The 72,089-nt window shown below is 46.1% G+C and overlaps 3 protein-coding genes across 3 annotated transcripts; 1 reads left to right on the top strand and 2 right to left on the bottom strand.

Annotated features, from left to right (window-relative positions):
* Positions 1-51,466: 51,466 nt before the first annotated feature.
* LOC136549534 (protein TOPLESS-RELATED PROTEIN 2-like) lies at positions 51,467-54,915 on the bottom strand. Its single transcript, XM_066540838.1, has 5 exons — positions 54,777-54,915; positions 52,967-53,370; positions 52,769-52,882; positions 51,909-52,089; positions 51,467-51,836 (listed from the first exon to the last, which is right to left on the bottom strand). The coding sequence occupies exons 2-5, from the start codon at positions 53,113-53,115 to the stop codon at positions 51,801-51,803; spliced, it is 480 nt and encodes a 159-aa protein (XP_066396935.1). The 5' UTR covers positions 53,116-53,370; positions 54,777-54,915; the 3' UTR covers positions 51,467-51,800.
* LOC136548229 (putative glucose-6-phosphate 1-epimerase) lies at positions 54,801-55,651 on the bottom strand. Its single transcript, XM_066539834.1, has 4 exons — positions 55,529-55,651; positions 55,274-55,441; positions 55,083-55,182; positions 54,801-54,976 (listed from the first exon to the last, which is right to left on the bottom strand). The coding sequence occupies exons 1-4, from the start codon at positions 55,649-55,651 to the stop codon at positions 54,801-54,803; spliced, it is 567 nt and encodes a 188-aa protein (XP_066395931.1).
* Positions 55,652-57,160: 1,509 nt separating this feature from the next.
* Positions 57,161-59,603, top strand: LOC136548228 (protein NRT1/ PTR FAMILY 7.3-like). The gene is made up of 5 exons (XM_066539833.1): positions 57,161-57,166; positions 57,274-57,469; positions 57,704-57,921; positions 58,027-58,607; positions 58,739-59,603. Exons 1-5 carry the CDS (start codon positions 57,161-57,163, stop codon positions 59,601-59,603), a joined length of 1,866 nt encoding a protein of 621 aa, XP_066395930.1.
* The last annotated feature ends 12,486 nt before the right edge of the window (positions 59,604-72,089 follow it).

Raw genomic sequence — 72,089 nt, 5'->3', positions numbered from 1 at the left:
TTTGTTTCGTGTATGATTGTGGATGCTTGTGTGGTGCTCTATGATCATGTCTAGTCGATGAGCTTTACGTGATTAATCAAGAAGCGGATCTTTGAAGATTTGGATTCGAAGAAGGATCTACTTTTAAGGCAAGTATAGTATGGGATCTTCCTTGTTGTGCTATACACCTTTAATCATTTAATTCATACTGCATGTGTCTACCTTGACTGCCACTAAGGATTTTCTAGTACTTTGTACCTTGTGCCTTGATTCCTATGGGGTATTGCATTAGGTAGTATGATGCTAGTGCTCAACTACAATCATAATCTTGTAACTTGACTAATGAAATATGCAATAAACATTAAAAGATGCTTTTTAGCAACATGGAATAAGGGGCTTGAGTATTGGGCAGTTTTTATGGTGCTCTAGATTCCTCTTCCTAAGGACTTATTTGTAAGTGATCATCCATGACTTATAGTATAACTGTGAGGGCTATATGGCTCTGGCTTTAGCTCAGTATGAGGACTTTTTCTAGCTTGTTAGTGGTTACCTTTATTGGCATAATAATGACTTGACGAATCGGGTATAGGACAACCTCTACTCTTATGTGTATAGCCATGATGGAATTATGCCATTCGACAGGGGGTTCCTATATCTGTTTGTCGAGTGAATCTAGTGGCCCTAACTTGTTAGACGAACCTTTGAAATATTTCATAGTGAACCCTGCCGACCTAACTTGGTAGTGGGTCAAGAGGTTGGCCGCCTCAGGCGAAGGGATAAATTACGACTCACAGTGAAAGTGTACAACCTCTGTATTGTGTAAAACTGGTATATCAGCCGTGCTCACGGTCACGAGCGGCCTTGGAATATTTACGAAATAGATGATGAACACTAATGACACTGATGATGAAGATGCTCACTAATGATTACTATTTATGCTATTCATTATTCATGTTTACCTGATCATGTGTTTATAGACTTGTGATAAACTTGTTGCTACTCAATTGCTAAAATTATGACTCATTAAAAGCTAATTGCAGTTAAACCAGTGTCAGCCTTTTGAGCCTCATGAACCTCATGTTATATTTGTTGAGTACGACATGTGCTTATGCTTGCTTTATTTTTTTCAATTATTTGGATAAAAATCCCGGATGGGTACTAGATTGCTAGAGTTTGGAGGAATTAGACTTGTGATCAACCAGTCAGTTGTCCCTACGGAATTGGAGTCTTCGCCTAGAGATTAGAGTTGTCTTTCCGCTGTTTGCTGTTTAAGGTTATATTCTTTATACTAAGTACGTTATATATTGAGCATTGTCTATTGATATTACCCTTATTTGTAGCTATATATGAGATTTGACTTCCTAAGCTCACATATGGTGTGTATCTGATTTTATTTTTAAAACCGGGTGCTACAGAGGTCCTGTGCTCCATCAGGGTGGGCACATTTAGACCGAAAACCAAAAACCGACCTGAATTGAGCTGTCGTTTTTTCGGTTTGGGTTCGGTTTCTGGTTTTGGAAACTACGGTTTTTGGCTCGGTCTGTACACTAAACCGAACCTTAAACCCAAAGAAGCCGAACATTCGTCCGACTCCCACTCGTCAGCGCACCTCAGCCCAGTTAACAGGCCCACCCGACCACTCCTCCATTGCCCTACTGACCCACCGCACACCAACACACGTCTGCACGCGAGCCACAAGAGCGAGACACCCGAGGGGCGAGCCAAGGCGCACACGAGAGGCGAGACACCCGACTCCAAACCCTATCTTCTACCCTGCGGCGGCGCAGCGCTTAGCGTCTTGTGCCGGGGAGCACGCGGAATAGCGAGTGGCGTGGCGGCGACTACGAGGGCCGGAGTGGGCGACCGGCGTGGTGGCGGGGTCTGCGTGCAGGAGCAGTGGTGGCGACGGGATCTGAGAGGAGCGCTGGCGGCGGGATCTGAGAGGAGGAGCGGCGGTGACGGGATCTGCGTGCAGGAGCGGCGGCGACGTGATCTGCGAGCGTCGAGCAGGATCCGCGAGCACCGAGCAGGAGCGCCGTTGGGATCCGCGAGCACCGACACCGAGCATTGAGCTGGAGCGGAGGCAGGAGAGCTTCGGTTTCCTCGGTTTAAACCAAAATAAATAAACCATAACCGAAATTATGGGTTTCCAGTTTTTAGATAAACCGATCGGGTGCTGTTTACTGAAAACCGAAATTTTAGCAAACTGAATAAACCAAACCGAATTTACGGTTTAAACCGAATGTCCAGTCTGAGCGCTCCACCAACAAATACACAGTTAGAGCGTCAATGGTTTCATCGATTTATATGGTGAATGGTGATACTGTGGGTTCAAAAAGTTTATGGTGATATTGCAAACATTTTCCTCTCCACATGGTTCAAAAAATTTCTAACTTTATGTTCCATGATTTTGAGGTCGTCACTATATGCATCACTGTCTCATGCCGTAACGTGTACTTAAGTGGAATGAATTTAGTTTGCAAATTGAATTCATTGTAGCAAAAAAATTCTTCTTCAAGCTCTGCAAATTTTTCCAATATGCCGCCAAATGTCCATGTAAATTAATCGAAGTGTTCTAAACTTTCAACTAAGATAAGACGAGTTCGTTCGTTTCACTAGAAGTACCTGGGAAAGGTGAAATTTTATTATTAACAAGCTAAGCGGGATTCGTCCGCTTTTCATTAAGAGTGGATGATGTGAAACCATGTGGTATGACTCAAATACAGAGTCAACCCTATTTTGGATAGGATTCTTTTGACATTTATTTAAGTCCAATTTTTTCCCGGCATTAGTTTAGGGTTATGTTAGCGCTCTGACGTTCGGATGGACCCACACGTCCGGACGCCCGCGCATGCTGTTGCGCCCATCCATGTGTTGCTATGCGTCCCGCCTCCTCTTGCTTTATTTTTTTTGGGAACACGCGCCTCCTCCAGCTGTTGTGCCCCAAGGTTCCTCCTGTTGCTGCGCCCCACGCCTCCACTTGCCCGCCTAGCTGCATGCGAGAGAGAGAGAGAACACAGCGCGTGTACCCCAATACGAGAGAGAGAGTACAGCGTGCGTGCCCCGATGCGAGAGAGACCCCAGCTGCATGTGTCGGTGCAAAAAGTGACCAATAAGTAAATATTTATAGTTTTACCGTGCGTTGTGATCGGATGTGGCATAACACTCAATGACACAAGATTTATACTGGTTCAGGCAACGTGCCCTACGTCCAGCTTCGGTCGGTCAGTGACTTTATTTCTGAGCCCAGGTGCTCGAAGTTTGCTGTGGGGTTACAAATGAATGGGAATAAGAAGGGGATGTTAAAGGTCCGGTCGAACTCTGAACTGAAGGGCCGAGAGTGACGGAAGCTCTAATGTGCGTTAAGTACTAGAGCGTATGCTTTGTGTAGCTTTAGAGTTCTAGAGCTATGGAGCTGTTTGAATGCTCAGATTATCTAGAGCCAGCTAGAGAGAGTCTGAACGTTTGTCCCTGTTGGGAGAGAGCACATCCCCTTTTTATAGGTGAAGGGGATGACCTTACAAGTTTGAGAGAAAGAGAGAGAGAGTATGTACATGTGCTACCTAGTTTTGTTGCTCACACCATCGGGTACGAGACGATTGTCGGCGCCCACAATACTGTTCATGCCCAGATGCGTCTGGCAGGTTTTACCTGTGTTCGCCTGGTATGGTAAATGTCGGTGCCTACAATACTGTAAGGCAAATGTCGGCGCCCACAACACTGTTTGGGTTCTGACATGACTAGAAAGGTTGCACAGTACCCGTCTGGCATGGCCTGGTGGTACTGCCCTGCAGGTGTGCAGGGTATGGCAGAGTATGATCCTCGGTATTGCGGTTGACTTGAGTGCCTTACCTTATTTTCTCTACCTGACCCCTGGGCCCTTACCGAGCGAGCATCCTCGGTCGGTCTTTCCCGGTCGGTTCCGACCGTGTCGGTCGGAGAAGAGCTGCAAGCAGAGGTTCGGTGTATTCCTAGTCAGAAAAGGAGGTTAGAGTCGGATCATGTCCCCTCCTTAGCCAGGCCTTCCGGTCGAAGACCGGATCGTTCCTTGAGTCGGTCGTTATGTAACTAGGCCAGCCCGGGAGGCGCACGTTGCCGCTACGCTGTTTGCTGGGCCGAGTTTTTTGCTGGGAAGCGGGCCCATTAGGGACCCCGGGTTTATGAACCCGATAGGAGCCCCCAAACCCTTTTGGGACTTTTGAGAAGTCGTGAAGGGGTTGTTTACACTCATTTTACGAGCGCATCCAGTGGGTGTAAGATTGTGGGTCGCCATCGAACGAGATGGAGCGCCAACCCAAGCATCGGGCGCGATCGAGGGGTCGGGCGAGGCAGAGTCGCCAACCCTAGAGTCAGGCACGGCTAAGGGGTCAGGCGAGGCAGAGCACGGATCCAGGTGTTGGGCGCGACCGAGGGGTCGGGCAAGGTGGAGCACGGACCCAGGTGTCGGGCGTAGTCGAGGGGTCAGGTGCGACAGAGTGCGGACCCAGGTGTTGGGCGCGGCCGATGGGTTGGGCACGATGGAGCCGTGGACCCAAGCATCGGGCGTGGCCGAGGGGTCGGGCACGACGGAGCGTGAACCCAAGCGTCAAGTGTCAACCCAGGTGTTGGGCGCGACGGAGCGTGGACCCAAGTGTCAGGGCGCGGCCAAGGGGTCGGTCTAGTTTTGTGCGTTACCCCATCTGCGGTTTCCGCAACTGAAGGGGTTGAGCTAATGTCGCTTGCCTCGATGGCTCGAGTGACGCGCTTGGTGAGCTCACTAACGGGTACGTCCGAGTGGAATCCGGGTCCATCGTTCATAACGGGGTTGGCATAGCCCTCATGTGGCATTTGACTACTCCTTAACCCGCCTCCCGATAGATGTCCGAGCCATTCCAGAGACCAACTCAGGTGGCCCGCTGGCCTCCCCTCGATGGAGATTCTATGGCCATGGCTCAAGGTTAGGATCGAACAAGAAGGTCAAGATGACCCTGTCCGCCTTAGAGTGGATCAGATGAGGGCTGCTGGGGCTCATCTGTGTTTTCTCCCTAGGCTTTGTTTGACGCGAGGCAGCCTCAAGCCCTTCGCGGGCCCTTCGAACCCCGATCGGTTGTCGCTCATATCGAATGAGGCGACTACTGCTTCGTGACGCAACACGAAGCGTTGTGATGCAACAACTGCATATGCAATGCTTGGATGTATGGGATGAATGTATGGATGTATGCATGAAAAATGGATGAATGAATGATCATGTACCTGAAAATAGAAAAGGGGTTTTGGTAAAGTTACCTCGATGGCTCGAGCGACGGGTTCGGGGAGCTTTTTATCGGATATGTCCGAATGGAACCCGAGCCCGTCGTTCATGACGGAGTCGACATAGCCCGCATGGGGTATCCCACTACTCCTTACCTATCTCTCGACAGCCACCCGAGCCGTCCGATTGACTCGGGTGACCCGTTGGTCTCTCCTCGATGGAGATCCCGTTAGTGGACCCTTCCAAACCCTGCCTGGGAAGGCGGAGGGTCGTTTGCATGTGGTTGTGCCTTGTTTCCTATGCCTACGTTGTGGTATTGGTGGGCCCTACCCAGGCCATGTCCCATTTAACCAGGCGATGTTTTCTTGGGTAGGGCGCGTCCCATCAGCCAGGACGCGTCCCACCACATGCCTCCCCACATTAAATACAGGGAAGGAGATGGTTTTTCTCCCATTCTTTCGCCTTTCTCCAACTGCTGCCTCTTCTCCTTCTTCCTTTTCGCCAAGCCTGTTCATGCGCCATGCGGTTTCTAGGAGAGAGGGTAAAGCGAGGGAGAGGAGAACTTATAGATCTGTTCATGAATTCGAGGTGTGATGTTGAACTGGTGGCCTTCCACCATGGATGAGGAGGTGCTGGCCGCCTTCGTCGAGAAGGGACGGCTCTCGTCAAGGGAGGTGGCGTATTGGAGGGCTCCTACGCTGGGAGAAGTGGTTCCACAACCCCGCACCGACAAGGTCATCTCCTTCATTGCCTTCCACGAGTGCGGGCTTGGGTATCCCGCGCACTGGTTCTTGTGTGGGCTCCTCAATGAGTGGGGCTTGGAGAAACAACACCTCAACCCGACTAGGGTGCTACACATCGCCGGCTTCATCACCATTTGTGAGGCCTTCCTCAGGATGGAGCCGCACGTGGACCTCTTTCGACGGATCTTCAGCGGGCGAGCCTTGTCCGAGGGGAAGTCATCTAGGATCGCGCCGGTTGGGGGATTCACTTTGTAGAAGAAGCCAAAGCCGTCGACCCCCTACCCTACTTACACCCCCTATGACTCCAATCGGGGATGGCATGGTGAGTGGTTCTACATTAGGAACCTAGTGGGAGCACCATTCCCGACATTCACCGGAAGAAGGCCGGAGAGTTTGAAAAGCTAGTCATGGGGCCCGCCGGTCGGTAGAACAAGCTGGAGGTCATCGAGACGGAGCTTCAGAGGCTTGTACAACATGGCCTCGATGGGTTGTGGGTCTTCCACACCTTCTTACACTATTAGGTCACCCCATTGGTAGAAAGAATGCGGCCAATGTGGGAATACATCAGCCTGATGGATCTCGACCGCGCGTTGTCGGAGGAGTTGCCAAAGGACAAAGTCTAGAGTCGACTCGATCGTATGCTGCAACTGAGGGATAAAGACTCCCTCGAAGGGATGCCCAGACCTCTTCACACTGCGAAGCTATCTGTTGGGTTCATAAACCCAGGGTCCCTCATAGACTAGCTTTCCAACAAAGTCTCAGCCCAGCAGACAACGTTGCAAACGATGCGCAACTCATGGGCCGACCCAAATATCTAAAATGACATAGAATGGTGATCCAGTCTTCGATCGGAAGGCCTGGTTGTTGACACAAAATGTGACGCACTGTGCCTCACACACAGCAAGCTGGAAAGCGTGGCTTCAATTAGGCCCCCGGGTGCTTCGTGATCCATAAACGTGCCAGTCAGTTTGACCTGAAAAAACTAACAAGGGATAAAACAGTTAAATGCCAAACCGGAACATGTCGGGTGAGACCATACAGTTCCATATATACGGCCCTGAAGCCACTTACAACGACATACAGCTATAGGAAGCTGTCTGCCAACAGGTTTATAAACCATTCAGCTAATCGTAAAATGAGCACACGTAAAAATCCGATTGCTGAATGCATATGCATGGGAAGACATGTTTGAACAAGTGAAATTAATTATGAGTTAACGCATAACCAAGCTCAGCAGTCTAGCCGAGTTGGGGTCCATGAAGAAGGAACATGCAAATAAACACGATTAAACTAATCTAAAACCTGCATCTGCCGCACGACACCTAGTTTCGTTAAAGCTTAAACGTAATTAACAGGCATGAACCCACAACATGTGACAATCTAGATTAAAATAATTCAGCCATTATGAGCATGTTATCTATTTGCAAAGGTAATATGAAAAGCAATGATCATTGAAGCGCGAATAAAACCATAAAAAGGGCCAACCAATATTAATCTAGATTGGGCAGAAGTGTGTTACAAATATATAAAATATTTAAAACATGCAACACAGGATAACTTAATGAATCTATTTAGATTTTGCCGTATCTAATAGAGCCGATAACTGTCTTGCTTTCACTAAGCATATTGAGCAAACGCCTGCCGCACGGTGTCTACTCATAAACAAAGCATAAGCAAAGACTTCTTGATTGTCAAACAAAGATCCACCGCACGACCATTGAAAACAAACAAGACTACTTGCATCACGTCTAAATCCACCGCATGATACTAAACATGATAACAAGGTTGTCGGAACTTACGGAGGTCGATGGATCGATGATTCCTCTCGAAGAACTCGACGACACGACAAAAGGACTCGAAGGTTGGCACGGGGCCGGTTGTATTGATTTGGTTGTGAACCCTTATTACAATGGTCGAGGGTCAATATTTATACCCTAGACAAAACATGAGTCCTAGAAGACTACGATTTACAAAGGAACTATTAAACAAACTTGGAAACTACGATTCCTTGCCCTAAACTCTTAGAGTCTTTTATTATTACAACTTTCATCTTTTCGATCAGCTTTGCCTACCATCTTCTGCTTTCCCGAATGGAGTCACCACCTTCTGGAGTAACCGACCGCATAAGCATTTAGCCGACCGCTTATTTTGTTTGCCGAATATCCTTCTTCCCGCATGTAGGTCCACCTGTCATCCTCCAAAGTCGACCAAAATCTAGTGTTAACACATGCCCCCTCAATTTCAGGATAAAAGTCGTTTTATTCTAAAATTGACCACAAGCTCCTTCTTCCTCCTAGGTCAGCACCGTTCAACACCGCAGCCGCCGTCCAAGATTTCAAGCTTTCAGCGCAACCTCGGACCCACTTTGAATCTTCAATGGCGACCCAGGACGAAATCCCAGAGGTAAACTTCACTTATATTCGACAATTTCCACTTGATCTTCCCGTTCTTCTTTTGGCTTATAAATAGACCCTTCCGTTAGCCTTCATCGTTATCTCCGTTTTAGCGTTCTCACATCTATCTCCTCCACTTCCTTTGTTCGATTCATTCCAGAAGAAAACCCTAACCTCCACCAAAGCAAATGGCGAACAGTGGCGATCGTGGCAAGCGACCTGCTGACGGAGAGGCGGAAGGAAGCAGAGCATCGCGCTGCCGGCGCCATGGGTACGATTTAGCTTTTTGCCCCCTTGCGATTTTCTTGTTCATCTCTTAGTTTCGATTTTTTCTTCCTCATTCATCAGGATAAGGGTCATCAGCTCCAGCCAATATCATCTCCTTCCTCCGGCGACAGCAGCTCAACCGGGAACTCCATCATCCGGCTCTTCCGGATCCTCTAGCTCTTCAAGCTCCTATCATCCCAATCCTTGGGGCCCGGCGGAACTAGCAGATGCACACCATCCATACTCTCACGAGGAAGCGCTCAAGTTTCGCCAGGAGAGGGATGAGGCCTGGGAGGAGCTAGGCGACGTCTCCAAGAGATTCGGCATCGAGCAAGCCGAATGGGAGGACCAGCGGAAGCAACTCTGTGACGCCATCACCGGTTTGATATCTTCATTTGGTTTTATCATTCTGGCTTCCCCCGCTTGCTGACCCATTTTTTCTTTTCTGCCCATCTCTTTCTGCGGAGAATGACCGCCTGAAGGCGGCGGCGAATAAGATTGCCGACAAGGTGAATGCCCAGGGGGAGACATCTGAGGCACGCCTTGATGCTGTGGACGGCCGTATTGATCAGGCCGTCATCCAAGGTGTGCACCTTGGCGCTTCTCTCGGGCTGGCGGCAATGACCTCCCGAACCAACAAAGACTACTCCTTCCAGCCAGTCGGCTTCGCTGGAGGACGTCCGGACGAGATCGACGACATCAATGAGCGTCTGGAGGTCTACGATGATCATGCCGCCGCCCTAGCCGAATCCACAAACCCCCAGTCCGTCCTCAACAAGTTATTTGAGGAGTAGTTTGTATTAGGATGGACTTCTATAAATAATCTTATCTTTTGGAAGAATACTTATTTCTTTGATTCTTTTCGGCAAAACTCTGCCTACGACCATCAGAAAAATGCTAAAAACCCCCGGTCTTGCATAAACATTCTTGTGCTAGAGGCGATGCAAACTGCATCGGCTATTTTGTGCTAAAGGCGATATGAACAATATCGGCTATTCTCAGTCTTATTTTTTTAGGCTAAAGGCGATTTTCCCTTTATCGGCTTTTCTGATCTATATTCATGAACCAACCTCAACACTGGGGTAATATTTCTTAAGAAATCTTCCATTAATAGCTCTGGTAAACTCCTCCCCAAATAAAGTCTTCAATATGTATGCATTGCCAGGTACACATTCTACTATTCGGAAAGGACCTTCCCAATTTGGAGACCATTTGCCGAACGCTCTATCCTTTGTTCCAACTGGCAATATAGTTTTCCAAACCAAGTCTCCTTCTGCGAATTGCTTCAGCCTAACCCTTTTGTTATAATACTTGGCAACGCGTATTTTATTTTTCTCAATATTTTCCAATGCCTTGAGACGAATCAAATGTAAATCTTCCAATTCATCCATCATCAGATTCTTATAATCTTCTTCTACCAATTCTTTCTGTAACACAACTCGCCTTGAACCTGACCGTAATTCCCATGGTAATACAGCATGATGCCCATAAACCAGTTCATAGGGAGACGTTTGAGTGGACCCATGACAAGCCATTCGGTAAGCCCACAATGCTTCATTAAGAACCAAGTGCCATCTCCTTGGTTTTTCATCAATCTTCTTCTGGATGATTTTAATCATAATCTTATTTGATGCTTCTGCCTGACCATTAGCTTGTGCATAATAAGGAGAAGAATTATACAACTTAATCCCTATATCTTTGGCAAAATCACATAATTCTGAAGAAGTAAACTGAGTTCCTTGATCAGTTGTTATAGTTTGAGGAATCCCGAATCTGTGAATTATATGTTCCTTAACAAAACTGATCATATTCTCTGACGTTACCTTCTTCAAAGGGATAGCTTCAACCCACTTGGTGAAATAATCTGTGGCCAAGAGTATAAATTTGTGTCCCTTACTAGAAGGAGGATTGATCTGACCAATTAAATCTGTACTCCATCCTCTGAACGGCCAAGGCTTGATTATGGGATTCATAGCAGACGCTGGAACTTTTTGAATATTGCCGAATTTTTGACAATTGTGACACCCTTTGTAATATTCAAAACAATCCTCCAACATTGTCGGCCAAAAATAACCAGTTCTCTTAATTATCCACTTCATCCGATAAGCTGACTGGTGTGCACCACACAATCCTTCGTGAACCTCATACATCACTTTCTTGGCCTCTTCTTGACTTAAACATTTTAGCAATACTCCATCGATGGACTTGTAATATAATTGATCATCAAGGAACACAAATTTGAGAGCTTTGTACCTGAGTTTTCAGGAAACTTTTTGAGATGGACCTTTCAGATAATTGGTAATTTCGTATCTCCAATCACCATCTACTTGATCAGTATTTAAAACACCTTCTCCTATAGCAAAAACTTCCTGACTCTCTCGATATCTAGAAGCAGCTTGAGCTAACTTATTTGCTTCTTCATTGTACTCTCTAGGGATATGATGCAAGGTTACTACCAGAAAATTCTTCAAAAGTTCTCTACACTCCTCATAATATTCTCTTAACACATTGTTCTTGCATTCATACTGACCACTCAGTTGATTAATCACCAACTCAGAATCCCCAAAGATTTCAACAGCAACGACCTTTACTTCTATAAGAAGCTGAAGCCCTCTAAGCAATGCTTCATACTCTGCCTGATTATTAGTAACATGAAATTCAATAGGAACCGCATACTCAAAAGTTTTTCCTTGTGGGGAAATTAAGAGAATACCAGCACCACCACCTTTGTTGCAAGATGATCCATCGAAGAACAAGGCCCAAGGCATAATGCTTATCGCCTCAACAGAAAGATCCCGATGTTGGGTAATAAAATCAGCAATAATTTGACCTTTTACCGCCTTTGCCGATTCATACCTTAAATTAAATTCTGACAATGCTAAAATCCATTTGCCAATTCTTCCATTCAAAATTGGCATTGATAGCATATGTTTGATTATATCAAAACTAGAAACTACCACGCATTCGGCATTCAACAAATAGTGCCGAAATTTGGTACATGAGTAATACACACACAAGCAAAGTTTTTCTGTAGCCGAATACCTTGTTTCCGGGTCTAGCAGCTTTTGGCTAAGATAAGCTATGACTCTTTCTTTTCCTTCAAATTCTTGCATAAGGGCCGATCCTATCGTTAGGCTATCGGCCGCCACATACAACTTAAAAGGCTTGTCAAGTTGTGGAGGTACCAGCACAGGTGGTGCCTTCATATATTGCTTGATCTCATCAAAAGCCTTTTGTTGTATGTCACCCCATACAAATTTTTGATCCTTCTTGAGCTTTAATAAAGGAGAAAAGGGTAAAACTCTCTCTGATAGATTGGATATGAATCTTCTTACAAAGTTGATTTTGCCTAACAATGATTGTAATTCTGTGAGATTGGTTGGTGGCACAACTTTGTCTATTGCTTCCATGCTCTTTTTCCCAACTTCAATTCCTCCTTTATGAACTAAAAATCCCAAAAACTCACCAGCCGAAACTCCAAAGGCACATTTGTTTGGATTCATCTTCAAGCCATGCTTTCTTGTGCACTCCAGAGTCTTTCTTAAATCGGCTAAATGTCCTTCATGATTTCTAGACTTGACCACTACATCATCGATGTAGATCTCTACAATTTTGCCGATCAGCTCGTGAAAAATATAATGCATAGCTCTTTGATAAGTTACACCGGCATTCTTTAACCCAAATGTCATGACTATCCATTCATACAAACCAATATGACTAGGACATCAGAAGGCCGTTTTTGAAATATCTTCTATTGCCATAAAAATTTGATTATAGCCGGCATTACCATCCATAAAACTAATGACTTCATAACCTACTGCTGCATCTACTAGTAAATTGGCAACTGGCATTGGGTAACCATCCATGGGAGTGGCCTTATTAAGATTTCTGAAATCTATGCAAACCCTCATTTTTCCATTTTTCTTGTATACCGGTACTATATTTGAAATCCACTCTGTATACTTGCATGGCCGAATGAAGTTTGCTTCTATTAATCTTTCAACCTCCTTCTTCACATCAGCCAATACCTCCTCTTTGTATATCTTCCATGGAGGTTGTTTGTAAGGACAAAATCCAGGTTTAATGGGTAATCGATGTTCAATAATGGAACGATCCAATCTAGGCATTTCCGTGTAATCCCAAGCAAAATAATCTTTAAACTCTTTCAACAGATCTATCAACTTTGATTTATATTCTGGGTCTAACTTTGCACTAATATACATCAGCCTTGACTTAGAACCATCACCAACATCAATTTCTTCCAACTTATCAGCCGACATAAAACCACGTCCCAACTTTCCTTTGTTGCCATCGACAGGATTTCCCATTAAAAATTACTATGAGAGCCGACTGCTTGGATCGGCTGTTGGCCCTCACTGAAAACATTTATAGGACCTTCTTTCCACACTTTTCCAGAGAAACAATCGACGCCTTCATATTCCCAGTAGATAGATTCTGTGGCAGCAACACTTACCGAATCATCAGCATGTACAACTTCAACATCATCTCCAATCCATTGAATGAGAATTTGATGCATGGTTGAAGGAATGCAGCAATTAGCATGGATCCAATCTCTGCCCAAGAGTAGACTATATGCCCCCTTGCCATCAATGACAAAAAAGGTAGTAATCAGAGTTTTCGACCCAATAGTCAGCTCGACATGGATAGCATCTCGTGTATCGGAAGGGTTGCCAGCAAAGTCCCTAAGCACCATGTCAGTTTTCAACAATTCTTCATTAGTCATCCCAAGCTTTCTGAAGGTAGTATAAGGCATGATATTGATAGCAGCCCCTCCATCGACAAACATCTTAGTTAAAGGCTTGCCATTGACATATCCCTTTAAATAGAGTGGTCTCAAGTGACGATTCTTGATTGGTTTGTCAAAAACAACCTGCTGTGTTAATACAAGCTGAGCCATCAAATCCTGACATTCACTTTCATCAAAATCAGAGTACACCTCTTCTTGGACATCTTGGCTTTCGGGAGCTATAAACTCTGATGGGAGGAAGAAAGCCATGCAAGCATCAGTCGAAGGACCACATCCATCAGGCTTCTTCTTAGGATGCCATATTTGCTTTGTTTCGGTAACTTCCTGTTCCAACTCCCTATTCCTCAATCATTGAACTCTTCTTTTCTGACTTTTCCTCAAACCTGGAGGACACCACTGTCCTTTTTGCCATACGTATCTATAGGAATCAGCTCCTTCATCATGCACCCTATCATGAATCCAACCTTGACCTGCAAATCTTTTCCTTTGCTGATTCTCAAAATCATCTATTTCTAAGCACCGATCATCTTCAGGAACCTTCGTTCCAAGTCTTTCATAGACGGGACGGCGGTTGACCCGAGATTGCCTATACTCGGAGTACTGAGCACTACACTCCGGACAATTATTCCTAGCAGGCAACCTCAAGCCTTCATTCCAACAATGCCTAAAGAATGAACAACCCCAATGAGACTGCTCTTGTTCTGTCATGTATTCTTCTTGCTCCCTTTGGTATACCTCTTCCTCATACCTCCGGTATTCTTCCATAAACCATTGCTTCTTATAGTATTCTTTCTCTTGCTCTCTCTGCCACTTGTTTAGCAAAATACATGATGTAACTTTGGGTTTAGAAGTTTGACCTCTCTCGGTTCGGCTATTTTGAAACCGAACTCGTTGCTGCAGCTCTCTACTGGTGACTTGCCGATCTGGGTCAACAGCACCACTTTCCTTTGCTCTATCAGAAGTCAACACCTTCATCTTGCCTTTACCTTTGAGATCATTGGCAGAGACCATATTCACAGAGAAAGAAATCATATTTTGTGGAAAGGGCTGATCATCAATTCTCATCTTGCCATCAAACTTCAAATGTCCCTCTTGGATAGCTTTCTAGATCCATATTCTGAACACTCGGCAATCATTGATAGAGTGAGAATTAGTGTTATGGAAGCCACAATACTTTTTGTCTTTCACTCCTTCAGGACGTAGCATGGGATGTCCTTCTGGCAGCTTGATGCGTCCTTCCTTTATCAATAATGCAAAAAGCCTGTCTGCCTTGGTAACATCAAAATCATAGGTTCCCTTTTGTTGTTTCAACCAACGTTGACTAACTTGAGTAGGCTCCTTTGCCCAATTCAACTCAGCTGCAGCTATCTCATCTTCATCAATATACTCAGTCGCTTCCTCCAGAAAACCTTGATACACCTTATTAGTGGCATTGTTCTTCTGAAAGCGATTATCTCTCTTGAATCCTTGGGCCTGATTACTCATAGCTGCTAAACGCCGTGCAAGTTGGCCAAGATCATCAAACTCCATGCCGAATAGCTTCTCCCTGATATTCGGCAACATTCCTGCTATAGCTATTCCAGGTAGTTGATCATCTGGTAAATTCAGAGAATAACACATATTCTTGGTCTCTCTAAACCCGCGAAGATATTCCAATGGTGTCTCATTTGTTCTCATCCTCAGACTCATGAGATCGACCAACTTCTTCTCATTAGTACTCGTGTAGAAATATGAATGAAACTTCTGCTCTAGTTCTGCCCACGTACCAATGGAATGAGCTAGTAAAGATGTGAACCACGTGAAAGCTGGTCCTGTAAGAGACAAAGGAAAATATCGAATCCTCCAAGCTTCATCTGAAGCAGCTTCTCTAAGCTGCATTAAGTACCGACTGACGTGCTCTATGGTACTAGTATCATCTTGACCAGAAAACTTGGTCAAATCCGTTGGAGGCTTCACCCTTGGAGGTAACGCCACTTTGTTGTACCACTCTGGATAAGGAGACTTGTATGAATAGGATTGATTTTTTGGCTTCAAGCCGAACTGATTCTGCATCATATCAGCCATCCTGTGCATCAAAACATCAATGTCTGAATCCTGATTTCCTTGTACTTGCACTCTAGAAGGCAATCCTGAAACACTCCTATACCCTGGATTTGGCACAGCATTGATAGCATTGTAATCAGTAAATTCTTGATACCCATCTCCATACATATTCTTCTGTAATCTGTTTGATGCTGGAGAAACTCTATAAGCCGAAGGTGGTACTTCTCCTGTAGTACCAAATGTTACCTGGCCATAGGTGGGATGAGATTGCTTTTCAGTGTGAGTCAATCCACCTATATTTGAAGTCGATGCTATTTCTTTTCCAACAGGCTTATCTTGATGCTTTGGAACATTGAAAAGTGTCGGTCCACTGAGTGGGCCAACATTTTCTTCAAAGTATTTATCAACCATTAGACCAAAAGTACTGATCATGATTGCCCGAAAAGTATTCAGAAAAGCTATGTGATGGTTTGTCATGGTTTCTCCCATAGCTTTATAAACCAGGGCTGCCATCTTCTGAGCATCCTCCTCTTTAGTGTAATCAGTTTGATGTGGAAGAAGAACCCTTGGCATTGACTGCTTTTGAAACACTTTATTGCTCTTGTTTTTGGAAAAAGACATCAAACACTTCCATTGGTGTTGCTCACATGCTTGTAGCACTAAATCCCTATAATTATCTGGCAATTCTGCCATGCTCACATCCAGAACATGATTATTGTTGATCTCAGACGCCATCTTGAACTAACAGATGGTCCCACCGGGCGTGCCAAAAAGTGTGTTGACACAAAATGTGACGCACTGTGCCTCACACACAGCAAGCCGGAAAGCGTGGCTTCAATTGGGCCCCTGGGTGCTTCGTGATCCGGAAACGTGCCAGTCAGTTTGACCTGAAAAAACTAACAAGGGATAAACCAGTTAAATGCCAAACCGGAACATGTCGGGTGAGACCAGACAGTTCCATATATACGGCCCTGAAGCCACTTACAACGACATACAGCTATAGGAAGCTGTCTGCCAACAGGTTTATAAACCATTCAGCTAATCGTAAAATGAGCACACGTAAAAATCCGATTGCTGAATGCATATGCATGGGAAGACATATTTGAACAAGTGAAATTAATTATGAGTTAACGCATAACCAAGCTCAGCAGTCCAGCCGAGTTGGGGTCCATGAAGAAGGAACATGCAAATAAACATGATTAAACTAATCTAAAACCTGCATCTGCCGCACGACACCTAGTTTCGTTAAAGCTTAAACGTAATTAACAGGCATGAACCCACAACATGTGACAATCTAGATTAAAATAATTCAGCCATTATGAGCATGTTATCTATTTGCAAAGGTAATATGAAAAGCAATGATCATTGAAGCGCGAATAAAACCATAAAAGGGCTGAACAATATTAATCTAGATTGGGCAGAAGTGTGTTACAAATATATAAAATATTTAAAACATGCAACACAGGATAACTTAATGAATCTATTTAGATTTTGCCGTATCTAATAGAGCCGATAACTGTCTTGCTTTCACTAAGCATATTGAGCAAACGCCTGCCGCACGGTGTCTACTCATAAACAAAGCATAAGCAAAGACTTCTTGATTGTCAAACAAAGATCCGCCGCACGACTATTGAAAACAAACAAGACTACTTGCATCACGTCTAAATCCACCGCATGATACTAAACATGATAACAAGGTTGTCGGAACTTACGGAGGTCGACGGATCGATGATTCCTCTCGAAGAACTCAACGACACGACAAAAGGACTCGAAGGTTGGCACGGGGCCGGTTGTATTGATTTGGTTGTGAACCCTTATTACAATGGTCGAGGGTCAATATTTATACCCTAGACAAAACATGAGTCCTAGAAGACTACGATTTACAAAGGAACTATTAAACAAACTTGGAAACTATGATTCCTTGCCCTAAACTCTCAGAGTCCTTTATTATTACAACTTTCATCTTTTCAATCGGCTTTGCCTACCATCTTCTACTTTCCCGAATGGAGTCACCACCTTCTGGAGTAACCGACCGCATAAGCATTTAGCTGACCGCTCGTTTTGTTTGCCGAATATCCTTCTTCCCGCATGTAGGTCCACCTGTCATCCTCCAAAGTCGACCAAAATCCAGTGTTAACACTGGTCGAGAAGGAATGACACCCGCTTCCGACTCTAGCCCGCCTCTCCAATCAGAAGGCCTTGCCTCCGACTCTGGCCCATGTCTAGACGCCTGTCTGACCAGAAGGCCTAGCCAATCTCCTCTTCTGACTCTGACCCACGTCTCCGACTAGGGATGCCCCAAACCCCTACTCACTGCTCTTCTCCAACTGGCGCAATCGGAGCCGACTGGGACCAATCGACTGGGGACGCCCGTTCGGTAAGGACTAGGAAACAGATGGAGAAAGTAAGGCAGGGCACTCAAGTCAACCGCAATACCAAAGACCATACCCTGTACACCTGCCAGACAGTACCCTGCGACCTTCCTAGCATGACAGAACCCAAGCAGTGTTGTAGGTGCCAACATTTTCCCTATAATGTTGTGGGCGCCATCAACTCCCATACTAGACAAACACGGTAAGGCTCCCCCACGTGCCTCTAAGGCATCAACAGTGTTGTGGGCGCTGGCATTTACCGTACCAGGCAAATATGGTAAAAGCCCTTACATGCCTCTGGGTATCAACAGTGTGGCAGACACCGATGTCTGCCATACCTAAAGAAGACGATGCAACCTCCCACATGCATCTGACATTAAACAGTGTTATGGGCGCCTACAATCATCCTATACCTGATAGCATGGGCAACAAGACTTAGCATACGTATACTCTCTCCCTCTCACTTGTAAGGCTATCCCCTTCACCTATAAAAGGGGATGCGCTCTCTCCCAAAACAGATAGATCGATCAGATCACTTACATTGATTCACCCTCTGTAACTTTAGACACCCTAAAGTTATATAGAGCACACGCTTGAAAACTTAGCACATAGCGGAGCTCCCATCACTCTCGGCCCATCAGACCAGAGTCCGACTGGACCTCTTATACCCCACATCTTTCTCCCTTCCATTTGTAACCCCACAGCAAACTTTGACCACCTAGGCTCAGGAATAAAGTCACCGATCGACTCAAACTGGACGTAGGGCACGTTGCCTGAACCAGTATAAACCCTGTGTCATTGAGTGTTAGGCCACCTCCGATCACAACGTACAGCAAAACTACAAATATTTACGTGTTGGTCACTTTCTACATCGACAGTTGGCGCCGTCCATGGGGAAGACGCTGTACGTTCACACTTTTGGTCATCGCTCCCGAACGGGGAGAACCCCTCCTCTACGTCACGGCCAGCAACCATGTGGTAAGCGCCGCCCTAGTCGTCAAAAGGGAGGAGCTGGGACACCACCTTAAGGTCCAGCGGCCCATTTACTTCATCGAGGAGGTACTAACCAACCCCAAAGTTCGGTACCCCTAGGTGTAGAAACTCCTATATGCCATGCTGATGGTGACCTAGAAGCTCCTACAGTACTTCACCGACCACGAAGTTGCGGTCGTCACTTCATACCTACTCGGGGACATCATCCGCAACTACGACGCCATGGGATGGATCTCCATGTGGGCACTCGAACTCATGGGCCATGACATCAGGTATATCCCCCGTACCACTATTAAATCTTAGGCTCTCGTAGATTTTGTCGCTGAATGGACGGAGGTACAACAACCGACCCCGGACATCACCCATGAGTACTGGTGTTGGTGATATATATGTGGTGTTGGTGATATATATGTGTTGTTGATGATATATATGTGATGTTGGTGATGTTTGTTATATATATCTTCTGTTTGTTTGGATGGGATGTAAAAAACAAATAAAAAAGGCTGTTTTTAGCCACTTTGCCGAGTGCAATGGCCATGACACTCGGCAAAGTGACTACCTGGGAACTATCTGGGAACATGCTTTGCCGAGTGCAAAGGCCGTCGCACTCGGCAAACATCAGAGATTTGTCGAGTGCCACAGGACAGGCACTCGACAAACATTACATACTTTGCCGAGTGTCTTACCGGCGACACTCGGCAAAGTGACCACCTTTGCCGAGTGTCTAAGTCAACAACAGTCAACAAAGCGAGGACCTTTGCCGAGTGCTTGACCTTGGCACTCGACAAAGCCGCCGTTATGGTGGCGCTCGCCGTCATGGCCACTTTTCTTTGTCGAGTGTCGGATTGGCACTCGGCAAAGTCTTTACCAAGTGCCCGATAAAGTGCACTCGGCAAAGAGGTCTTTGCCGATAAACTGTTTACTAAAAATTTTGGTAGGGCTTCCAATTCATGCTAGTGTGTTGCTTAGTTTGCTAGTGACTAGTGAACCCAAATCAATTGAACAATAATGGAAATCATAAGAGAATAAAAAGGGAGGTGAAAGAAGGCAGGATGCTTCTTAGATCCCTCTTTTGTTAACAATACATTGAGGCTTCCATGATGGTGCAGTGTTAGGCATTGTTAGTCTGTAGTTCGGTAATCCTCACTATCAAATTATCATTGTTGCTGAGTTTTTTTTTCTATTTCTCTTTTCTCTCCATGTATCTCCCTCCAATGATAGTGGTTTCCCTAGCCACAACCCCTCTCTAGGCAAAGGATTTGCCGAGTGTATATCATCGGCCTTTGCCGAGTGCCTGAGGCACTCGGCAAAGAAGCTGTCTCCGGTAGTGTCGTGAGTTTGAACTTTCTTATCTTCTCTCCGCCTCTATTGACAATCTAAGATCCAAGGCCAGATGGGTGCCTCAGCTCATCCTCCTCCCATCTCCCACCATGAGTAGCGGTGCCATGTGAGGCTCCTCTCATCCAGATTTGCTCCCATGATGCTGCTCGTGTTGTCCTCATGCTCGGTAAAGAAGCAGTGAACTCCTGCTCCTTCATAGGTCGCAAGGGATTGGACATTTGGGCTACTTTAGATGGCAGCCAGTAGCCCCTTTTCCACTGCTGGTGAACGATGGCCATGATGAATATACAATACTTCTACTTGCGACTTGCTTCTTATTACTGCAATTTGTGAAATCTTTTATCTATGTCGATGTCCTATTGCTAGTAGCTACTACTAGATATCTAATTGTTATTGCTGCAAATCAAAAAGTTACTTGTTAGTGATGTTTGTGACTGCTGGTTATTGCTATGGATATTAGTGGGTGTGCTATAGGGTGCGACTTACCCGTTAGGTATAGTTACCCGCGCGGGTGTGGGTATTGTAAATTTCTATACATGTGTGTATGGGTATTTTACTAGGTAGCACTATTTCTGATGGGTATGGAATGGCACTACCCAGCGGGTATGTACCTATTGCCATCCCTAGCATGATTGTAATACCCCAGAACAACGACCTTATGGAGTATTATCGCACTACACTAACAACAACACATCATCGAAGCAACAATAATGATATACATTAATAATAAAGAGAGATTTTATTGTTTACAAAACCAACATAACTCAAACCAACTATATCCATAACCATAAGCTCCAACACAAATGCAAATGGAAAGATCCAACTAAAACCATCACGGACAACAAGGGGAAACAAGAAATTGATGGGAAAACAGATAGAGGGGATGTGGCCTAACCGGTTTTTGGGAAGAACATGCATGACGACAACGGTGGCAAGTCCTAATTCCTGTCCTCCTTCGTCCTTATTCTGTTTCTTTCTCCTATCCATGTACAAAGAGAGAGGGGTTGTGGCTAGGGAAACCACTGTCATTGGAGGGAGATACATGGAGAGAAAAGAGAAATAGAAAAGAAAACTCAGCAACAATGATAATTTGATAGTGAGGATTACTGAACTGCAGACTAACAATGCCTAACTGAAAGGTCCTTGTTTGGTTTTGGTAATTGAGTGACAACCTAGGTGGACTAATTGTGTTTATGTGAGATACATAGGTGATTAGTCCACAGGTACATGTGTGTGAGCAACATATGCCATGAAGGTGAAAATGGCTTGGAAATGTTGCAAAGCTCACACATGTGATGATGAAGGAGCTTAAATGCACATGAGACATGACATTGAGTCATGTGATCAAGGTGGAGAAGATCAAGACAAGACTTGGCTTGATGGACCGGTTGCAAGCGTGAAGGGCAAGTCGAAGGCTTTGGAGTGATGGACCGCGTGGCGGTGAAGCTTGAGCAAGACTTGGCGCCGATGGACGATGGCAACGGTGAAGAGCATGTAAAGTCAAGATCAATGAACCAATATGATCACGTGATGATATGAAGTGGATCATATCATTGTTGATCATGTTGGTGCATGTGTTGCATCAACATTGGAGGAGATGGAATGGAATGCACAAGGCAAAGGTATAACCTAGGGCATTTCATTTCACCGGTCATAGGTGTGTAGAGAAGTTTATGACCGGGTTTAGGATAGATGGCCGTACTATCAAGAGGAGTAAACTTATTTGCATATTGGTCATCTAGTGCCACTTGAGTGATCTAACTTTGCATCATCGCTAGGATCGAGTGGCGTGGCAAGTTGAGTGGCTAACATCCTTTGGGAAATGATTGTGAAAAGCTAACACACATACACATGGTGGTGTACACTTGGTGGTGTTGGCACATTTATAAAGGAGGTGGTGTTTGCAGGGTTGAGATGGGTTTGGGTCCCTCTCTCGGGAAAATGGAATGCCTATTTTCTATTGAGCCGGATGCAAATTCTTGTGGTTGGCACATTGGAGCAAGGATGAAGAAGTTAGAAGTGAAAATGAGTTGGCCGCGAAGATGCTGGCGTCGGTCAACTAACCGGATGCTGGGTCTGAAAGCACCGGACGCTGGAAGCATGCGTCCGGTCGAGCTGGTCGGTCGGCACAGTACCGAGGGTATTGCACCGGACGCTGGTCTATGTCCGGTCAATGTGGACTGGACACGCCCGGTCGAAGAAATACGCCTCGGGTACCTTACTAGAAACGACCGGACGCTGGGGTCCAGCGTCCGGTCGGTTGAAGCTGCTGCGTCCGGTCAGGTCAAGTGACCGTTGGAATCAGGACACGTGGTCGTCTATGGGCGACCGGACGCTGAGGTCCAGCGTCCGATCGGCCCAATTTTTGCCTAGTGAAGGGGTAACGGCTAGTTTAGCCCTTGGGGCTATAAATAGAAGTGGCCTTCGGCCATGGCTGGTGCTGAGCACCTTGGGGGACTTTGTGTCTATGCTTAAGAGTGCTTAGGAGCCCTCCATCTCACACATACTTGATAGCTATCATCCGATTGTGTGAGTGAGCGATTCTAGTGCGATTGCATTGTGAGGTTGCATCGAGTGGCACTAGGTGATCGAGTTGCAAGCCAGTGATGCTTGTTACTCTTGGAGGTTGCCACCTCCTAGACGGCTTGGTGGTGGTCTCCGTGGAAGCCCGCAAGAAGCTTGTGCGGCGCTCCGGAGAAGTGCTTGTGAGGGGCATTGTGCTCGCCCCACGGGAGCTACGAAGAGCAACTCTAGTAAAGTGTGTCATTGAGCTACCCTCACTCAAGGGGTAGGTTCTTGCGGCGCCCGACGTGCGGGCTTAGCGGGTGATGCTAATTAGCTGCCGAACCACCAAGTGAGCGGTCGACACAATGGGGACTAGCGTGTTGGCAAACACGTGAACCTCAGGAGAAAAATCATCGTGTCAACCTTGTTCTTCCCGTTGGTTTGCATCCCCATTACACAAGCTTGCAATTACTTTTATACATATTAAGCTTGTATAGTTGCTCTTGTAATTAGATAGCTTGTGTAGCTTGCTAATTACCTTCTTGCTTGTGTAGCATAGAAGTAGCTCTCTTGCGTGGCTAATTTGATTTTAGTAACCTTGTTAGTCACATTGCTTAGTTTGTGTAGCTAAGTATTTGCGCTCTCTAATTAGGCATTGGTTGCCTTGTTATTGAGCATTGCTAGTGAGCTTAGTTAGCTTTGTGCTTTTGCTTACTAGCAAGTGTAGGAGCTCCCTTGTTGCTTAAAGTACTAGCGGCATAGGTTTGTGTGACCTTGCTTCTAGAATTGGTTTGGAGAGCTTTAGCTCGCCTGGCACCTTTGTTGCTTGATTAGTATCTTTGCAAGGTGCTAGTGAACATAGATAGAGGGGTGTAGTCTTGGCTAGACCGATAGTTTTAATTCCGCACTTATTTCGGTTAGCCAATATGATTAAGTTTTAGAAAGGACTATTCACCCCCCCTCTAGTCGCCATCTCGACCCTTCACTAACACTGCACCATCATGGAAGCCTCAATGTATTGTTAACAAAAGAGGGATCTAAGAAGCATCCTGCCTTCTTTCACCTCCCTTTTTATTCTCTTATGATTTCCATTATTGTTCAATTGATTTGGGTTCACTTGTCACTAGCAAACTAAGCAACACACTAGCATGAATTGGAAGCCCTACCAAAATTTTTATTGTGCAATCCTATTTGCAAGTCACTAGATGTTAGGGTTAGCTTTGAATATGGTAACTATTTGAGGAATAAGTAGCCTAATAAAATTTGTAGCTTTGTGTTGTATGTTTTTTTGTTGTACAAACCTAGAAATGAAATCTATTGAGGAGATGAAGGAAATGTATTCTTTTTTTTTGTTATTGATGTGTTCAACCAACTATTAAAGCCATCATCAGTCTCAAAAGTTTTTTCTCTATCTATTTTTGTTTTAGAATATGATGCTAATGAATGTTATTTTTATTTGTTCCCTACTAATAAAGATGGGAAGTTCGTTCAACAAAGCAATATTCGATGATAATGTATCCAAAGACCTTGCCAACTGGGCTCAAAGTGCTAGAAGGCCTAACGAAAAGAACAAAACAAATGTTGATGTAGCCAACTCGTCTATTGATGAGAGACATGGTGGTGTGGTTCAAATGACAAATGCATGAAAAAGAACCTAGCAATGTATATCAATGGGCTACTAGCTAGTGAGATTAGTTGGATTGGGTTGACTAGTACATTTTCTTTTTGGTGACCTCCTCTCTGGTGATCTAGAGGTCAAATTTAGAGTTGTAATTAAATATACTTTGTGTCGGTGCAAAAAGTGACCAACACGTAAATATTTATAGTTTTGTCATACATTGTGATCGGATGCGGCCTAGCACTCAATGACATAGGGTTTATACTGGTTTAGGCAACATGCCCTACGTCCAGTTTGAGTCGGTCATTGACTTTATTCCTGAGCCTAGGTGCTCGAAGTTTGTTGTGGGGTTACAGACCGAAGGGCCAAGAGTGATAGGAGCTCCTACATGCGCTAAGTATTCGAGCGAGTGCTCTATGTTTTGTGAGATTGATCGTGAATGGATTCGTCTGAGAGTCCTTGGAGTTCTCTCAAATCCATCATCCTTTTGGGAGAGAGCGCGTCCCCTTTTATAGATGAAGGGGATGGCCTTTACAAGTGAGAGAGAGTATGTATGTTACTAAGTCTTGTTGCCCACGCCATTGGGTACAAGATAATTGTAGGCGCCCATAACACTGTTAATGTTAGATGCATGTCGGAGGTTCCATCGTCTTCTTCTGGTATGGCAGATGCCGGTGCCTACCATACCATTGATGCCCAGAGGCATGTGGGGGGCTTTACTATGTTCGCCTGGTATGGGAATTGAGGGTGCCCACAACACTATAGGGCAAACATCGGCGCCCACAACACTGCTGGGGCCCTAGCATGCCTGGAAGGTCGCAGGGCACTCTTCTGACATGCCCTATTGGTACTGTGCTGTAGATGTACAAGGTACGGTCCTTGGTATTGTGGTTAACTTGAGCACCCTAACTTTACTTGCTCCGCTCATTTCTAGGTCCTCACCGAGTGGGTGTCCCTGGTCGGTTGGTCCTAGTCAGCTCCGACTGCGCTAGTTGGAGAAGAGCTATAAGCAGAGGTTTGATGCATCCCCGGTCGGAGACACGGGTCAGAGTTGGAAGCGAGTGTTGTCCCTCCTTGGCTAGACCTTCTGGTCGGAGAGGCGGACCATAGTCAGAAGTGAGGCCTTCCAGTCGAAGAGCGTGGGCCAGAATCAGAAGCGAGCGTCATTCCTCTTTGGCTAGGCCTTCTAGTCGGAGAGGCAGGCTAGAGTCAGAAGCGAGCATCGTTCCTTCTTGGCTAGGCCTTCTAGTCAGAGATTGGATCGCCTTTCTAGCCTATTGTTTGGTTTTTGGGCCGGCCCAGGAGTTGTGCGTTGTTCGCAACGTCGTCTGCTGGGCCGAGCTTTTGCTGGGAAGCAAGTCCATGAGGGACGTCAGGTGATTTCGGGTAGAATCGTCTAGGGGATTTTTGTCTTGATAGCGGGTGCACGTGAGTGCACCCGCGGGTGTAGCCCCCGAGTCCCCGGGTGATTTGGGTCGAATCGTCTTGGGGGTTTTTCATGTTGTCAGCGGGGGAATTTTTTGTTTCGATAGCTGGTGCGTGCGAGCACACCCATGGTTGTAGCCCCCAAGCTCCCAGGAGATTCGGGCATAATCATCTAGGGGGTTTTGTCAGTGGGCATGAGTGTGTGTGCCTTGGTGGGCGTAGCCTCCTCTTCCTAGTGTCTAACCCATCGTTTCTAGGAGCACGGTCCTAGGCATTTGGTCACAGTCGAGGGACTGGGTGAGATGGGGTCATCAATCAGAGCACTGGGCTCAACGAGGGATTAGGTGAGATGGAGTCGTGGATCCAGGCACTGGGTGCAATGAGGGATTGAGCAAGTCGGAGTCATGGATCTAGGCATCGGATGGGCCGAGGCAATGAGGGATTAGGCGTAGATCTAGGCATCGGACGGACCAAGGCAATGAGGGATCAGGCGTGGATCCAGGTGTCGGACAGGCCAAGGCAACGAGGGATTAGGTGTGGATATAGGTGTCGGATGGGCCGAGGCAACGAGGGATCAGGCAAGTTGGAGTCACAGATCCAAGCGTCGAATGGGCTGAGCCAACGAGGGATCGGATGCATCGGAGTCATGGATCTAGGCGTTGGACGGGCTGAGGCAATGAGGGATTAGGCGTGGATCCAGGTGTCGGATGGGCCGAGGCAACGAGGGATCAGGCATGGATCCAAGTGTTGGATGGGCTAAGGGAACAAGGGATCAGGTGAGTCAGAGTCATGTATCTAGGCATCGGACGGGCTAAAGCAACAAGGGATCGAGCAAGTCAGAGTCACGGATCCAGGCGTCAGATGGGCTGAGGCAACGAGGGATCAAGCGTGGATCCAGGCATTAGATAGGCCAAGGCAATGAGGGATCAGGTGTGGATCCAAGCATCGGACGGGCCGAGGCAACGAGGAATCAGGCATGGATCTAGGCATCGGATGAGCCAAGGCAATGAGGGATCAGGCGCGGATCTAGGCATCGGACGAGCCAAGGCAACGAGGGATCGGGCGAGTTAGAGTTGCGGATCCAGGCATCGGATGGGTTGAGGCAACGAGGGATTGAGTCAGAGTCATAGATCCAAGCATCAGACAGGCCAAGGCAATGAGGGATCAGGCATGAATGTAGGTGTCAGATGGGCCAAGGCAACGAGGGATTAGGCGTGGATCTAAGCGTCGGATGGGCCAAGGCAATGAGGGGCCAGGCACAGATCCAGGTGTTGAATGAGCCAAGGCAATGAGGGATCAAGCGTAGATCTAGGCATCGGATGAGCTAAGGCAACAAGGGATCAGGCGAGTAGAGTCACGGATCTAGGCATTAGATGAGCCGAGGCAACGAAGGATCGGGTGAGTCAAAGTCGTGGATCTAGGCATCAGATGGGCCAAGGCAATGAGGGATCAGGCATGGATCCAAGCATTAGACAACTAAGGCAATGAGGGATCGGGTGAGTTGGAGTCGTGGATCTAGGTGCTAGGCGCAATGAGGGATCAGGCAAGTTAGAGTCGCAGATCTAGGCGCTGGGCGCAATGAGGGATCAGACGAGTTAAAGTCACGGATCTAGGTGTTGGGTGTAGTTGAGGTGTTTGGGCGTCCTAAGCCCCTAAGCCCGTTGGGCTTGGTAGGGGTTGGTTTGAGTTTTTGTGCATTACCCTGTCCGCAGTTTTTGCAACCGGAGGGGCTGAGCTAACATCGCTTGCCTCGATGGCTCGAGTGATGTGCTCGGTGAGCTCACTAACAGGAACGTTCGAGTGAAATCCGAGTCCATCATTCATGATGGGGTTGGCATAGCCCTCATGTGGCATTCGACTACTACTTCACCCACATCCCGACAGATGCCTGGGTCATTCCAGAGACTGACCTAGGTGGCCCGCTAGCCTCTCCTCAATGGAGATTCTATGGGCATGGCTCGAGGTTAGGATCAAACGAGAAGGTTGAGATGACCCTATCTGCTTCGGAGCAGACTGAGCGAGGACCATTGGGGCTCATATGCATTTTCACCCCTGGCTCTATTTGACATGAGACGGCCTCGAGCCCTTTGTGGGCTAGCCTTCGAACCCTGGTCGATCGTTGCTCTTGTTGGATGAGGCAACTGCCGCTTTGTGATGCGACACGAAGCGTTGTGATGCATTTAACTACATATGCGATGCTTCGGATGTATGGGATGAATGAATGACTTGTATGAATGAATGTGTGAATGCGTGTATGAATGTATGAATGACAGCAGATAAATGAATGATCATATAAATAAATAGTGGGGGTTGGTAATGTTACCTTGATGACTCGAGTGATGGGGTTTGAGGAGCTCCTATCGGATATGTCCGACCAGGATCCACGCTCGTCATTCATGACAAAGTCAACATGGCCCACATGGGGCATCCCTTTGCTCCTTACCTATCTCTCGACATTCACCTGAGTCATTCGATCAACTCAAGAAGCCCATCGGTATCTCCTAGACGGAGATCCCATAGTTGGGCCTTTCCAAGTCCCGCCTAGGAAGGCGGAGGGCCACCTACGCGTAGTTGTGCCTTGTTTCTCATTCTTGGCATGTGGTAGTGGTGGGCCATGCCCAGGCCACATCCTGTCTAACTAGGCGTCGTCTCGTCGGGCAGGGTGCGTCCCATCGGTCAGAGCGCATCCCTTCATATCCCATCCGCATTGAATGGGGGAAGAGAGAGGGTTTTTCGCCCCAATCCCTCACCTTTTCCCAACTGCTGCGCCTACTCTTTAAATAGGGGAAGGGAGAGCTCGCCTATTCCCTATCTGCCGCCTCTCTTCCTTCTTCCTTCTCACCAAGAGTGCTTGTGTGCCATGGTGGTTCCTTAGTGAGAGAGAGGGTAAGTGAGGGGGAGAACTCATAGATCCGTTCATGAATCTAGAGAGCAATGTTGAGCTGGAGGCCATCCAAGGTGGTGCTGGCCGCCTTCGCCGAGAAGGGGTGGCTTTCACCGAAGGAAGTGGTGTACTAGATCCTATGAGGGCTCCTTGATGAGTAGGGCCTAGAGCTGCATCACCTCAATCCAACTGGGGTGCTGCACATCATTGGCTTCATCACCATCTATGAGGCCTTCTTCGAGATGGAGCCGTACGTGAACTCTTTCTGGTGGATCTTCACTGAGCGAGCCTTGTCGGAGGGGACACCGCCCAAGACCGCGCCAATGGGGGTTTTGTCCCTATAGCTCCTCAGGTCGGCCAGTTCACAAAGTTTGATGAGATGTCAGAGACATCCTCTAGCCATGGCGGCCATACTACGATAGGCGACGTCTTTGTCTAGGAGCTACCCTATCTATATGGGAAAACCTAGAGCTCCATGTTCTTCTACTGAGCATCTTATGGGTGCGATGCCCTTGAGGTACCTGTTGCACTCACTAAAGTCATGGGAGCGGAACCAGGTGGGGCCCTTGTGGTGATGGGGGCTCATCGTGTGAGTGTTGCCTCATCGGAGGGCGAGCAGCCTTTATCTTCACCGGTCATGTTGTCAGCCGGTGTCGCTGGGTGGCCACAGTAGAAGTAGCCAGTAGATATAATAGTTTAAGTTCATGGGGGAGCCCCTATTTGAACAGTTGTATTGATGAATACATCAATTTTCTTTTTGTGATGAATTACTTCGTTCGGGGAAGCTTATCCTGTCTGTTCCTTATTTTTACCTTAGCATAGCTTTGTTTTTATTCTTTCTTTTTCGCACCTACCTGTTTGTCCCATAGGCTACAACCTTAAGAGCCGGGCGTGGCCCATGAGGCTCAGCTGCTCATAACCGTAGGTATAGGTGGGGTGTGATCGGTCAGAATGTTGAAGCAAAGTTACGTAAGATAATTAAAGGAACAAACTACCCTTTTGTTCGGGTAGAATGGCATTTACCATATGATAGTAAACAAAAAGAGAGGCGGTACCACACCTCCATGGTATCGCACCTCCATAGAGCCCCGGAGCGACCCGGGCTGAAAATGTTCAGGCTGGGGTGCTCTGTAGGAGCGAACGTTGAATGAAAAAATGGTAAGACCTAATTTTTAAGGAAAGAAACGACGTAACTATTCGATGTTCCAAGTGTTGGTGAGAACATCGCTGTTGTCATCCTTTAGTTGGTAGGCGCCTGGTCAGATCACTTCGGTCACCGTATAGGGTCCATCCCATGGTAGAGAGAGTTTGTGCTTCTCCTTGGTCGACTAGGTCCTTCGAAGCACGAGGTCTCTGACCTCAAGGATCCTTCCTCTGATTTTCCTCCCATGGTACCTATGGAGAGTCTGCTGGTAGTGAGCGGAGCAGATGATGGACGTCTCGCGGTCCTCCTCGAGCAGGTCGACTGCATCTTGCTGAGCCTCCATAGCCTAGTCGTGGTCGAAGGCCTTCACTTTTGGGGTGCCATGGTCGATGTCGGAGGGCAGCACTGCTTCAGCTCCATAGGGCAGGAAGAAGGGTGTGAACCCTGTGGATCGGTTCAGGGTCATTCTCAGGCTCCAGAGGATCGCTGGGACCTCTGCAACCCATCGCCCGGCATACTTGTTGAGTCGGTCAAAGATGCGTGGCTTAAGTCCTTGTAGGACCATGCCATTGGCACGCTCGACCTGACCGTTAGTACACAGATGTCCTACTAAGGCCCAGTCGATCCTGATGCCGTACCCATCACTGAAGTCTAGGAACTTCTTCCTGGTGAAGTTAGTTCTGTGGTCAGTGATGATATAGATGGGAATGTCGAACCGATAGATGATGTCGAGGAAGAATTTGACTGCCTCTTCCAAGCGGATGTTGGTGATGGGCCTCGCCTCTATCCACTTGGTGAATTTGTCCACTGCTACGAGTAGGTGAGTGAAGCCACCTAGGCCCTTTGTATGGGGTCCTACCATGTCAAGACCCCAGACCATGAACGGCCAGGTAATGGGATGGTTTGGAGCTCCTGTGCCAGCAAATGAGTTTGCCGAGGGTAGAACTGGCATCCCTCGAACCTGTGGACGACCTCCTCTGCATCTCATAATGTGGTGGGCCAGTAAAAACCTTAGCAAAAGGCTTTTCCAACCAGTGACCTTGGGGCCACGTGATGTCTGTAGATTCTGGCATGGACCTCAAGGAGGAGCTGTTTCCCTTGGTTGGTTGGGATGCACTTCATGAGTATCCCTGATGGACTTCGCTTGTAGAGTTCATCACCGATGGTAATGAACGTCTTGGTGCATTGAGCGATCCATTGAGCTTTAGTCCTTTCGGGTGGGAGAACCTCCTCGAGGAGGTAGGCGAGTAGCGGCGCTCGCTAGACGGTTTGATCAAGTGCCACCACGACGACATCGACAGGCGACGTCATCATGGAGACACTAGGGTCGGAGCCCCCAAGCGCCGGTTTGGCATCGAGGTCGAAGCCCCCAATGGGGTGTTTCTAGATCGGACCTTCCAGGATGTGGGCGGACGACTCGTGGAGGTCATTGATGAAGACCCTGCTCCGAGACGGATCCCTCCTGGCAGCCAATTTTGTGAGAAAATCAGTAGCATCATTGTCCTTTCAGGGGACATGATGCAGCTCAATCCCCTAGAATTTGTCCTCAAGCTTGCGCACCTCTTGGCAGTATGCCATCATGAGGGGGTTTTGCAGGAGGACTCCTTCATGACCTGGTCGACGACTAGCTCTGAATCACCATGAATGTAGAGTCACGTAGCACCAAGCTCAATGGCGATGCGTAGTCCATTGATGAGGGCATCATACTCCGCGGCAATGTTTGAGGCTAAAAAGTGGAGGCGGATGGCATAGTGTAGCCTACTCTCGTCTGGGGAGATCAGAACCACTCCAGCCCCCGAGCCGGGCGCCATGATGGACCCGTCGAAGTACATCATCTAGGTACTCGTGGGTGACATTTGGGGTTGGTAGCTGGACCTCTGTCTAGTCGGCGACAAAATCTATAAGAGCCTGACTTAATAGCAGTATGGGGGATATACCTGATGTTGTGGCCCATCACTTCGAGTGCCCACTTGGAGATCTGTCCTGTGGCGTCATGGTTGCGGACGATGTCTCTGAGTGGGTATGAAGTGACAACTGTGGCTTCGTGGTCGGTGAAATAGTGCAGGAGCTTCTGGGTCGCCATCAGCATGGAGTATAGGAGTTTTGGCACTTGGGGGTACTGGACCTTGGGGTTGGTAAGTACCTCTCCGATGAAGTATACGGGTCATTAGACCTTAAGGTGGTGTCCTGGCTCCTCCCTTTCGATGACCTAGGCGGCGCTCACCACGTGGTTGCTTGCCGTGATGTAGAGGATGAGGGGTTCTCCCCATTCTGGAGCGATGAGGATTGGGGCCGACATCAGTGACGCTTTGAGGCTCTCCAAAGCCTACTGTGCTTCCTCAGTCTAGATGAACATGTCTGTCCTTTTGAGTAGCTTATAGAGAGGCATCCCTCGCTCGTCGAGCCAGGAGATGAAATGGCTTAGGGCGGCAGAGCAGCCGGTGAGCCTTTGTACGCCCTTGATGTTGCATATAGGGCCCATGTTGGAGATGGCCATGATTTTTTAGGATTGGCCTCGATGCCGCGCTCGGACACTATGTGTCCTAGCAGCTTCCCCTTTGGAACCCTGAAAACACATTTTTTCGGGATTCAATTTGATGTTGAACCTTCGGAGGTTCATAAATGTTGCGGCCAAGTTTGCGATCAAGTCATAAGCTTGAGTCGTTTTGACCCCTATGTCATCAACATAGACGGTGATTGTTGGTTTCGGCCACTTGGTTTGATCAAGCTGATCGAGCGGGTTGATTTGTTCGGTGAAGCATTGTTGCATGCACCTTTGGTAGGTGGCGCCAGCGTTCTTCAAACCGAAAGGCATGGTTATGTAGCCGTACAAACCATACGGGGTGATGAATGAGGTTGCGAGTTGATTGGACTCTTTCATCGCAATCTGGTGATAGCCTAAGTTGACTATCTGGTCTATGCGCGACAAAGGAAAGTGATCCTTTAGACACACTTTGTTGAGGCCAGCGTAATCAACGCACATTCTCCATTTTCTGGTCTTCTTTTTAACAAGAACAGGATTGGCAAGCCAGTCAGAGTGGAATACCTCTCTGATGAATCCAGTTGCTAGGAGTTTGGCGACCTCCTCACCTATGGCCCTGCATATCTCATCGTCAAAGTGGCATTGGTGTTGTTTGGTGGGCTTCGATCCTAGGATGAGGCGTAGTGCATGCTCGGCGACCTCCCACGGTATGCCTGGCATGTCAGATGGTTTCTATGCGAAGACATCGCGATTGGCGTGTAGGAAGTCGACGAGCTCGCATTCCTATTTGGCTAGGAGTTAGGTCCCGATCCACACCATCTTGGTTGTATCAGTGGGGTCGACCCCCACCGCCTTAGTTTCCTTGAGTGGGCGGAAGGCCGTCGAGGATGTTGGTTTGTTGTAGTCCGGGACTACTGGGGTGACAACTCCCCGAGCCGTGGGAGCTCAGAAGAGTTGATGATGGTAGTGGCGAGCTCGTAATGCTCACAGTTGCATGTGAAGGCGTGCGAGAAGGTGCTACCCACAGTGATGATGTCGTTCGGTCCTGGCATCTTCTACTTCAGGTAAGTGTAGTTGGGGACCGCCATGAACTTGGCATAGCATGGCCGCCCCAAGATGGCGTGGTAGGACCCTGGGAAGTCCACAACCTTGAAGGTAAGCACCTCCGAGCGGAAGTTGTCTCGGTCGCCAAACGTGATGGGCAGGTTGATCTACCCAAGCGGGTATGCCTGTGCTCCCGGGATCATGCCGTGGAAGGGAGAGCTCGCCAGTCAGAGCTCCAACCAAGGGATGCACAAGGCGTCGATGGTGTCGATGTAGAGGATGTTGAGGTCGCTGCCTCTATCCATCAGCACCTTGGTGAGGCACTTCTTGTGGACTATGGGGTCGACGATGAGCAGGTAGCGCCCTAGTCTGGAGATGTGGGACGGATGGTCCCTCCGATCAAAAGTGATTGGAGAATCTGACCAGCGGAGGAAGGTGGGGACAACCGTTTCGGCAACGCACGCCTCTCGGTAGCGCACTTTGTGCTAGCGCTTGGAGTAGATTGCATCGGATCCCCAAACATCATGATGCATTCCTTGAGGTCAGGGAAGCTGTCCCCATCCATGTCTGCCGTGCCTCCTTTCTTGGTTGCTGCCTCCTTGTCCTTTCCTTCTTTTGGCCCATCGGCCTGTTAGAGGAAACGCTTGAGGAGCTCATAGTCCTTGTAGAGGTGCTTGATGGGGGTAAGCATGGTTGGTGCATGGGCTATCAATGAGCTTGTTGAAGTGGTCAGGCAGGCCCTGCTAGGGCTACTTGCCCATGCGATTAGCTACGGCGACCAACTCGGTGTTGGCTGGTCGGTGTCAATCCTTCTTGTTCTTCTTGCCCCTCTACATGGAGGGGCCCTTGTCTTGGTCCTCATGCTTGGCCTTGCCCTTGTCCCAACCTCCATTGAATACTGCTCCAACCGCCTCCTCGCCGGAGGCGTGGTTCGTGGCGATGTCGAGTAGGTCATAGGTGGTATGGGGCTTGAGGCAGCCAAGCTTGTGGATCAGGGACTCATAGGTTGTCCCAGAGAGGAATGCACTGATGACGTCCGCGTCAATGACATCAGGTAGGGAGTTGCATCGTTTTGAGAACCTACGGATGTAATCCCGCAGGGACTCGCTAGGCTCCTGCTGGTAGCTCTTAAGGTCCTAGGAGTTTCTAGGGTGGACATACGTCCCCTAGAAATTCCCGATGAAGACCCTCTTGAGGTCTGCCCAGTCATGGATGCTGCCGTGCAGGAGGAATTCAAGCCACGCTCGAACATATTCCCCCACGCAGATGGGGAGGTACTAAATGATGAAGTGATCATCATCCACTCCCCTGGCTTGGTAGGTGAGCCGGAAGTCTTCGAGCCATATACCAGGATTCGTCTCCCTGGTATAATTGGTGATGTTGGTCAGCGGTCGAAAGCGCTGTGGGAAACGGTGCTCTCTGGATGCGCCGGGTAAAGGCCCATGGTCCTGGGCCATCCGGGATGGGACTCCGGTCATTGGGTCGGTGACCACGGCTGGGGTGCATTTACTGGTCCCCTCGATGGTCCAGCCGAAGCCCGTGTCATCTGCTTTCACCGCCGCCCAATGGATGTCATCATCGTGCCAGGCCTAACACTGGTTGCTGATGACACTGCGAGCATCTTGGTTTGGCCCGAGGCATTCACGCATAGGCGGTCGGTGTGGAGCGGGTGCTGGGTCAGGCTATGGCATAGCTACGTGCTCATGTTCTGCGCCTGGTGAATGTAGTGGCGAGCAGATGGAGCGATGCGTCTGGTGTGTCCCCGCCCCCTGGTGGGGAGAGATGCCGTGAGTCGGTGTTGCGACACGGAGCTCTCTGCCTATTGAACGGCGGTGATCTCCACCAGTGCCCGGAGGTTCCGGTGGACCGCCTATTCCTGTGGGTCGATAGGCTCAGGAAGGCCATGTAGAAGCATCGCCGCGGCGGCGATGTTCTGACCAGCCCAAGCGAACTGTGGGGGATCGTTCCCCCATCGATGATGTTGCGCTGAACCTGGCGGGTGTGACCCTAGGCGCCGCTCGCTGGGTTACATGCACGAGGCACATCGTGGTGCGCCGAGCGCGTCGGCGTAGGTGGTGGCTAGTTCTGCCACCTTTGTTGTAGCTCCTCGCCGTGCGCCTGGGCACATGTGAGGGCATCCCCGTAAGGGTCCAGAGGGGTGTGGGTCTGTAGATACTCCGCCACCACCGGCGGTTGTCCCAGAGCACCTGCCATATCACACTCATGGGACAGAGGGTGGCTGGGTGCCACGACATCATCGATGCAGGAGTCATCGCTCTTAACATCATCATCCATGAGGTCGTGAAAAGAGGTGGGAGCGTAGCTCGCCATCCCCATGAATTCAGATGTGAGAGGGGCGACGCTAGCATCCTTTGGAGCCCCCGGGTCTACGCATCCACGGGGGACATGAGGCCGTAGGGGAACCGGTCACATGGTGGTCATGGCTCTGGAGAATCAGTGGAAGATAGTAAATAGCGAGTAAATAACAAAGTGTATGTTACTCACAGTGGGGTTTGAGCAGAGCATATGCTCGGAATGAAGCGCAGACGCCTTGTCATTGAAGTCGTTGGGTGTCCTGAAGCCGATGGAGGATGCGCCTCGTTCGACAGGTGACAGAACAAGTGCCTCCTCATGGAGGTGCAGCACGTCGAGCTGGTCGACGACGAAGTCTAGGTTTCCAAAGAGGAAGGCCTAGGATGGCTCAAAGATGGGAGGATCCCCACATCCTAATAGGTGGGAGTGCAGGAAACTCTAGTGAGCTGAAGCGAGTCGTATTGCTTGAGCCCACCATGGCGAAGGTGGTGGAAAAGTGGGCCATCCAATGACCAAAAAAGCATGAACATACGGCGTTTTCCCCACAGATGGTGCCAACTATCGGTGTAGAAAGTGACCAACACGTAAATATTTGTAGTTTTGCCATACGTTGTGATCGGATGTGGCCTAGCACTCAATGACACAGGGTTTATACTAGTTTAGGCAACATGCTCTACATCTAGTTTGAGTCAGTCGGTGACTTTATTCCTAAGCCCAGGTGCTTGAAGTTTGTTGTGGGGTTACAAACAGAAGAGAGTAAGATGGGGGTGCAAGAGGTCCGGTCGGACTCTAGACCGAAGGGCCAAGAGTGACGGGAGCTCCTACATGTGCTAAGTATTCGAGCGAGTGCTCTGTGTTTTGTGAGATTGATCATGAATGGATCCGTCTGAGAGTCCTTGGAGTTCTCTCAAATCCATCCTCCTTTTGGAAGAGAATGTGTCCCCTTTTATAGATGAAGGGGATGGCCTTTACAAGTGAGAGAGTACATATGTTACTAAGTCTTGTTGCTCGTGCCGTCGGGTACAAGATAATTGTAGGCGCCCATAACACTGTTAATGTCAGATGCATGTGGGTGGTTCCGTCGTCTTCTTCTGGTATGGCAGATGCTGGCGCCTACCATACTATTGATGTCCAGAGGCATGTGGGGAGTTTTACCGTATTCGCCTGCTATGGGAGTTGAGGGCGCCCACAACACTGCTGGGGCTCTGACATGCCTAGAAGGTGGCAGGGCACTCTTCTGACATGCCCTGTTGGTACTATGCTACAGGTGTATAGGGTATGGTCCTTGGTATTGCGGTTGACTTGAGCGCCCTGTCTTTACTTGCTCCGCACGTTTCCTGGTCCTCACCGAGCGGGCATCCCCGGTCAGTTGGTCCCAGTCGGCTCCGACTGCGCTAGTCGGAGAAGAGCTGTAAGCAGAGGTTTGGTGCATCCCCGGTCGGAGACACGGGTTAGAGTCAGAAGCGAGCGCTGTCCCTCCTCGGCCAGACCTTCCGGTCGAAAGGCGGGCCAGAGTCGAAAGCGAGGCCTTCCAGTCAGAGAGCGTGGGCCAGAGTTGGAAGTGAGCGCCATTCCTCTTTGGCTAGGCCTTCCGGTCGGAGAGGCAGGCCGGAGTCAGAAGCGAGCGTTGTTCCTTCTTGGCTAGGCCTTCTGGTCGGAGATTGGATCGCCTTTCTAGCCTGTTGTTAGGTTTTTGGGCCGGCCCAGGAGTTGCGCGTCGTTCGCAACGTCGTCTGCTGGGCCGAGCCTTTGCTGGGAAACAGGTCCATGAGGGACCCCATGTTTATGAACCCGACACTTTGCTTATTTTTAAGTTATTTTACTCTGTTTTGTGTGCTAGTATCGTGTTGAGATCTCTCAACAAGATGGTATATGTGCAAACTAAAATTAAGTTGTCTTTCAAGTGTTCTAGTTTCCTTATTTGATAATATTTTATCAGGCTTCAAATGGTTCAAGTTTTTGTTGATTTCAGTAGTATTTTACACAAGTTTAACTAAAACCCAATCGGTTTCATGCAATTTAGAGTGTTTCGGCATGATTTTAAAAAGGAAGCTCTATGAATGTCTTGACTGTGAAGTTCTTGGTAGGGTTGGGTATGACTTGGCATCTTTATGAACCTAATGATGAGGTCATACCTATATGTACCTAATACCACAAGTGCACGTGTCAACCAATGTGTCATGCCACATGGAAAAAGCAGCCAAACTTAAAAGTGGTTTTGCACGCATGATGCCCCAACCCATGCACTACCCACAAAAAGATTCAATACCAACTAGATCACAAGAGGATTTTCAACCCACAAAAATAAGCCAAAATATGGAGAGCATACACTATCCACAAAAAATATGCCAAAATATGGAGTCATAGATCTAGGTATTGGTGGTAGCATCGATCTCCCTCCCTCTCTCTCTCTCTCTCTCTCTCTCTCTCTCTCTCTCTCTCTGATGAGTACAGGCCCGATCTTCCGAGAGGTAGCCGGTAAGTTCGATTTGTGGAGATCTCGACGTTGGCGATCCGGCTTCAAATCAGACATGATTCAAACCCTGCAACCGTTACACCACCGCTCCGTTGGTTATCAACCAAGCACAACTTGATTGACCTCGCCAAGAAGGCTTTTCCTGCAAGCGAATCGAAGAGCACAAGCAAGAAGGTAAAACACGCAATCTGAAATTGCAAATATGAATGACGTGAATATCAATAGAGGGTTCAAGAACTCGGTTCCAAAGGACTAATCGACACAGTGGAGGAGATCAAGAACGGGGGCCCTGGATCACTGTAAAAGGATTTGTCACCACAGTTACAATGAACGATTCAGTTTCTCGAGGGAAAACTAAACTCTAAACAAAACCCAATTGTGTAGCAGCGGCGGCGGCTGTGTTTATAGTCTAAGACTCGACCTAGGGTTGGGGACGGCCAGGGGTTGGGCGCCCACAACTTGGGCTTAAGGCCCGACACGATACATGGCCAAGTTGGCCCAAATAGGTGACGCAGCACCTTGCCGTGGTCACACAGAATGATCCACGGACCTTCTGGAGCTGGGACCAGATCCAAAACGACGGCATCGTCGTCCCCTTTCCAACGCATCCAAGAACGGCCTGTTTCGATGTCGTATGAGGAAGTTATGACCGAAACAGTAACGACGTGTCTGCTGAATCCGAGGACGACGTGGCAGCTGAGTTGGAAACGAATTGCAACTTGGGGAAGACCATGGCGTCGGTGTGTCCAGCGTGGCGATGTCCTCATCATCCTCCCCTTCTCGAATTGGAGTTGTCCTCGACTCCATCTTGGCAATGTCCTCATTATCCCCTCCTTGTAGAATTGGAGTCGTCCTCGACTCCATCCCATCATCAGCGAACTCCTACAAAAGGTTAGTGACAGCAGGCAATGCACCAGACATAAAAGGTTGACAAAACATAGTATAACATGGTGCATCAGGATTATCACATAACTCAGCAGTAGCAGGAGTTGTAGCAAGAAAAGCACCTCCTTTTAACTTAATCCCATTATTTTTAGCAATGTCTGTTGGAGGTTTATTTTTGATCTCATTAGCATGTTTAATAATATTCGTAGGAGACAAAGGCAGCAATGTAATTTTCTTGTCCTTATGTATGATAGTGTATGTATTAGTTCTACCATGGTGTAAGGCATCATTATCAAATTCCCATGGGTGACCTAACAAAATGGAACAAGCTTGCATAGGGACAACATCAAAATCAGCAGTATCATGATAAGAGCCTGTGAAAAAGCTAATGCGTGCTGATTTAGTTACCTTAGTCTTACCACTATTATTGAACCATTGAAGTTTATATGGATACGAATGTTGTCGTGTGGTCAAGCCAAGCTTGTCAACCAAATCTGAACTCACCAAGTTGTTGCAACTCCCGCTATCAATGATAGTGAGAACACGACAACCCTGCACAATGAGATACATGTGGAACAAATTGTGGCGTTGGATCTTCATCTCTTCTTCATGACCCACACGTGTACTCAACACACGCTGCACAAGAAGGCTAGGGTAGTCCACGGCAGCAGCCACAGAGTCAATGGTGATGGCCTCCTTGTCATGATCGCCCTCGATGGGATCTGCATCAATGTTAGCAGCAAGGGCTAAATCATCTTCAACATCACTAGCACTTACATATCCATCCTCGGTAGCAATGAAAGCACGACGACTGGGGCATTCCTTCATGACATGTCCCATGCCTTTGCATCGGTGGCAAATGATTTTAGAGCTGGACGAGGAGGAGCTAGTAGAAGCACCCGGAGTGCCACCTTTCTTCAGCTGTGGAAACTGCACATTAGACAATTTACTTACCCCGGAAGAAAATGGAGGTGTAGATGGCTGTGGTGCAACAGGAAGCTTGGGCGTCTCCGGCTCAGAACGCTGCTGAAAATTCCTCCCATTGTTAGACCTGAGAGGCTGATGTTGTTTGCATCCCTGTACTTCTCGTTCGGCCTTAATAGCAAGATGATACAATTGGGAAAAATTGCGCCATTCTTTGTAATCAAGTATGTTCTGTATATCATGGTTTAAACCACCAAAAAATCTAGCACTAGCATCATCATCATCTTCATTTATACCACAACGTGCTAAACCAATAAGCAATTCTTGATAGTATGCTTCTACTCCTTTATCACCTTGTTTTAAAGTTTGTAGTTTCAAACGTAAATCACGTTGGTAATAAGGAGGAACAAAACGAGATTTCATACGTTGCTTTAAAACATTCCAAGTTTGAGGCACAGCAGCAGCATTATTGGCATTGCAAAGATCACTCCACCAGAACAAAGCAAAATTAGTAAACTCACTGGTAGCAAGTCTAACTCTATGCTCAGCAAGAACATTATGAGAATCAAATTTTTGTTGAACAGCAAGCTCCCAATCTAAATATGCCTCTGGATCAACATTACCAGCAAAAGGTGGTAGACTAAATTTAATTTTAGCAAAAGGATCATTATTACCATGATTATTACCTACCATACCGCGACGATTGAAGTTGAGGCGGCGACGGGCACCACCGTCAGCATACGCATCTTCATCACCAGCATCTTCATCATCAGCACGATAAGGTGGAGGGCGTTGCTCAAGCTGTTCAATGCGGGTGACCAGATTGTTCACGTTGCGTGTCAACTCGGTCATAAGATTGCGTTGTTCAGTCATGAACGTTGCAAGCTCGCCCTTGGACACGCACTCATTGAAGTCCGTCGGAGTTCCTGCCATGGTTAGAAGATAGAAAAAGACAACACCAAAGTATTATCCCTATCAACTAAAAGGAAACAAGTGGTGGTGGTGAAAGTGGAATGCAAAATCACAAGCGGCTTACCACCGTCTTGCCTGTATTCTTACCAACGCCAAACAGGAGCAAAACCAAAGTGGCGAAGCAATCTGTTGTTGAGCGTGGGTAACAGTTGCAAGATGAACCTGTGCTGACAGAAGAATATGTGGAGCTATGGGTAGGCACACAATATGACAGCAAGGATTTGCAATTAACGAGTGCAGAGTAGCGATTGTTCAATCTGGATCCAAAGTACAAATCACAGTTGCTGGCTAAGACGTGTCGAGACGTAGCGCAACAAGGTGAAAACAAAGAACGATCGAAAGAACTCACAGAATAAGCAAATAGCCCGGATTTCTCCTTTTTCCTGAATTTTTCCCGGATTTTCCCAAAAGGCACTAGTAGGAAACAAACTTTTTTTTTACTATTTTTTTATACTTTTCTCTGAACAAGGATCACAAAAGATGCAACCACAAAAATTGGCACCTACAACTGAGGTGGGATGTGGTCTACAGAAATTCAGCATGTTCTCTGAAAAGCGTGCAAAAACTTTGACAATTTTTTTTCTATATTTTCCCGAATTTTTTTGGCAATTCTGATGAAACCAAACAGGGCGAAGCCGAGTTTGGGTCGGGTCCAAATGGTGTCAAGAAGCTGCACAAAAAAATTCAGATTTTTCTGATAAACGAGCGAAAAGTTATGCCTGTTTTACCGAAGGTATCTCAAGGTATGTTTTCCGAGAGGCACAACACGGCGGCGGCAGTTAGGGCAAAGCGTCCCTAAACTCTAACACCGATCACAGCAGTAGGTATTCACCTGATGATGTAAGGAGGGCTGCGATGCAGGCAAAATAAGAGCGGCTGGCAACCTATCTAGGGTTTGCGCGGCGGCTAGAAGTTACACAAGGCGGCTAGCGGGGCAAGTCGAGTAATGTGGTGGCTTCGACTTGTTGTTTGGGAACGGTGGATGGGATAGCGGCGGAAAACAAAATCACAGCAACGGGCGATTGAACTACGACCACGAACACAATCCTAAACCAGCAACAAGACTCGACCACGGACACAAACTCAACAACACGAATCTGAAACGAAATTGCAAAGGCACAAAGGGCAATAGGACAGCGGAAATTGAAATATTTTTGGGCTTTTTGTGGACTCTAGGTAATGAACAAATATGAATCTAAGGCAAACGAGATTATACCTCACGGTAAACCTGAAATATCTGATACCAATTGATGAGTATAGGCCCGATCTTCTGAGAGGTAGCCGGTAAGTTCGATTTGTGGAGATCTCGACGTTGGCGATCCAGCTTCAAATCAGACACGATTCGAACCCTGCAACCGTTACACCACCGCTCCGTTGGTTATCAACCAAGCACAACTTGATTGACCTCGCCAAGAAGGCTTTTCCTGCAAGCGAATCGAAGAGCACAAGCAAGAAGGTAAAACACGCAATCTGAAATTGCAAATATGAATGACGCGAATATCAATAGAGGGTTCAAGAACTCGGTTCCAAAGGACTAATCGACACAGTGGAGGAGATCAAGAACGGGGGCCCTGGATCACTGTAAAAGGATTTGTCACCACAGTTACAATGAACGATTCAGTTTCTCGAGGGAAAACTAAACTCTAAACAAAACCCAATTGTGTAGCAGCGGCGGCGGCTGTGTTTATAGTCTAAGACTCGACCTAGGGTTGGGGACGGCCAGGGGTTGGGCGCCCACAACTTGGGCTTAAGGCCCGACACGATACATGGCCAAGTTGGCCCAAATAGGTGACGCAGCACCTTGCCGTGGTCACACAGAATGATCCACGGACCTTCTGGAGCTGGCACCAGATCCAAAACGACGGCATCGTCGTCCCCTTTCCAACGCATCCAAGAACGGCCCGTTTTGATGTCGTATGAGGAAGTTATGACCGAAACAGTAATGACGTGTCTGCTGAAACCGAGGACGACGTGGCAGCTGAGTTGGAAACGAATTGCAACTTGGGGAAGACCATGGCGTCGGTGTATCCAGCGTGGCGATGTCCTCATCATCCTCCCCTTCTCGAATTGGAGTCGTCCTCGACTCCATCTTGGCGATGTCCTCATTATCCCCTCCTTGTAGAATTGGAGTCGTCCTCGACTCCATCCCATCATCAGCAAACTCCTACAAAAGGTTAGTGACAGCAGGCAATGCACCAGACATAAAAGGTTGACAAAACATAGTATAACATGGTGCATCAGGATTATCACATAACTCAGCAGTAGCAGGAGTTGTAGCAAGAAAAGCACCTCCTTTTAACTTAATCCCATTATTTTTAGCAATGTCTGTTGGAGGTTTATTTTTGATCTCATTAGCATGTTTAATAATATTCGTAGGAGACAAAGGCAGCAATGTAATTTTCTTGTCCTTATGTATGATAGTGTATGTATTAGTTCTACCATGGTGTAAGGCATCATTATCAAATTCCCATGGGCGACCTAACAAAATGGAACAAGCTTGCATAGGGACAACATCAAAATCAGTAGTACCATGATAAGAGCCTGTGAAAAAGCTAATGCGTGCTGATTTAGTTACCTTAGTCTTACCACTATTATTGAACCATTGAAGTTTATATGGATACGAATGTTGTCGTGTGGTCAAGCCAAGCTTGTCAACCAAATCTGAACTCACCAAGTTGTTGCAACTCCCGCTATCAATGATAGTGAGAACACGACAACCCTGCACAATGAGATACATGTGGAACAAATTGTGGCGTTGGATCTTCATCTCTTCTTCATGACCCACACGTGTACTCAACACACGCTGCACAAGAAGGCTAGGGTAGTCCGCGGTAGTAGCCACAGAGTCAATGGTGATGGCCTCCTTGTCATGATCGCCCTCGATGGGATCTGCATCAATGTTAGCAGCAAGGGCTAAATCATCTTCAACATCACTAGCACTTACATATCCATCCTCGGTAGCAATGAAAGCGCGACGACTGGGGCATTCCTTCATGACATGTCCCATGCCTTTGCATCGGTGGCAAATGATTTTAGAGGTGGACGAGGAGGAGCTAGTAGAAGCACCCGGAGTGCCACCTTTCTTCAGCTGTGGAAACTGCACATTAGACAATTTACTTACCCCGAAAGAAAATGGAGGTGTAGATGGCTGTGGTGCAACAGGAAGCTTGGGCGTCTCTGGCTCGGAACGCTGCTGAAAATTCCTCCCATTGTTAGACCTGAGAGGCTGGTGTTGTTTGCGTCCCTGTACTTCTCATTCGGCCTTAATAGCAAGATGATACAATTGGGAAAAATTGCGCCATTCTTTGTAATCAAGTATGTTCTGTATATCATGGTTTAAACCACCAAAAAATTTAGCACTAGCATCATCATCATCTTCATTTATACCACAACGTGCTAAACCAATAAGCAATTCTTGATAGTATGCTTCTACTCCTTTATCACCTTGTTTTAAAGTTTGTAGTTTCAAACGTAAATCACGTTGGTAATAAGGAGGAACAAAACGAGATTTCATACGTTGCTTTAAAACATTCCAAGTTTGAGGCACAGCAGCAGCATTATTGGCATTGCAAAGATCACTCCACCAGAACAAAGCAAAATTAGTAAACTCACTGGTAGCAAGTCTAACTCTATGCTCAGCAGGAACATTATGAGAATCAAATTTTTGTTGAACAGCAAGCTCCCAATCTAAATATGCCTCTGGATCAACATTACCAGCAAAAGGTGGTAGACTAAATTTAATTTTAGCAAAAGGATCATTATTACCATGATTATTACCTGCCATACCGCGACGATTGAAGTTGAGGCGGCGACGGGCACCACCGTCAGCATACGCATCTTCATCACCAGCATCTTCATCATCAGCACGATAAGGTGGAGGGCGTTGCTCAAGCTGTTCAATGCGGGTGACCAGATTGTTCACGTTGCGCGTCAGCTCGGTCATAAGATTGCGTTGTTCAGTCATGAACGTTGCAAGCTCGCCCTTGGACACGCACTCATTGAAGTCCGTCGGAGTTCCTGCCATGGTTAGAAGATAGAAAAAGACAACACCAAAGTATTATCCCTATCAACTAAAAGGAAACAAGTGGTGGTGGTGAAAGTGGAATGCAAAATCACAAGCGGCTTACCACCGTCTTGTCTGTATTCTTACCAACGCCAAACAGGAGCAAAACCAAAGTGGCGAAGCAATCTGTTGTTGAGCGTGGGTAACAGTTGCAAGATGAACCTGTGCTGACAGAAGAATATGTGGAGCTATGGGTAGGCACACAATATGACAGCAAGGATTAGCAATTAACGAGTGCAGAGTAGCGATTGTTCAATTTGGATCCAAAGTACAAATCACAGTTGCTGGCTAAGACGTGTCGAGACGTAGCGCAACAAGGTGAAAACAAAGAACGATCGAAAGAACTCACAGAACAAACAAATAGCCCGAATTTCTCCTTTTTCCTGAATTTTTCCCGGATTTTCCCAAAAGGCACTAGTAGGAAACAAACTTTTTTTTTACTATTTTTTTATACTTTTCTCTGAACAAGGATCACAAAAGATGCAACCACAAAAATTGGCACCTACAACTGAGGTGGGATGTGGTCTACAGAAATTCAGCACGTTCTCTGAAAAGCGTGCAAAAACTTTGACAATTTTTTTTCTATATTTTCCCAAATTTTTTTGGCAATTCTGATGAAACCAAACAGGGCGAAGCCGAGTTTGGGTCGGGTCCAAATGGTGTCAAGAAGCTGCACAAAAAATTTCAGATTTTTCTGATAAACGAGCGAAAAGTTATGCCTGTTTTACTGAAGGTATCTCAAGGTATGTTTTTCGAGAGGCACAACACGGCGGCGGCAGTTAGGGCAAAGCGTCCCTAAACTCTAACACCGATCACAGCAGTAGGTATTCGCCTGATGATGTAAGGAGGGCTGCGATGCAGGCAAAATAAGAGCGGCTGGCAACCTATCTAGGGTTTGCGCGGCGGCGAGAAGTTACACAAGGCGGCTAGCGGGGCAAGTCGAGTAATGTGGTGGCTTCGACTTGTTGTTTGGGAACGGTGGATGGGATAGCGGCGGAAAACAAAATCACAGCAACGGGCGATTGAACTACGACCACGAACACAATCCTAAACCAGCAACAAGACTCGACCACGGACACAAACTCAACAACACGAATCTGAAACGAAATTGCAAAGGCACAAAGGGCGATAGGACAACGGAAATTGAAATATTTTTGGGCTTTTTGTGGACTCTAGGTAATGAACAAATATGAATCTAAGGCAAACGAGATTATACCTCACGGTAAACCTGAAATATCTGATACCAATTGATGAGTACAGGCCCGATCTTCCGAGAGGTAGCCGGTAAGTTCGATTTGTGGAGATCTCGACGTTGGCGATCCAGCTTCAAATCAGACACGATTCGAACCCTGCAACCGTTACACCACCGCTCCGTTGGTTATCAACCAAGCACAACTTGATTGACCTCGCCAAGAAGGCTTTTCCTGCAAGCGAATCGAAGAGCACAAGCAAGCAGGTAAAACACGCAATCTGAAATTGCAAATATGAATGACGCGAATATCAATAGAGGGTTCAAGAACTCGGTTCCAAAGGACTAATCGACACAGTGGAGGAGATCAAGAACGGGGGCCCTGGATCACTGTAAAAGGATTTGCCACCACAGTTACAATGAACGATTCAGTTTCTCGAGGGAAAACTAAACTCTAAACAAAACCCAATTGTGTAGCAGCGGCGGCGGCTGTGTTTATAGTCTAAGACTCGACCTAGGGTTGGGGACGGCCAGGGGTTGGGCGCCCACAACTTGGGCTTAAGGCCCGACACGATACATGGCCAAGTTGGCCCAAATAGGTGACGCAGCACCTTGCCGTGGTCACACAGAATGATCCACGGACCTTCTGGAGCTGGGACCAGATCCAAAACGACGGCATCGTCGTCCCCTTTCCAACGCATCCAAGAACGGCCCGTTTCGATGTCGTATGAGGAAGTTATGACCGAAACAGTAACGACGTGTCTGCTGAATCCGAGGACGACGTGGCAGCTGAGTTGGAAACGAATTGCAACTTGGGGAAGACCATGGCGTCGGTGTGTCCAGCGTGGCGATGTCCTCATCATCCTCCCCTTCTCGAATTGGAGTCGTCCTCGACTCCATCTTGGCGATGTCCTCATTACTCTCTCTCTCTCTCTCGCTCGCTTTTCATGGATACAAATCAACCTTCTCTTTCCATGTGATTTACGTTTTGTAGTGGTTGATTAGGGTGATTATGACATTGCCCTCATGCATCCTTAAGCTCATCTCTAAGGCCATTGATGTCGGAGATGTGAAGTTGTCAGTAGAGATATGATTCTAATTTTTCAAAGTTCGTGATAACATTAGAGAAATAGCCCGGTGGCTGCATAGGGAAGCATATCTGTCGACTTGTCATATTTATATAACAAGTCATATTTATATAACAAGTCATCACGATGTCCTTATAGTCCAAAGATATGCCACCTTTTTCATATCTTAGTCCCGAAGCTCAATTGCCTGCATGCTTGATCTCGTTCTGCTACCCATCTAACAACAATGAAGAGGTCTACCACCACATCATTTGCCAGCAATAAATTGCACCAAAATTATTTGAACCCAAAATTAGGATGGCGCTTTATTTTCTTTATTTCAATGTTCGTTGCAAATTGCCATTTTATCTCTGAGTGCCTATCTTTCACTAGATCTTAGATGAAAAGGTCAATCGACCCATTGTAGGTTTTGGTGAAATGGTTAAAAACCTATAATAGTCTAATATGAAGTTTGGTTGAGCCCTGAGTACGAATTATAGACTAATGCAAAATCAAATTCATATAAGCAAGCAAGAAGATCTTTAGACCTAGACATAAATAAGTGGAATATTCGTGCTAGCCTCTCGCATGAGTTTTGGCACAGATATAGAGAGTTTATACTGGTTTGTAGTCTACATTTTCTTAAATAATACTTGTGTGTCATTCTAAGCAATAAATTTGATAGGGAATTGGAAATTCAAATAATTGATGCTACTTTCCATGTATTTTTTGGGAAATGTAATGAAGCTAACACCATTGACTACATATTGTTGTCTACAAGATATACTAATAAGTGTTCTTGTTGTTGATTGAGCATAAAGACTATATTACATGAGAAGAACACATATTACTTCAAAACTATGACTATGCATATGTAACGAGAGCATGTAATGTAAGGCACGTCAACTTTAGAAACATTTCAGAACATAGAGGTAGCATTTCTAATTAACATATCCACACCGTAGCCTAGTCATGCAAAAGCGATGGTAGAAGCACATCCTAAACGATGGCTAGATAGTGTCCCGTTGGACGGACATCGCATGCTCCAAACACATAGGGTTAGTATCGTAGCTAATAAAATGTGTTACCACATCAGGGTGAGCAAACTTGTTATTATAACATTGGTAGGTAAAACAAAGTAGTTTCACCTCCTTTGTATTCAATACTTCTCTATCCCAAATTAAATCAACTTCGATGTACTAAAGTTATTCTTAGTGGACAGTTTCATGGCCTTGTTTCAAATAGACTACCACATCAAGTAAAAAAAATGAAACTTGAATAAAACATTCATTCTCAATGCATAGTTTCATTCTATTGTTTCATAGGTATTTAATTACATGACCCATATAGAGATGGTAAGCATTCCAAGAGATGAAACTTACTTCTCTCTCTTTTTAAAATCATTTTCATGTCATAAAAAATGTCTACATGTAGCCTATTAAATGCAAATGAAACTCACATGACACTACCACTGAGACTAGCTAAAGTCAAACTATTTTAGCTTTGACTAAATTTATAGAAAAGAGTATAAATATTTATGACACCAAACCTGTATGACTAGATACCTCGATCAAGAATGCACTTATTTGGTTTTACAGATATTGTTACATTTTCCTATAAAGTTGGTCAAACTTAAGATGGTTTGAATTTAGGTGATTCTAGGAATTGATTTATTTTGGGACGAAGGAAGTAGATAATATTAGTACTATGCTCTCTTACTACCCCCTCCCCCCCCCCCCCCCCCCCCCCCCCTAAAAAACTATTTATATATAAAAAATGTGTATGTGTTTCAAGACTTTTTTATATCAACAATGACCCTCAAATGACACGAGCTATGTTTTATGAATGGATATCATATCACCGGATTACGATTTGAAAGATTTAAAAAAAAAGTTATAGGCATATATGAATTTATTTGTTGGTACAAATACTACAGTTTGCAAGAGAAAGAGTCAAAGTTTTAGGTATGATCGTTCAATGCAACTGCTACTCGTACTAAGTGCTAACAATTCATGGTCTGGACTGCAGGGCTGGTCACTGAAACCTGGAAGCCGTGGCCCGTGGTACAGTGGTGGTGGTGGACAAGAGGCAAATCGTGCAAAGCCATACTATAAGCACGAGATAGAGTAGAAGATATTGCATTGGTGGCTTGCTTGTGTGGATGTGCAATCTTCCTATAGGGGGTGGCAATGAATGTATTCGTTTGATTTGTGAACTCTCCATAGATATGATTGAATGAGTTTGCATGGATTGAGGAATATAGGGTTGAATACATATACAGATATCATTAATTTAATTATAAGCCTCTTTTTTTAAATTATCTTTTTATATAACTTGAAGACACGTCAATACATCTATAGCAGACCATCTATATCTCTATCTCTATTGTCAATGAAGTATTTTTGCAAATAAATAAATGTAGTAGTTGTTGGTTTATGAATTTTTTTCCAAGATATGGTTGTATGACTTAAATTCCATGCATGGTTGAGGGTATACTAGCTCTACTAATTAAAGCTTTGTTTCTTATAATATGTCTTTTAGTATCTTGTCTCTTTATTATCCTTGATGTGCAAGCTCCAGGAAAAAAAAAATCATCCATACATGGAGAGTTTATACTGGTTTCTAGTATACATTTTCTTAAAGATTACTTGTGTGTCGTTCTAAGCATTAGATTTGATAGGGAATAGGAAATTCAAATAATTTATGCTACTTCCATGTATTTTTTGTGAAATTTAATGATGCTAACACCACTGGCTACATAATATTGTTGTCTACAACTACAAGATATACTGATAATTGTTCTTGTTGATTGAGCATAAAGACTATGTTACATGAGGAGAACACATATTCCTTCAAAACTAGCTATGACTATGCATCTGTATCAAGAGCATGTAATGTAAGGTGCGTCAACTATAGAAACAATTTGGAACATAGAGGTAGCCTTTCTGACATATCTACATCGTAGCCCTGTCATACAAAAGCAATGGTAGAAGCAGATCCTAAATGACGGCTAGATCGTGTCCCATTGCACGGACATCGCATGTTCCAATCACATAGGTTAGTATTGTAGCTATTAAAATCTGTTACCACATCGAGGTGAGCAAACTTGTTATGACAACATTGGTAGGTAAAACAAAGCGGTTTCAAGCCTTTTGTATTTTATACTCCCTCCATCCCAATAAATCAACTTTAGAGTTGTACAAGTCTATTCTTAGTAGAGAGTTTCATGGTGTTGTTGTTTTCAATGCTACCACAACATGTAAAATAAAATGTTGTTTCCAATACTACCACATCATTTAAAATAAAATGCAAGTTGGATGAAACATTCATTGTCAAGTGCATAATTTCATTCCATTGTTTCATATATATTTAATTTCATGATTCATATAGAGTTTCATCACTTCTTCTGTATCTTCTTAAAACCAATGTCATGTCCAAAAAATAGTTATGTGGTAGCTTATTAAATGCAAATGAAACTCATACGACACTTCCACTCAGACTGCCCAAAGTCAAACTATTTTAACTTTGGCTAAATCTATAGAAAAGAGAAAATATTTATGACACCAAAGTAGTACCACTAGATACATCATCAATATATGCACTTATTTGGTGTTATAGATATTGTTGTCCTTTTTATAAAGTCAAGTTGGTTACACTTAAGATAATTTGATTTTCGGTGATTTTAGGAATTGATTTATTTTGGTACGGAGTGAGTACTTAATTGGATATGATCGTGGTAGCCTGCAGGCTGCAGAATTCACGGTCAGGGGCTCAGGGCTGCAGATTTGGTATACCCACGGGCCGTGCTGATCGGCCGGAAGCCGTGGTACGGTGGTGGTGGGGAAGACAAAACTTGCAAAGCCATGGGCATGACATAATTAATACTATATAAGCACGAGATCTAGAGGATAATTGGTTGCTAGCTTGCGCGGTTGTGTGACTTGTGTCTCACTACTGGAAACTCGGTTTTCTCTGTGCGTGCGAAAACACACAGGAAAATACGAATCCCGTCAGAAAAATATTTTTCTGACGGTGTACCCTCAGAAAAATACCCACAGAAATATAATGACAGAAAAATTCAATTGTTCTGTGTGTTCGCCGTCAGAAACAATTTTTCTGTGGATGTTACACGCACAGAAAAATTGCGTTAGCCCAGATTAATTTTAAATACTGTGTGCGTTAATCCTCACAGAAAAAAGGAAAAGCCCGACAGAAAAATGATTTTTCTATGGGTGTTACACGCACAGAAAAATTGCATTAGGCAGATTAAATTTAAATGTTGTGTCGGTCTCGGTTAACACACAAAAAAATAAAAGAACCACCGACAGAAAAAAAAACCTTAACCATGCAGCAAATATGGACTGTCCATACTGTAATTTCATCACAACATAATAGATAGCATACATATAAAGATCCAAATGTTCAGCACATTCATTAATGGCATCCGGGCTACATATAGATGATGTCCAAATGGTCCGGCATCAATACATTCAAAAGCATTACCATCTCATCTCAACAGTTTAAGTCTCAGTCAAGATGAGTAAAGTACAAGCATGCATCATTGAGTCATATTATAGCTAAAACTAAAACTAAAACTAAAACTAGAGCTAAAACTAAAGCTAACACAACCATCACATTATCGATGCATGATCGCCATTGTTGTCGGAACCTTAATTGTTGTCAAGGTTTGCAGCATGAAGATCCCCATTGGTGTGGCTGCAACATTGAACCAGTATAAGCAATCAATAGTCAGGATAAGTTAAATGGCCTGCTTGTGATAATACTTACAGCATGAGCACCCATTGGTGGAAATCCAGCTGACTTAGGGATGGATCCAACAAGCGGACCATTGGTAGGTGGAGGTGCTCTCGCTCCATTGGTAGGAGCAGCACAAGAGTGATCAGTAAAGAGTGTCTTGATGTCAGGGTTTGGTCTGGGGTTCTTGCAGAGCTGATGTTGCCAGTTCAGACTGAAAGGCATTAGAAAGAAAGAAATAAAGCCCAGTTAGCCTCACCTTTTACATGCACGAAATGTGCTTCTGGAAGCACCGTTAGACTTGCAGGCATAACAAGTAGAGAAATCCCAATTGTTGCATGTATGGATACGACCTTACAATAAGGAAAAAAAAAAGGATGGTATCTGCTATAACATAAGCATCTAAAGCTAGAGCTGCTATAAAGTGATAAAATTTCTTTGCACATTGTCGATAAAAGCTGGTTACTTGGGATAAACAGGTAGAGATGTCCAAATCACATGAAAACAGTCCCAAAAGAACCATATCAAGAAGATTCTGTAGCGCTGGACAACCAGGAGCAATAAAATTCCAACAAGTCAAATGAACAAAGGAAGCATCGACAAGTAGCAGTTACGTGATTGAACTATTTGATTTATATCAGTTGTGCACATAAAAATTAAATTCTACCATACAATCTAATTGAATTGATACCAAAAAGCACCATAGAATTTCTGTTCACAAATTGCATTCCTGATATTTTAAGGAAGTCAATATGTGTTATTAAACATATCAAAATTAAACCATCAAAATCACATCTGCTCATTTTGCCTGTTGATCGTCAATACACAATCACATCTGGATGCACCGGCCCAATGCACTATATATTTTGCTTCTGAAAGGAAAGTTACCATACCTAAAATTCTCCAAGGTCAGCAGCTGTGTTATCTCCTTGAACAGCTCCTCATTGAAGGAGGCGAACACCTTCAGATCCTTCACGAGAATCTCCACAGCCTTGGCCCTATCATGCCTGTGACACCGACAGCAAATTCAGCAAAAAATAAACATTGACAACAACAAGGGACCAAGAGTAGTGTAGTGATGAGTCGGTCACCTATCAAGGGCTTCGAGGTACTTCTGCTTGCGGATCTCAAAGAAGATCTTCATGGAGTAGCGGTTGTCCTCCAGCTTGGTGAAGCCGCTGAGGTACCTCTCCAACTCGTCCCACTCGCCGCCCTGCACGAGGTCCTCGAAGTGCTTCATGTTGAAGTAGAAGCCCGACTCCTGCTCCAGTCTGCACAGGCAACCACAAAAAGCATCAGAAATCCCAGCTCACCCAGCAAAGCAAGGCTAAGGTGCAGGACAATTCCACTGATTGGGGAGGCTGGAGCACTGAGAAGCCAACAGGCGAGGCAACTGTATCTGGACAACCAGCTGAAATGGATACTTGGGCTGATAAGGGTGCTAAAATGGATTCAGATGCAGGTGATGATAATTGGGAGAAGAAGTCCAACATTCCTGAGGCATCAAATAAAAATGACCCATGGGGCAAATCAGAAAGATGTCTAAAAAAATCTGTAGAATGCAATAACAGAAAGCTAACATGGAAAGATGTCTAAAAAAATCTGTAGACCAAAATAGATGCAGCAAAAGAGCCACAGTGCACTAGAAATCCATGATACCTTATAAGTGCATTGCTAGACCACATCATCGATTCAGATTTCAGAAACTTTGGTGTTGCATACATACTTATCCCATGGACAAGGTTAACTGACAGACCCAAGTCCCCGATACCCTACTGTATTGCAACAAATTCTAAAAATAAACTGCACAGTAGTATAGAACACCAAGCAAGCACTAAAGTTGGTCATGCACACATGTATAGGTGGCGACATTCAAGAAAGAGGAGCCAAACCTGATCCAATCTGAACAAACATTCAAGTCCTAACTCTTAGCATCAATCGGAGCACAAATACAAGCTCAGATACAGGTGTCAGCTTAGCTAATATATTGAATTAAAAAAAGTCATGTTCTTCTACAAATAGCAATGCAAAAATCACAGAGCTCTATTGAACTGAGCTAATAGAAAAGAAACTATTGGTCATTCCAGATCCATTAGAGAGCAGTATGTCAAAAGCACGAGAACTACATATATTTCACCTGGAGCAAAAGAACAAGAGCAAAAGAACTCGAGAAATGGCTCAGATTTACCCATTATCAGCATGACAACTGCAACTTAATTTCACCTGGAACTTAATTTAATTCTCTCTCTCTAATGGGAATTGAACTGGCCACAGAACTGGTTGCTTGTACTGGTACAAGCCATCCTAGTTAAGCAGCAAACAGAACAAAATATCCCAAGTACCAGCTCATAAGGTGCTAAAGTGCAGAAGTTCTCTAATGGAAACTTGATTCATCACAGCCACTCAAAAGTAGTACAAAACAAAAAAAGTCACAAGGCATAGTTAGGGAAGGGGAGAGCAGCGCGGCACGAGACTGGGGTTTCATATCATCTCAGCTCCGCAAATATCACATATCAAAATGATTGATCAGGTTGATATATGCAAGATATTCAAGGTACTGTTTTCATAGCATCTCACCTGAAAAGCAACCAGGGTAACAAAACAAACAAGTTAAAATTGTATTTTAACTTTGCAGTAAAATCTTCTTATTACATTGCTCCCTCAAATTCAAATATAATGACATTATTTGAGTGGTCCATCCATGTATATTTCTTACATTACAGTAAATTATGTTAGTATAGTTCTACTTGTGATTTTCAAAGATGTCAAGTTACTGATAAAAGACAATGAAGAGCTCCCATTTGGATCAAACTGACAGCTCATTGCTCATATATGTTCAAGAAATATTTGAGGCACGATTTATTTGCTAACACTCAAATAAAGTAAGTGCAGAATACTCACATAGGAGGCAATCGTTGGTAAACTTTATATTGTGTGCATTCGACAAATCAGTTCAGGATCCAATTGTCCGCTGCTGTAACTGGATGGTACAGCAGAAATTTCCTGCTTTCCTATCCACTCTTCACCTGGCATGCTCTTGTACTCCTCATCCCCGAAATCTGGCATTGCTTTGGCCTTCTTGTCCCAAGGGTTCCAAACAACTGCAAAACGAAAAGGCCAACATCCATAATAGTTTAAAACCCAGAATTTCACAAATCAACATTGTAATTGAAGAATAAAAAAAGGTCCTAATAACTCCTAACTCACCAACATCAGGAAGTCCCTCTTTCCTCAAAACAAATGTTCTTTTCTTCTCGTGGTCAATGATCACAATCTTTGGCGGAGCACTCAAATATACCTTGTCCACCTTACTCAAAAAACAACATACAAATGTAATTAGAGTTTCATTGGTACAGAAATGGCGTCAAACCATGAAATTTAGCAGAACACAAGCTTACTTCAGACTCAAATACAACTGCATCTCCTTGTTCAGTACAACGATTCTTGGATTGCAAGTTGTCAAGATAGTCCAAGGTCTCCAAACCTTCAACCCTCACTTCACTGAATGCAAAAACATGTTTCAGGGAATGGGAACTGAAAGTAGTCAATGGTCCATGTAAATCTATCTGATGATACGACAAACAAGGCAAATCACAAGAGATCTCGACCAGGAGAAAGTCCTAAGCCACGACCTAAGGAGGAAGCAGTCAGACACGTAGCTCACCGGCGGCAACGGCGGTGGCGCAGGTGGTCTTCCCTCGCGGCTGTCCTCCCCTTCTTCCAGTCCGGTCGGCCCAGAGTAGGTGGAGGGCCGGTGAATGGGTAGTGCCGGACATGGAAGTGGCGTGGTGGCGGGCTCCTCCAGATCCGCCGTTGCCGGCTTCAAAAGTGGGCCCGCTTGCCGGCACTGGCCGCGCCCGAGACACCGTGCGCAGGAGAGGCGGCGCCGGCACCGGATCTGGGGCAAGCGGTGGCCAGCGGCGCGACGCGCCGGGAGGGGCCGCTCGCCAGGACAGGCCGCGCTCGGGGTGCCATGCGCTGGAGGGGCTGGGCGACGACAGATCTGGGGCAGGCGGCGCGTCGGGCTGGGGCGATGGCGGACTTGGGCAGCGGCGGCTGGCGCGCCGGGATACCCGAGGAGCGGCGGCTGGCGCGCCGGGATACCCGAGGAGCGGCGGCGGGCGGCGGGCGCTGGACCTGGAGCTGGGAGCAACGGGATGAGGTGGGAGCGGTGGACCTGGAGCCGGGAGCGACGGGACTACGGGAGCGGCGGACTTGCGGAGTTCGGCCTCTGGCGGCGCGTTTGAGATAGGGTTGGGTGGCGGCCGCGGAAGGATTTACTTTTAGGGTTTGTTTTTTCACTCTCTTTTCTATTCTATACCGCGCGAAGGCAGGCGCCAATGACGAAAATAGGGCGCGACGAATCCATTCCTGTGCCTGCGTCGTTTTTTTTTTCTGTGAGTTAAAAAAAAACCCACAGAATAATTACTATTTCTCTGTGGGTATGCATTATTTTTCTGTGTGTATTGTCACGCACAGAAAAATAACTCAATTATTCTGTCGGTTTTTCGATATTTCTGTGGGTATTTTTTGATACCGACAGAAAAATTATAAATTTTCTGTGTGTTCTGAGAAAAACGCACAGAAAAAATAATCACCCTCAGAAATATTCGAGTTTCCAGTAGTGTCTGCACCGTACCCTGCAGAGACGACGACGAGATGATATAATATAAATCATTATATTATATTATATTAAATGTGCCACAACAGCTAACTATGGCCATGGTCGTCATGGTCAGAAGGATATCCAGAATGACGCGACTGCAGGCCGAGGATACACTGAAACTGGAAACAATTAAGACGATGGCACCCGTCTCCCTCTAACGGCGCAGCCCTATATATACACCTGCTGGCTCTGGCTGTTGCATTGGTCGCCGCCGCTTCCTCTTGGCCTTCCTTTGGGCAGGCTTGCTGCTGCCTGCTATATCTATCTCTCTATCTGTCTTGCAAAGTCAAAACAACAAGCAACTGCCACCTACACACAAGCATTTGCTCGGCTACTGCATATACACCATCCATCCGATCAGATTCGTTCCGGCCGAGGAGTAGCTACTAGCCAGCCAGCCCAAACAAATAAAAATGGTGATCCTCTGACTCGGAGCAACCTCGTCCGTCATCTCTGAACAAGAGGATCTCGGACCAAAAGGCAGGGTGACTCATTCGCATTCCCAAGTTCAGTTCCCGGCCATCATCATCATATATCTCGTCCGTCCGTCCCGGACGACCATTATCGACCTGCAGGCTCCTCGCTCCAAGCCTGATTGCTGCATCCATATCCATCAGGGATGGCTGTAAGTGGCATATGCACGCGTTTCTATTCGATCGATTCGTTTACAATACTCTATTCTTCCCTCTCGATATGATATGCATGCATGTATGTAAATCGATCCGGCCGCAGGAGGGTAGCTGGACCCCGACCGCTGAGCTGCCTCTGCAACAAGCAGGGACACCGGGTGGTGAGGTGGAGGAGCATGGCGGCGGTGGTGCTGCTGCTGAGGCCGTGACGGCGACGCGGGACGGGTCGGTGGGCTGGAGCGGCGAGCCGTGCCGCAGAGACAGGTCAGGCGGATGGTTCGCCGGCTTCCTCATGCTCGGTAAGTCAACGCGTAACGGTAGCGGCCGGACCGGTAGATTAGCAGGTTTTTATTTTACTGCTTCATTAATTACCTTCGCACAGTTTTACTTTGCCAGGTTTAGATTTTACTAATTACATTGCATACAGTATAAGTGGAACTGTGACACTGACAGTGGGAGACTGAACTAACCCTGAATTGTGGTTGTGCCTGTGGTGTGCATGGCATGGGCATCCATACGATACGGCCGTGCAGCCAACCAGGCGCTGGTGACGTTCGCGGTCAACTGCGTGGGGACCAACCTGGTGACGTTCATGTCGGTGGTGATGCGGCTGGACAACGCGGACGCCGCCAACAAGGCATCCAACTGGAACGGCACCACCTACGTCTTCTCCATCATCGGCGCCATCGTCAGCGACTCCTACTGGGGCAGATACAAGGCCTGCACCATCTTCCAGCTCATCTTCCTCGCCGTACGTAATACAACTATACTCCTACTGGGGAGTACAAGCTTGCTTCTCCTGTCATGTCATACATATATGGCTGCTGCATGCTGACAACTGTACACTGTACAACAGGGACTGGTGGAGCTCGCCGTCGCCTGCCACGTGTTCCTGGACAAGTCGTGCCACTTCGGCAACGGCGGGGGCCGGCAGGAGCACTGCAAGCCGCCGACGACGGTGCAGGCCGCCGTCTTCTACGTCTCCATCTACCAGATCGCGCTCGGGAACGGCGGGTACCAGCCCGCGGCGAACACGTTCGGCGCCGACCAGTTTGACGAGACGGACGCCCGGGAGCGGAAATCCAAGTCCGCCTTCTTCGGCTACTTCTTCGTCGCCAACAACCTCGGCGGCATCCTCGCCGTCACCGCGCTGGCGTACATGGAGGACAAGGGAGAGTGGGTCCAGGCGTTCTGGATCGCGACCGCCGCGGCCCTGCTCGGGTACCTCCTGTTCGCCGTCGGGACGCTCCGGTACAGGCACTTCCTGGCCAGCGGCAACGCCGTCGTCAGCGTCTGCCAGGTGGTTGTCGCCGCGGTAAGGAACAGGCGGCGCGTTAGAGCTTCGGTGCGAGAGCAAGATCTGTATGACCCCGATGCTGCTGATGGAGCTCACGTCAAGACGGGGGTCAGGAAGATGGTGCACACACCAGAGTACTGGTACATACGCTGTTTGTTTCTTTGTTTGTTTGTTTATATATATACAGATATGTATATATACTGGTGACTGCAGATCAAGTTTATATATTTATATATATATGTTTCTTTCTTTCCTTCGTTGTCATCATCAGGTGTTTGGACAAGGCAGCGGTGATTAAAGATCCATCTGCCCTTCAACCTTCCTCCAAGCCCAATCCATGGAGGCTCTGCACACTTACCCAAGTGGAAGAGCTCAAGTGCATCCTGCGGCTAGTCCCAATCTGGCTCTGCAGCATCCTCTTCTCCACGTCCTACTCGCAGATGACGTCGGTGTTCATCGAGCAGGCGCAGGCCATGGACGACTCCCTGTGGAAGCTGAAGATCCCTCCCGCCGGCATGGACGTCTTCGAGATACTGGGCGTGACGGCCTTCGTCTTCATCTACAGGTTCTGCATCGTCAAGATCATGACGAAGATATCGCACGAGCCGACGGAACTCCAGAGGATGGGCACGGGGCTCGTCATCTCCACCGCGGCCATGATCACGTCCGGCGTGGTGGAGCAGCAGAGGCTGATACGCGCCACGACGGGAGGCGTCGACGCGTCCAGCTCTCTCAGCATCCTCTGGCAGACCCCGCAGTACCTGCTGATCGGGGCGTCCGAGGTGTTCATGTACGTCACCATGACGGAGTTCTTCAACGACCAGCTTCCGGAAGGCCTCAGGAGCCTCGGGAGCGCCATGAGCGTCGCCTCCATGTCGGCTGGGAGCTTTGCGAGCAGCCTTCTCGTCACTCTAGTCATGACCATCACCTGCAGAGGCGGCCGGCCTGGGTGGATACCTCAGGATCTCAACAAGGGTCATGTGGACTGGTTCTTCTACCTCATAGCAGCCCTCAACGCCGTGGATCTGTTGGCGTTCGTGGTGTTCGCCAAGAGGTATAGGCCGGCTCCAGTGATCATACATGGAGCAAGTGAAAGCGGTGTCGAGAAGGGCCATGACGGCGAGGAATGTATTTGAATGCTTAAGCCAAGGAAGGAAGTCGGGTTCTTAGTTAGGCCTTGTTTGGATGCAGTCCAATCCATCTCAATCTCTTGCAAAACATGTGGATTGGGGTGTATTGGACAGCATTCAAACAAGCCCTTAGTTAGGTGTCATTTGCCAGGGTGGTAGTGTAGTGCTTTCTTTTCTCTTGTAGGGTTGCAGTTAGCCCACTCTTCTAGCATGGTTGTCCCAAAGTCATGTACCCCTGCATGGATGATGGTCCTATTTAAATGTTAAAACTGTTGACAAGAATAATTTGCTTGCACAAATACATGCACTGCTACTATAAAGGCATGGTGGCCTTCTAGGTGGCCAGAGGATCTTGGTGAGCCAGAATGCTTGAGGTCTTCGTGGCCTTCCAATGAAGGCATGGTGGCCTTCTAGGTGGCGACCATCAGTTCTAGGTGTGGAGTGCACTAGTAGAGAACAGACCTTTCATCCGAGGCTAAAATGGGCTCTAGTCCCGACATTTTTTGCGCCTGGGACTCGAGGTCGATTGAAAATTCCAAATTTTGAATCACAAAATCTAGGAACTGAAAATGAATATTTGGAACTCTAAATGATTTTAAATAAAAAACATATCTTAACGCAAGTTTTGAATGTTTGGATATTATATGGATAAATTAGCAAGTTTAATTAGAGAGTCAAAAACTGCATTTTATGGTACAAAAATACATTTTAAGATCACTGGGACCTGAACTCATGACAAGTTTAATTAAGGACCACCAATGAAATTACTTTAGAAATTAATTAGATCGATGTAAATCCATGGCTTGTATAATAAACACGCTATATATTATTTGGAAACAACGCTACGAACCATCCGCTAATGAACTTTCGTACAAACTCCTCAGGATGGCAACCATTGTCGTTGTCACTAAAGCTGAAAATGATCTAGCCCATCAACCGCCATATATTCATCACTATATGATATGCCATTATTCCAAGATGCAGTTTCAATAGAAGAATTTTTTCTATCTTCATAGATCAATGTTTGTTAACAAAATTTTATCCAAATATATTCATGTAGGGTCTTTTTTTTTGAAGGATTTGTTGTAGGATATATAATGGTCAAATAGGAACTCAATTTTGATACCCAGTTTGTAAACTAAGCGTTTTTTAGTTTATCAAAAATATCACATGTGATGATGTAAGCAGTTTTGGTTGGACTTGCATGCATGGCTACAGACAAATGAAGGAAAACTTCAACGTTTCTTCATTTGTGAACTTTGAATATACAGATATAATATATTAATGTTGCTAAAGTAATATGAGCATTACATATTTTTTCCGGGAAGACTATCTTCAAACTTTATATCATAGCATCAGAGATCGCCTGTAAAAGAAGAAAATAAATTCTTATCATTTGTATTCATATGCATGTATATATACGTCGTTTGTATTCATATGTATTCATATGCATGTACATATACGTCGCGGAGCACCGCCGCCATCGTTCGTCCATGCGTTTCTATGTATACGGCGGAGCACCACCGCCCTCGTTCACCCATGTGTACAGACATATATACGGCGGAGTGGAGCACCGCCACTCTTGTTGCCGGCGATGAGGAGTTGATGATGAATTTGATCAACACTGGCACTCAAGTTGCCGGCGATGATGGTGCTAAAAATAACGTGCAAGAGGATGCAGATAACGGGAGTCAGTACTTAGCTCTTGAACAAAATGAGCAACAACATATTGGCCAAGTATATATTTTTTATTATTAGCTATATATATTATCATATGTCTTATGTGTGCTCATGACATTAAAAATAATGTTTATGTTTTGTAGCCCTCTGGATCGACATCAACAACTACAATGAAGAGTAAAAATGTTCGAGGTCCCAAAAAGCCATTGGAGGGTCGCTTCATCATCTCGGAGTTCAATGTGGATACAGGAGAACCGGGGGGGCCGAATAAAATGAAATTTGTGCACCACTGTGGTTACCTTGTACGGGGCCGGCTCCTGATTAGTACCCGTGAATGGAAGAAGAAGACCAATGCTCCTCATATCAGTTTTATCTCCGATCGTGACAAGGCGTTAATTTGGAATGATGTCTTGGTACATTTCACGCTCCAAACAGATGGTTATGATGATATAATAGATGGTGATGAATTGAAGGAGCGAGTTAGGGATTGGGCAATGAAGAAGATGGCCACCCAGTTTCAGACTTGGAAGAAACACCTATACACGACGTATGTAAAGAAGAATATAGCACCAGATTTTACTGTCCCAGGCCCGATCTCAAAGCAGAGGCCCTATTGGGATGAGTTTGTACAGTACAAGACTTCGGAAGAGGGTGTGAGTCGGGTGATAAAGAACTAACGTAATGCCCAACAGAAGACATACCACCATACCTTGGGATCAGGTGGCTACCCGACTGCCATTAAGAAGTGGAACAAAATGAAAGCAGACCTTCTTGCCAAGGGTATCAGACCAGAATCACTCGAGTGGGGAGAACGTGTAAAGAATTGGTTTTTTGGTCATGGGGGAACACTAGACCAGGAGACAGGGAAGTGCGTTTATGGCGCAAGACTGCAAGAAGCAGCAGAAATATTGTTTTATGCTCAGAGAGCTACTGCTAGTGGTGCGTTCAGGCCCAATAGAGAGAAGGATGAGCTGACATACGCCATCGGGACTATTGAACATGGTGGCCGAACTAGAGGCAAAGGAAGTGTCTCGTGGGAGCATAGATTCCCTCAGGACAGACCTTCCTATAGAAGTCGCCAGAGAAAGAAGGAAGAAGAGGCACAGCGGCTCCAGAGGTTGGAGGAAGCGGTGCGTGAAGTACAGGAGCGGGAAAAAAACCTTGAAGCGAGAATGCAGGAGGAAATCAGAAGGCAAGTGCAAATAGCAGTGAGTGCAAGCAAGCAGGCATCAGAGCCAGGAATCAACATTAGCCAATCTGTTCAGTTGAAAAGCAGTTGCGCTTCCACGGAGATACCAAATCAAGGGGACACAGGACTGCGCTTCCCTGTGGATGACGTCACTGAACCTTGTACAACGTATGAGCTACACATTCCAAAGGAGAATTCCACAATCAAGGTGGCTATCAGTCTTGTTAATCCTATCGATCGAACCAAGACACCAAGGATTCATGGGAATATAATCCAAGAAGGATATGCTACCATCTCGGTAGATAAAGCTGAAAAAGGTTTTAGTGATTTGCCTCTTGACATTCCTGGAGGTGATGGCGAGAAGACTCTAGGAGAAGCGGAGAAGACATTCATTCTATGGCGCAAGCGCTACATCATCATTCCAGGGATGTCGGCTCCACCTCCTCCTGAACTACCTCACCATAGGTACGTGCGGATGAAAACACTACATCATTAATTTGTATTAGCTTAAATAATTAACAATCTGCTCATAATAATATGTCATTCCTTTTTTTTGTAGCAGATCCTCCCCCAACCTAAATCCAATTGTTCAATCGCCAGATCATCATAGTGCTCTGTACGATGACATTGTGTTGGAAGACGAGGCTGCATCCACACCATCTCCAAGGAGGTCTCCAACGCCGCAGCCGCCACCTCCAAGGAGGTCTCCAACGCCGCTGCCAACACCTCCAAGGAGGTCTCTAACGCCTCCCCCGCCCCCGCCTACCAAGAAGCCTAGCAAGAGGCCAGCCCCTCAAACGAAGAACCAGTCCCCGCCTGCAAAGAAAGTCACCGTGAAACCAAGGGCTATTCCCAAAATAATATCTGAAGAGAAGGAAGAAGGAACTGATGCATATAAAAAAGACATGTCTAGATTCTATGACAAACTTAAAATGAATCAAGAAGCAAGGAGAAACCCGGAGAAACCGTACTTCTTCGTAGCTCTAGATATTCTAAGAAAAAAGGTGACTTCTTACCAGCAACAACAGCGGGAATCTCGTAAGCCGTCCAAATCAACGTTATCAGACTATGACCGCACTCTCACCAAGTCAATTGAGGCGGCACAGAAAAAGAAGCGGGCAGGGAAAGGAGTTGCCCAACTCGGACAACAAGCGCACCAATCAATCCCCCCGTTAGTTGTTGGTAATGAATATGGTTCGAATTTAGGATTAATTCATCAGGCAAACATACCTCCGGATGTCGATTTGGATCACCTTGGTGAATTTCTTAATGAGACTGGTCTCGACCTTTACCAGATGTTTGGTGATGGAAACATTGAGAGTGCGGCGGAGGTTGATATTTGGAAGAAAAAATTTGTACTAGGCCAGAGTCTATACAACCCTCAAGCCTTATCTGATCTGGGGACGCAAATGTACCTGCTAAACAAGTGGTACATGCAGGCGTCTACCAGTGGAGACTTCTGCATTGGTGTCAGAATTAGAGACGAACATTGGTTCCGTGGCGATGATGTTATGTATGTTGACTTTGCAGAATTTCATCAACTATGCCACCTGACCTCTCTGGACAAAGTTATCATTAGCTGTTATTGCCTGTAAGTAATAATTCTTTCGATCTATTATTAAACTCATCATATGTGTGTATATGCATATAAATTATCCTAACAAGTACTATATATATGCAGATTTACAATGACAGAGCTCAGAAAGGAAGGCTGCAATGAAATTGGTTTTGTTGATCCCCATATAGTATTCAAAGACCCAATTACTCCAAAGACTAATTGGAAGTCTGAGTCAGAGAGTAACCTCATGAACTTCTTAGTGAACCAACGCCACAAGAAGGATATACTCTTTCCCTATAACTTCAAGTGAGTGTTAATCATGTCGATCATATCCTTAATGGCTCATATGTTGATTCTAGTTAATTAATGAGTGTTATGCGTTATATCCTATAAACACATGCAGCAATCACTGGATATTGATGGACATCGATCTGGTGAAAAGTCACTTGATAATCTATGACTCGATGAGAAAACCACAACAAGACTACCAAGATATGATAGATATTATCCAGAGGTAATTTCGGGATTTCTAGCAACTATATATACACACAAACATGATGATTAACTATATCTGATGACGTGGCAAATTTTTTATTGGGCAGTGTTTGGAAAACCTTTATTGAGAAGCAACACATGGAAAAATGCAAAGCGCCACTGAATGTAATCCCTTTGAAAGTAAGTCCCCTGAATCGCATCATCTTTATTAATTAAACATATAGCTTTCACCGGATCACCAGATTGAATGACAAATCTTTTTCTCGTAAAGTGGTGTCTGAGGCAGGAACAGGGGAACAACTACTGTGGTTACTATGTTTGCAAGTTTATCAAGGTGCTCTCCCAAAGAACTCCTACAGAGAGACTCAAAGTACGTTAAAAATACACTATATATTCATTTAATTATTATTATTGATTGTGTTACTATGTCTTTATATATATATATATATGTACATATATTAATTTATTTTCCTTTAATTCAAACCTGTAGACTCGATGGTTGGAGGAAAAGGTCATACGGCAAGACCAAATCAAAGCAATTCAAGAGTCTATAGCCGGATTTTTTAATGAGCATGTCATCGATTCCAAGGGCGAGTTCTACTTTGACCCAACACTGCCATTGAAGCCAAGCTAGAGGATGAGAGGAAACTTGTTATGTCACAACAACTATAATGCAATCTTTTGTAATATATGCACATGAAATAATATAATGTAAAATACACATATGCATGCATGCATGTAAATATATATATGATGCATGCATGCATATATATATATATATTTCTATGCTTGAATTGTGTGATTTAATACGTTCATTGTGCTTGAACCGAAACATACTATATGCGCGTATAAATGTATAATTAGCAGCGTACAATACGACTTTGAAAACCTATTTTGAAAAGAAAACAAAAAAATGAAAAGAAAAGAAAAAAGAAAAAAACCTTTAGTCCCGGTTCGTATTACCAACCGGGACTAAAGGTGCCGGCCATCGTGGCATGTCAGGAGGCACCTTTAGTCCCGGTTGGTGTTACCCACCGGGACTAAAGGTCCTCCTTTAGTCCCGGTTCCTGACCCGGGACTAAAGGACCCCCCCTTTAGTCCCGGATGCTTGCTCCCGGGTGGAGAACCAGGACTAGAGGGGGTTCCCCACCGGGAGTAAAGCTCGGTTCTCTACCAGTGCTAGGGGTTGCTATTTGACAACCGATATACAGGATATATCATTGCCGAGAGTTTGCCCTCTCTACCTTGAGCTCTTTACTTACCATGTTTATTGCTTATGTTTGTGCTTTGCTTGTATGACCTCTACCTTCCTAGATTAGCTATAGGCAAGTTGATAGGATTGTCTCTAAGTTGCAAAACTTCTTTGGGTTGAGAGCAAGTTAGAGCACATTAGAAAAAACCCTTAAGTGCATATCTTGTTAGAATAGTTTATGATTTTTCTAGTGGTAGTTTAAATTGAGCCGTAGGATTTAATTTTGAAATTAGTCACCCAATTCAAACCCCCTCCCTTTTGGGTTCTCGTGGGACCTTTCACTCCTTTGTGATACTTGGCTCAAGAAATTAAAGGTCAGTAGCTTTCAGTTCAGGTCCTCGATTGCCTTGCATTCAAAATTGGGGTCACATACCTCATGTGCATTGCGACCTAACTTCCAAGTTTTTCCATTAAATCAATCCTTTTAGGTCAGCATCAAGTCCCTTTCATCCTTATGCTCTATGCTTTGACGTGAAATCGCAGAAGCCGCAACATTATCCTTATGGTCTAACTAGCTAGTGGGGTTTGAAGTGGTTTGTAACTAATCTATGGAGATTGGTTCTGTTTGGTTTTGTTTGAATTATGCATAGCTTCTAATCCAGAGCTTAGCTAGCTAGCTAGTTGTGAAACAGTACCAGTCTGGCTACGACCAACCCAACCTATTACATTACATTCTTCAAGCCATAAATGTGTAGGCCTAATCTAAACCAGACCTGACCAATTAACGTGCATGCATCTTGGGTTGCAGACTCATCCAAGCCTCCAAGGCCATAGTATTGGGTCTGGTCCATGAAATGGGCTATGTTTGATTTGTGCTCAACTTAGCAGCATGGAGGTCAATTGTTTGCTTCGTGTGTTGGTAGCAGAATTTTTTTTCGCGGCCATGCTTAGCATGTATATCATTAAGTAGAAAATGGAGTTGTTACATAGGTAAACGCTGGTCGGACTAGAATGCGAGCGGCACACTACGGCCGAATAAAGTTAACCCTGCAACAGAAAAGTAGCGGCACTAATTTGGTATTGAATAAGAAAATGTTTTGTGACTTTTCCGACCGACGAAGATCAACCAATGTCCCTGGACGCCCACAGCGCGGCGAGGTGGCCGTACCCCACCTGAGACCAGCGTTCTACCTTGTAGGGACCCGTCACGTTAATTCGCCTAAATCAAGTGTCATCCACTTGTGTGACCCAATTTAAACAAACCAACATCGGTGACTACCCAGGAGCGCTCCTTGGCAACTCCTCTTCAGGATCAGGTTGAGTATCATACCACAATAGCCTCCACAACTCAAGATTACATCTCATCATCGGAGCACATAATAATTCAGCGGAAACATATATTACAAGTCTTGTTGAATATAATAAATTGATTATGCAACGTAAGACTAAATGTAGTGTGAACCAAACGAGTCTCTTACCAACATCACTATACTAAGAATCAATTATATATCTAGTAACTAGTGGTCGCCTTGCCCATGAGCATCGCCACCATAGCTTGGACGGCACATGCCATTCACCCACTTTGCCATCAACGACAGGGTGAGATGGCCACCATTGTCCTATACCTGCAAAACAACTTAACGACAGCACCGTGAGTACATTGCGTACTCGTAGGGCTTAATTCAAACTTATAATATTTGGTGGATACAAAAGGTAATATCAGGTATTTGTACATTTGCGGAAAAGCAATTGCATTGCTTATAAGTATGACATGCCATGTTCTAACTCTTAAAACGAAAGTATTTAGTTATTAGTCATGTATCACATAGAGGTCCATAATCCATCAACAACGCTACCATAGGTATAGAAAGTAGGAACGACAGAATGATTCCGTTCCGAGGGACTTTAGGCTTTCAAAACTCTACAGAGGTGTACAATTGTACCCACATGGAAGAACGGGGCTAACCAACATACCCTTGCGTGAGAGTAAGGGTTGCCTCACGTCTTCCAAGCTTTTCCTAATCCGGCCAGAATATCACATGAAATGTTCGACGGAATGTCCGAGTCAGGTTTCCACCATCTTCCTAGTTCCTCGGATCAGGCTTCTATACTGTAACGGTTTCCTAGGTCGTTACGTACACCATCTTCCCGACGCCATCCCCCTTGCCAGTTTCACAGATAGACCGGTCGTGATTAGTTACTTGGCTTGTCGACCCTATCCGCGATATGTGGTCTGTACGGGTGGTTACTCGGACTCACGTATCCCAATGCACAGTCCTTAACGCTCCACGAGCTACGTCGTTTGGGATCTTATACTCACAACGACCTACCCCTCACATGAACGATAATTATCAAGGTTATTATCAGGATTATAGCATTAAGTAATATTAGTCCTTAGCTAGATTAGTGAGGTAGATCAAGTTGTACCATCATTAGTTTTAGTAGTTAGTTATCCACGTGTACCATCCTACACGCGCGAGTATGAGTTCCCTTCTCATGCTCGACTTCTATCGTTGCCCAAACAACTAAACAGTAAGCAATTACGCATTCCCATTCACATTGTTTAGTTGAAGGGCTTCTAACAGATTAAGAAGTGACTCTAGGTGTAATGTAAACAAGACCACTATCCAAGACTACATGTAACGAATAACTCATAATGAAACTCAATAAGTATCCAAAATAGGGTTAATATTAGTGGGGTGCCTGCCTGTTGGATAAGCAAGGATCCCATAGCTTGAAACATCGTTGGACGTCTCTCCGATATCACGTACCTATATATATGTCCATGTATGAGATACTTATGTATGCATGACATTATATTAAACATGCAAGAGGGAGTTGAGAGTACAAGATATGCGGTGTCACGCGATGATATTTATTTAAGTTGGTTCTAGTGTTACAAGAGTGAGTGTTTAGGTATACATTGAAGGACTGTCGGTTTGTGTTATCAGATAGTCCGGCATGAATGTTGGATGGTCCGGTGGTTCTGGGACTTAGTGGGAAAAGGACATACTAGAAACATCGGACACTCCAATCTAATATTGGACCCTCAGGTATTAGGTCAGTGCTCTCGGGAACTTCCATGTGTTTGGTTTATAATTCAACGGGACGTTCCGTCGTGATGACGGACCATCCGTCAAATTAGGTTTATAGGATGCTGGTGGCTGCTAAGTGTTTAGGTTCCACCAAATACTCTGTTATATGCGACGGACCATCCGGTATAAACAAGGTATTCTCGGGTTTTCAACCTTAAGCAGCAGTGGATACTCCGGTATGGTGGTCGCACACTCCGTTGTACCAAAACTAAGGCCGGAGCTCTCTGGGAGTTCTCTGTCCCTAGTGTATAATTTATAAATCCATTATTTTGGGTCTAAAATGAAGTATACCTTTTGGTGCCATATTTATGCTTAGGTGATAGGGAATATTCTATGGAGCACAACGAAACTCGTTTCACCATTTTTGGAGGTCAAATGCATCTTCTATGGATTTTACAAGTTAGGGCTGTGTGCATGTACAGTGATTACCGTACACTCCGCCAGAACATCGGAACCTTCTGATGTGCACAAGCTGCTCTCAGGTTTTTGCTATAATTCAACAAACACTCCACCAAAATGACAGACCATCCGATAAACGACAAACAACAGTTGTGCAAACATATTGAGATCGATTCTCGGGGCATCCGAACTCCAAATCGAGTGTGGTTTGTTCATATGGCTTTCTAGTGATGTGGGGAACCTTCTCCAAGTGTTGGATGTGCCATGCATGGTCTGTGGGAAGCTCGACCCCATCCATGGTAGTGATAGCCATGGATGAAGGTGAAGCTCATGGGCATGGCCATGAGAGGTTGGGGGAGATGATGTTGGGCTTCAGGGATGTGCTCACCATGCCGTGGGGATGCTCCATGTGCAGCAGCTTGGCTTGGGATGGCTTGAGGGCGTAGATCGACCTTCGGGCTCCTCCATGGCTTGAGCTTGAAGAAGATGAAGCTTGGGGTTCTTCTCCTCTAACTCTAGCAAGGTGAGGGCATGGGGGAGCAGCAGCTCGTCGCCGGCGCCGTCCTCCAGTTGGGGCTAGGCTCCTCCTCCTTCTCTTCCCTTCCCTTCCCCTTCTTCTTCCTTCTCTCCTCCTCTCTCTCTCCTTTCTCTCTTCTCTATTTTCCTGAAGGTGGAGGTGTGTGTGTGAGAGTGGGGAGGAAGTGGAGAGATGGCTGGTGGGTGTGTAGTGTGTGTGATGTCAATGACATGTGAGGCCATGTGTGGTGTGTATGTGACAACACAACAATTTGCATGTTACAGGTGTCAGCCCGTCCTGACGGACAGTCCGCCGTGAATGACGAACACTCCGTCAGCGTGAGCGCGTCTGTGTGTGACAACACAACACATGCAGGGGACACGTGTCGACATGTGTCGACGGATAGTTCGCCATGGGTGACGGACGATCTGGTGGTGTGCTTGATAGGCTGACCGACTATGCAAATATCTCGATGGACAATCCGTCAGTGGCGACGGAAGGTCGGCCAGGCTGGCTGGCTGTGCAATGGCTCCAACAGACAATCCGCCGATGGCGACAGACACTCCGTCAGGTGCGGGCTAGAATTATTCCAAGTCTGTGAGATGTCTTAACGGACGGTCCGATGATGATGTCGGACGATCCGCCAAGTCGGGCAGTGCTCGGTCTTGGCTAGGCTGAGCACAGGTTGATTTCTGATTTTTTGATGCACTTGATGTTCTAAATGCTTATGCCAAATTGTAGCGGTTATTTGGTCATGACATACCTTCTCCTCAATTAGAGGTAGCTACTGCGACGGGCGTGCGGCTAGCACCATGAAAAACCCTTTGGTTCCGTTCCTTCCAGAGACACCAAGCTCCAAAGATGATGAGAGAGTCGAAACATTTGAGCTTCGCCGCTCCGAGCTGGTTTCTGTACAGCAGCCACCGGTCGAGGAAGACGGTCCCACACTGTGGCGTGAGATGGGCGAGGCCGATGGTTGCCAACACCCTGAACCATGCTTCCCTGGCGAACACACATTCGCCGACGAGATGCTGTGCTGTCTCCTACGCCTGGTCGGAGAGGGCACACACAATCGTCATCCTGCAGCCCGTGACGGTGTTGGTAACAGAATCAACAGGTAGGACGCCCAAATCTTTGGCTGTAAAACAGTGAGCTATGTATTTGCGGTGCACTGCACTGTTAGCGTCGCTAAGTTTTGGACGCGAACCAAAAGCACTCTTGGAATTAGACGGACAGGAAAGCGGCAGAACGGAGAAATCAAAAGACAATGCTGAGACACGTAGCACAACGATCTATTGGTCTAGTCAGCTAGGGCAGATACGTAGCACAAGAATCCCTTGTAGTCTAGTTGGTTAGGATACTCGGCTCTCACCAGAGACCTGGGTTCGAGTCCCAGCAATGGAAAATTTTTATTGCTTTTCTGATTTCTCTTCTCAACTAAAAAGGTGTCAACCATACGAATCAATCCAAGCCATCACAGGAAATTCCATATTGTTTTCATTTTTAAATCTGCAGAAAAGCAATTCCATGTTGCGTTTGTTTTTTAATCAGCAGAAACGCTATTCCATATTAGGTTTCTTTTCCGAACTTAAAATAGTTGTAGCTTGTTCAATCGGAAATGCTCGGTGTATAAATCTGCAGAAAAGCAATTCCATGTTGTGTTTGTTTTTTTAATCAGCAGAAACGCTATTCCATATCAGGTTTCTTTTCCGAACTTAAAATAGTTGTAGCTTGTTCAATCGGAAATGCTCAGTGTAGGGCGTCCAGCTGAAGCGCAGCCCTCCGAACGCCTCTTTGGTGGGCTTTCGGACGGGCGGCCCAGACACCCCCACGTAACGGCATCAATTGTTCCCCACTCGCGACGAGTTTCTAAATCGGCATTTCCCCTCACCCGACCATGAAAGAATAGGAGGAACTAGATTGCCCTCTCGGGCTCTAGGCTGCATGTTGATATAGTCCAGGAAACGCCCCTGGTGTGGCTTGTACAATAGGTAAGTTATAATACTTGCTATACAAGAAGATCTGTCTATCTATATTTAGTGTACAGCCAAGATACATATCTATATATATGCCTATTACAATGCACGGATGCATGGCCCTCTAACAAACATATTTTAACAGACCACGGTCGCAGCTACGTCCACCTCACCGCGGAATCCTCCACCGTGCCACGCGGTGCCTCTGAAAATGCAATCAAGCCTTAATTGTGAGTTTTGGTGATAATGACCACGCAATTACAGAACTAATGAGATTTATCGAGATGACAAGCAGAGAATTTATATTTGAGGATGTCACACGAAACGGAGGAGCCCCCAATTAGAAATGTAGATGGCTTCAAACTCAAAAGAGGTTTAAATTCTTTTATAT

Source organism: Miscanthus floridulus, chromosome 4, assembly GCF_019320115.1.
Source record: "Miscanthus floridulus cultivar M001 chromosome 4, ASM1932011v1, whole genome shotgun sequence".
NCBI classification, from domain to species: Eukaryota; Viridiplantae; Streptophyta; class Magnoliopsida; order Poales; family Poaceae; genus Miscanthus; species Miscanthus floridulus.
This window is presented reverse-complemented; position numbering and strand designations above follow the sequence as displayed.

Bases quoted from the DNA above. Each gene is read 5' to 3' on its own strand.
- LOC136548229 (XM_066539834.1), bottom strand. From the start codon at position 55,651: ATGTCCGGCACTACCCATTCACCGGCCCTCCACCTACTCTGGGCCGAC. The intron at 55,442-55,528 runs GTCTGACTGCTT...TCGTATCATCAG, and splicing joins TTGCCGCCGGTGAGCTACGT to ATAGATTTACATGGACCATT. The intron at 54,977-55,082 runs GTGAGTTAGGAG...TTCGTTTTGCAG, and splicing joins AGAGGGACTTCCTGATGTTG to TTGTTTGGAACCCTTGGGAC.
- LOC136549534 (XM_066540838.1), bottom strand. From the start codon at position 53,115: ATGAAGCACTTCGAGGACCTCGTGCAGGGCGGCGAGTGGGACGAGTTG. The intron at 52,883-52,966 runs GTGACCGACTCA...TCGGTGTCACAG, and splicing joins TACCTCGAAGCCCTTGATAG to GCATGATAGGGCCAAGGCTG. The intron at 52,090-52,768 runs GTATGGTAACTT...AATGCCTTTCAG, and splicing joins CTGACCTTGGAGAATTTTAG to TCTGAACTGGCAACATCAGC.
- LOC136548228 (XM_066539833.1), top strand. The intron at 57,470-57,703 runs GTAAGTCAACGC...ACGGCCGTGCAG, and splicing joins CGCCGGCTTCCTCATGCTCG to CCAACCAGGCGCTGGTGACG. The intron at 58,608-58,738 runs GTACATACGCTG...TGTCATCATCAG, and splicing joins GTGCACACACCAGAGTACTG to GTGTTTGGACAAGGCAGCGG.